General features: G+C 44.8%; 1 protein-coding gene across 2 annotated transcripts; it reads right to left on the bottom strand.

Annotated features, from left to right (window-relative positions):
• Nucleotides 1-19,304: 19,304 nt before the first annotated feature.
• LOC138641744 (serum paraoxonase/arylesterase 2-like) lies at nucleotides 19,305-63,725 on the bottom strand. 2 transcript variants are annotated; one of them, XM_069729371.1, is made up of 9 exons: nucleotides 63,551-63,725; nucleotides 47,804-47,874; nucleotides 44,913-44,968; nucleotides 41,780-41,948; nucleotides 35,512-35,638; nucleotides 34,857-35,057; nucleotides 26,818-26,899; nucleotides 21,209-21,337; nucleotides 19,305-20,763 (listed from the first exon to the last, which is right to left on the bottom strand). In XM_069729371.1, the coding sequence occupies exons 1-9, from the start codon at nucleotides 63,622-63,624 to the stop codon at nucleotides 20,605-20,607; spliced, it is 1,068 nt and encodes a 355-aa protein (XP_069585472.1). In that variant the 5' UTR covers nucleotides 63,625-63,725; the 3' UTR covers nucleotides 19,305-20,604. The 2 variants fall into 2 exon arrangements, with proteins under 2 accessions (XP_069585472.1, XP_069585473.1); XM_069729372.1 differs by lacking the exon at nucleotides 34,857-35,057.
• Between the last annotated feature and the right edge of the window lie 543 nt (nucleotides 63,726-64,268).

Here is a 64,268-nt window from a genome sequence, read left to right as displayed (position 1 = left end):
CAGAGGATGCTGGAGGACCGATGAGCACGGTCCGGTCGGGAAGCAAGCTTAATAAAGATGAAGGAAAGACAGAGAAGAAACTGTGTATTGTAAAGCCTGAGGTAAATTTTGACAAGGAAAGAGAGGAGAGAGAGAAGAAACTGTGTATTGTAAAGCCTGAGGTAAATGCTGACAGGGAAAGAGAGGAGACAGAGAAGAAACTGCGTATTGTAAAGCCTGAGGTAAATGCTGACAGGGAAAGAGGAGACAGGGACAGAGAAGAAACTGTGTATTGTAAAGCCTGAGGTAAATGCTGACAAGGAAAGAGAAGAGACAGGGACAGAGAAGAAACTGCGTATTGTAAAGTAAAGTATTGTAAAGTATTGATACAAAACTATGTAAAGCAGTTAATACAAGAGAAGATAGTATTCTGCTACAGATGGATCTGGATAAGTTGGAAACTTGGGCTGAAAGGTGGCAGATGAGGTTTAACAATGATAAATGTAAGGTTATACACATGGGAAGAAGGAATCAATGTCACCATTACACACTGAATGGGAAACCACTGGGTAAATCTGACAGGGAGAAGGACTTGGGGATCCTAGTTAATGATAAACTTACCTGGAGCAGCCAGTGCCAGGCAGCAGCTGCCAAGGCAAACAGGATCATGGGGTGCATTAAAAGAGGTCTGGATACACATGATGAGAGCATTATACTGCCTCTGTACAAATCCCTAGTTAGACCGCACATGGAGTACTGTGTCCAGTTTTGGGCACCGATGCTCAGGAAGGATATAATGGAACTAGAGAGAGTACAAAGGAGGGCAACAAAATTAATAAAGGGGATGGGAGAACTACAATACCCAGATAGATTAGCGAAATTAGGATTATTTAGTCTAGAAAAAAGACGACTGAGGGGCGATCTAATAACCATGTATAAGTATATAAGGGGACAATACAAATATCTCACTGAGGATCTGTTTATACCAAGGAAGGTGACGGGCACAAGGGGGCATTCTTTGCGTCTGGAGGAGAGAAGGTTTTTCCACCAACATAGAAGAGGATTCTTTACTGTTAGGGCAGTGAGAATCTGGAATTGCTTGCCTGAGGAGGTGGTGATGGCGAACTCAGTCGAGGGGTTCAAGAGAGGCCTGGATGTCTTCCTGGAGCAGAACAATATTGTATCATACAATTAGGTTCTGTAGAAGGACGTAGATCTGGGGATTTATTATGATGGAATATAGGCTGAACTGGATGGACAAATGTCTTTTTTCGGCCTTACTAACTATGTTACTATGTTACTATGTTACTAAAGCCTGAGGTAAATACTGACAAGGAAAAAAAGGAGACAGAGAAGAAACTGCGTATTGTAAAGCCTGAGCTAAATGCTGACAAGGAAAGAAAGGAGACAGAGAAGAAACTGCGTATTGTAAAGCCTGAGGTAAAAGCTGACAAGGAAAGAGAGGAGACAGAGAAGAAACTGTGTATTGTAAAGCCTGAGGTAAAAGCTGACAAGGAAAGAGGAGACAGAGAAGAAACTGTGTATTGTAAAGCCTGAGGCAGTGGCGTAGGAAGGGGGGTGCGGGGGGGCGGTCCGCCCCGGGCGGCACAATGCGGGGGGCGGCCGGCGCTGCAGGAGAAGAAGCAAAAAAAAAACAAAACAAAAAACGCCCCTTTAAATCTTCGGGCGGCGCCGTCCGCCGCCACGACCAGGGCCAGCTCCCCCCACCACCGGGCCCCGCCCCCACCCCCGCCCCCCGCTCTAATACTCACCTCTCCTGGTTCCTGCGGCTTCAGCGTCCTCTGACTCTGCGACGTCTCAGAGCAGAGGGCGCGATGACATCACTACTGTGCGCGCCGCTCTGCCTCTCTGTCCTGAGCGTCGCAGAGCCGGAGAGACGCTGACTGGCTGCACCGGACCTGCGCTAGGAACAGGAGAGGTGAGGATTTTACTTTTTTTTTTTTCTTTATGTCTGACTGTCTGGGGCTGGGGCAATGCTGGACACACTGGGGCAATACTGGAGACCATGGGGCAGATTGCTGGACACACTGGGGCAGTACTGGAGACCATGGGGCAGAATGCTGGACACACTGGGGCAGTACAGGAGACTATGGGGCAGATTGCTGGACACACTGGGGCAATACAGGAGACCATGGGGCAGATTGCTGGACACACTGGGGCAATACAGGAGACTATGGGGCAGATTGCTGGACACACTGGGGCAATACTGGAGACCCTGGAGCAGAATGCTGGACACACTGGGGCAATACAGGAGACCATGTGGCAGAATGCTGGACACACTGGGGCAGTACTGGAGACCATGGGGCAGAATGCTGGACACACTGGGGCAGTACTGGAGACCATGGGGCAGAATGCTGGACACACTGGGGCAATACAGGAGACTTAGGGGGAGATTGCTGGACACACTGGGGCAATACAGGAGACCATGGGGCAGATTGCTGGACACACTGGGGCAATACAGGAGACTATGGGGCAGATTGCTGGACACACTGGGGCAATACTGGAGACCATGGGGCAGAATGCTGGACACACTGGGGCAATACAGGAGACCATGTGGCAGAATGCTGGACACACTGGGGCAATACAGGAGACCATGGGGCAGATTGCTGGACACACTGGGGCAATACAGGAGACCATGGGGCAGATTGCTGGACACACTGGAGCAATACAGGAGACTATGGGGCAGATTGCTGGGCAATACTGGAGACCATGGGGCAGAATGCTGGACACACTGGGGCAATACTGGAGACCATGGGGCAGAATGCTGGACACACTGGGGCAGTACAGGAGACTATGGGGCAGATTGCTGGACACACTGAATACTGGAGACCATGGGGCAGATTTCAGGACACATTGAGGCAATGCTGGAGACCCTGGGGCAGACTTCTGGACATACTGGGGCAATACTGGAGACCATGGGGCAGATTGCTGGACACACTGGGGCAATACTGGAGACCATGGGGCAGAATGCTGGACACACTGGGGCAATACTGGAGACCATGGGGCAGAATGCTGGACACACTGGGGCAATACAGGAGACTATGGGGCAGATAGCTGGACACACTGAATACTGGAGACCATGGGGCAGATTTCAGGACACATTGAGGCAATGCTGGAGACCCTGGGGCAGACTTCTGGACATACTGGGGCAATACTGGAGACCATGGGGCAGATTGCTGGACACACCGGGGCAATACTGGAGACCATGGGGGAGATTGCTGGACACACCGGGGCAATACTGGAGACCATGGGGCAGAATGCTGGACACACTGGGGCAATACAGGAGACCATGGGGCAGATTGCTGGACACACTGGGGCAATACTGGAGACCCTGGGGCAGATTTCTGGACACATTGAGGCAATGCTGGAGACCCTGGGGCAGACTTCTGGACACACTGGGGCAATGCTGGACACTGGGGCAGATTGCTGGACACACTGGGGGTAATATGCTGGACACACTGGGGCAAAGCTGGACACACTGGGGAAAGGCTGGACACTGGGGCAGATTGCTGGACACACTGGGGGTAATATGCTGGACACACTGGGGCAGACTTCTGGACACACTGGGGAAAGGCTGGACACTGGGGCAGATTGCTGGACACACTGGGGGCAGTGCTGGACATACTGGGGCAGATTGCTGGACACACTGGGGGTAATATGCTGGACACACTGGGGCAGATTGCTGGACAACATGGGGGTAATATGCTGGACACACTGGGGCAGATTGCTGGACAACATGGGGGTAATATGCTGGACACACTGGGGGCAGGACTTGAGGCATGGGCAGAATGTAGATACGGGGCATGATTGGAGACACGGGGCAGGATTGGATCATGGGGCAGGACGGATATGATGGAGGCTGGTGGGGCAGGATGGGGAGATCATATGGGGTAGAATGGATACTCATGAGGGCAGGATGCGAGAACATATGGCTGGAGCCAGGAATGAGATAAACGGGGCCAGGGTGGGGAATAGTGTTACCATAGGGGATAATTAAGGGATATTATTACTGCAGTGATGTATTTATTTTATTTTTTGAGTATACTGTTTTAAATGGGGGGCAGGCCTGTTACTGTGCAGAGTGACACTATATCACCTTTTTTTCTTCATGTGATGTAATGTAGAAGTTGTGAAAAATTAAGTAATGTGTTCTGCAAGCGGAGCTCGAGATAACTGTGTTATTTCCTGCAGAAACGAGTCCTGGCTGGAAGGAATGATGGCGGTCTGTGCTGGATGAAAGATGAAGGACTTCACCTAGAGACGTCACTGGTGAGTCAGTGTTACCTATACACTGACACTATACACTGTATACTATATAGAGGTCCTGTGTATAATGTCACCAGTGATCTCTGTATTACCTCTACACAGACACTGCATACTAAGTACAGATCTCCTGTGAATACTGGCACTTATGGTGACAGTATTGTGTTTTTTTTTTTTATTACTGATCAGTATTGTAGTGTTCAGTCACTATGTGGTGGTAATATGTGGTCTGGAAATGGTGCGGTGGTATTTGTCCCTTGTATGTAGTATTATTCGGTCACTATGTGGCCTGGTCATGGTGTGGTGGTATTAAGTCACAGGTGTGGCATGTGGGGGTGACACCATTAGGCCCAGTTTAAGTTCTACAAAACAGGAAAACCATTTTTGGTAACCTTTGTGTGTATTGAGCCGGGGGGGGGCGCCAAACTCGGGAACAGCCCCGGGCGGCAAAAGCTCTAGCTACGCCTCTGGCCTGAGGTAAAAGCTGACAAGGAAAGAGAGGAGACAGAGAAGTAACTGTGTATTGTAAAGCCTGAGGTAAATGCTGACAAGGAAAGAGAGGAGACAGAGACAGAGAAGTAACTGTGTATTGTAAAGCCTGAGGTAAATGCTGACAAGGAAAGAGAGGAGACAGAGACAGAGAAGAAACTGTTTATTGTAAAGCCTGAGGTAAAAGCTGACAAGGAAAGAGGAGACAGGGACAGAGAAGAAACTGGGTATTGTAAAGCCTGAGGTAAAAGCTGACAAGGAAAGAGAGGAGACAGAGACAGAGAAGAAACTGTTTATTGTAAAGCCTGAGGTAAAAGCTGACAAGGAAAGAGGAGACAGGGACAGAGAAGAAACTGCGTATTGTAAAGCCTGAGGTAAAAGCTGACAAAGAAAGAGAGGAGACAGAGACAGAGAAGAAACTGTGTATTGTAAAGCCTGAGGTAAATGCTGACAAGGAAAGAGAGGAGACAGAGACAGAGAAGAAACTGTTTATTGTAAAGCCTGAGGTAAATGCTGACAAGGAAAGAGGAGACAGGGACAGAGAAGAAACTGTGTATTGTAAAGCCTGAGGTAAATGCTGACAAGGAAAGAGAGGAGACAGAGACAGAGAAGAAACTGTTTATTGTAAAGCCTGAGGTAAATGCTGACAAGGAAAGAGAGGAGTCAGGGACAGAGAAGTAACTGTGTATTGTAAAGCCTGAGGTAAATGCTGACAAGGAAAGAGAGGAGACAGAGACAGAGAAGAAACTGTTTATTGTAAAGCCTGAGGTAAAAGCTGACAAGGAAAGATGAGACAGGGACAGAGAAGAAACTGCGTATTGTAAAGCCTGAGGTAAAAGCTGACAAGGAAAGAGAGGAGACAGAGAAGTAACTGTGTATTGTAAAGCCTGAGGTAAATGCTGACAAGGAAAGAGAGGAGACAGAGACAGAGAAGAAACTGTTTATTGTAAAGCCTGAGGTAAATGCTGACAAGGAAAGAGGAGACAGGGACAGAGAAGAAACTGTGTATTGTAAAGCCTGAGGTAAAAGCTGACAAGGAAAGAGGAGACAGGGACAGAGAAAAAACTGTGTATTGTAAAGCCTGAGGTAAAAGCTGACAAGGAAAGAGAGGAGACAGAGACAGAGAAGAAACTGTTTATTGTAAAGCCTGAGGTAAAAGCTGACAAGGAAAGAGGAGACAGGGACAGAGAAGAAACTGTGTATTGTAAAGCCTGAGGTAAATGCTGACAAGGAAAGAGAGGAGACAGAGACAGAGAAGAAACTGTGTATTGTAAAGCCTGAGGTAAATGCTGACAAGGAAAGAGAGGAGACAGAGACAGAGAAGAAACTGTTTATTGTAAAGCCTGAGGTAAATGCTGACAAGGAAAGAGGAGACAGGGACAGATAAGTAACTGTGTATTGTAAAGCCTGAGGTAAATGCTGACAAGGAAAGAGAGGAGACAGAGACAGAGAAGAAACTGTGTATTGTAAAGCCTGAGGTAAATGCTGAACAGAACCGTTATGTGCCTGTTTCAAGTAAAGTTCATTGTTCAAGCGTTCAACGGGACTGTGGCTGACTATTCTGCCTCGGCTGCAGATGTTTATAGGAAGCAACAAGGGAAAAGGAGCTGCAGGTATGCTAACTGGGAGTCATGCAGTGTATGTGATGGGAGGCCAGGGTGTGATGGAGCAGAAGTCCTCAGCCACGACTACCCGCCTGGCCCACCCTTACAATTTCACAATGTCTGGTGGCAATTGTCCAAAGACATCATTTCTCACCAGCTTCCAATGTCTGGATCTTCCAAAAAAAACCTAAGAGCAGAGCACGTCCTTTGCTGCTTTCGACAAGCATAAATATTTTTTTTTTTGCCTGCTTTATATGGCATTTTTGGTTTTATTGTATGACTAGTATGGTGGTAGAAATACAGTATATGGCGGTGTTATGGGGGCACTCTGCTGTTTGTCCGTATTATTTAGGCGTATGGTGTTATTGACCATTGAATGACAGTTGCATGCGTACTATATGTAATATTATGCCTAGTTCACACAATGTAAGTGAGGCACTTTTACAGTGTTTACAAAAACAAAAAACAAATACATCAGGAAGGCATCATGTGAACACAGCCTTAGGGTCTATTCTGCTCAAAAATATACATAAAAAACACTTTAAAGGGAACCTGTCACCCTGTTTTTTCAGATTGAGATATAAATACTGTTAAATAGGGCCTGCGCTGTGTGTTACTATAGTGTATGTAGTGTACCCTGATTCCCCACCTACGCTGCGCAATACATTACCAAAGTCGCCGTTTTCGCCTGTCAATCAGGCTGGTCAGGTCGGGTGGGCGTGTTCACAGCGCTGTTTCTTCCTCAGCTTTACGTTGGTGGCGTAGTGGTGTCCGCATGTTGAGGTGACTAATCCACTGTGGGCACGTGAACAAGGAGCGCGCGATCTGCGCTATCACCCCCTGTCATCGGTGGGGGCGGCCATCTTCCTGGGGCCGCGCGTGCGCAGATGTAGTGCTCTGCTGCACGGGGCTTCAGGAAAATGGCCGCGGGATGCCGCGCGTGCGCACAAGAGATCGCGGCGGCCATTTTCCCAAAGCCGAGATGCAAACTCGGCTTTGGGAAAATGGCCGCCGCGATCTCTTGTGCGCACGCGCGGCATCCCACGGCCATTTTCCTGAAGCCCCGTGCAGCAGAGCACTACATCTGCGCACGCGCGGCCCCAGGAAGATGGCCGCCCCCACCGATGACAGGGGGTGATAGCGCAGATCGCGCGCTCCTTGTTCACGTGCCCACAGTGGATTAGTCACCTCAACATGCGGACACCACTACGCCACCAACGTAAAGCTGAGGAACAAACAGCGCTGTGAACACGCCCACCCGACCTGACCAGCCTGATTGACAGGCGAAAACGGCGACTTTGGTAATGTATTGCGCAGCGTAGGTGGGGAATCAGGGTACACTACATACACTATAGTAACGCACAGCGCAGGCCCTATTTAACAGTATTTATATCTCAATCTGAAAAAACGGGGTGACAGGTTCCCTTTAAACACTTATTTTAAAGAGAAAAGGCTCCTATAGTGCACATGGTACATTATTTGCGGGATTTCCCATTAAAATAAATAGCTTATTCACAGAATTTTTAGGCAATGTTCAGACGGATATTTTTTTTGAGGCGTTCAAAAAGAAAAGGATATTTCAAATGGAAACTGCTGCTGGAAACTCTCCTTTTGGGGGTGGGAAGTTTTTGAAGAAGTATTTATTTATCCTGAAATGGTTTTGAAAAATTTTTAAACAGTTTTTTCCCCTGAAGTTTTTCTTTACATTTGCCTATTTTGGGGTATGTGTACATACCCCGTATTTCCCAGGCGGGTCTGCTCCACAACCCACTTTAAAAATGTGTGCAGCTTCCTCAGAGGCATCAATGTCCCTGTGTGCAGCTTCCTCAGAGGCATCAATGTCCTGTGTGCAGCTTCCTCAGAGGCATCAATGTTCTGTGTGCAGCTTCCTCAGAGGCATCAATGTCCCTGTGTGCAGCTTCCTCAGAGGCATCAATGTCCAGTGTGCAGCTTCCTCAGAGGCATCAATGTCCCTGTGTGCTGCTTCCTCGGGGGCATCAATATCCCTGTGTGCAGCTTCCTCAGGGGCATCAATGTTCCTATGTGCTGCTTCCTCAGCGGCATCAATGTCCCTGTGTGCAGCTTCCTCAGAGGCATCAATGTCCCTGTGTGCAGATTCTTCAGGGGCATCAATATTTCTGTGTGCAGCTTCCTCAGGGGAATCAATGTCCCTGTGTGCAGCTTCCTCAGAGGCATCAATGTACCTCTGTGCAGCTTCCTCAGGGGCATCAACGTACCTCTGTGCAGCTTTCTCAGGGGCATCAACGTATCTGTGTGCAGCTTCCTCTGGGCCATCAATGTCCCTGTGTGCAGATTCTTCAGGGGCATCAATATTTCTGTGTGCAGCTTCCTCAGGGGAATCAATGTCCCTGTTTTCAGCTTCCTCAGGGGAATCAATGTCCCTGATTGCAGCTTCCTTTTTGACTAAATTGGATGTGTGCTTAGAATCTTGCTGGAATTTCCAGCCCTTGCCTAGTTTGATCTTACCATGTGGCAACATTACATTCTCCAGTATATCCTTATACATGGTAACATTCATATTTCCATGAATTCTATGCAGAGGGCCAATGGCAGATGCAGAGAAGCAGCCCCAAACCATGACATTGCCACCACCATGTTTCACTGTAGGTGTGTGGTACCTTACATCATTAGGTTTTCCAATTGTGCGGTATATATAGTACTTGCCATCACTACCAAACAGATTGGATTCATCTGAACACAACACCTTAGACCAATCTGGCTCTTTCCATTAGCTGTGTTCTTTGGCAAACTCAAGTCGGACCTTTCGGTTCTTTGCAGAGATGAAAAGCTTCTAAACTGGAACTTGTGCATTCAACCCTACTGCTCGCACCACAGTTTGGTGACTCACTTTTACACCATATTCTCTGTTAATTTCATGCAAAATCTGTACAGCGCTGTTATGGAAATCAGATACTGACTTTCTCTTAACAATGTGATCAACTTTGGAGGAAGTTTTCCGTGGCCGTCCACTTCTAGGTTTGCCAGCTGTTTCCTCTTTTTGGCTTTTGCCTGACTTCACTCTCAGAATAATAAGCTTCCTGATTTTATATATATATATATATACACACACCGTATTTTCCCGACTATAAGACGCATTTTTCCCCCCTCAAAAAAGAGGGGAAAATGGGGGGTGCGTCTTATAGTCGTAATGCAGACTTACCGGCAGTGGTGTGGCGGTGGCAGAGGTGCGGGGATGAGGAGGCGGTATGGCGTGAGCGGGGTCCCTTCCACAGGTGTGGTGATGCAGCAGCCCGGAAAGCAGCAGAGCTGGGTTAATTACCGCTTTAATCGGTGGCGGCGGCCATGCGTGCGCAGATGGAGTGCTCTGCTTCCCGGGGTTTCAGGAAAATGGCCGCGGGAGGCCGCGCGTGCGCAGATGGAGATCGCGGCGGCCATTTTCCTGAAGCCAAGTTCGCAGATTTAGATCTCGGCTTCAGGAAAATGGCCACCGCGATCTCCATCTGCGCACGCGCGGCCTCCCGCGGCCATTTTCCTGAAGCCCCGGGAAGCAGAGCACTCCACCTGCGCACACGCGGCCTCAGGAAGATGGCCGCCACCACCGATCAACTGGTAATTAACCCGGCTCTGCTGCATCACCTCACCTGTGGAAGGGAGCCTGCTCACGCCATACCGCTGATTATCCCCGCACCTCTGCCGTCGCCAAACCACTGCTGCAACCCCCCCATGGACACCAGGCCGTGGCATCGCCCACCTAAGCAGGAAGGGACCCTGCTCAGGTGCACGCCGTACTGCATCACCCCACCTCTGCAGACACCATGTCTCCTGTGACCCTGCTCTGCCACCGCCAGCCCTCAGGTAAGATACTGTAAATTCGGACAATAAGACGGACCCCCATCTTACAAAAAAATCTTTTTTTCTGCAATTTTCACCCCAAATTTGGAATGCGTCTTATGGTCCGATGCGTCTTATAGTCCGAAAAATATGGTGTATATAGCTGAATGTGTATGTATGTGTGTGTGTATGTCCAGGATTGGCATCTGTACCGTCACAGCGACAGCCACAAAATTTTGCAGTCACACGTCTGGACCCCAAGAGCATCATAGGCTATGTTGTGAGGCGAAATTTTAACCCCGCACTTTCCAATTCACTAAACAATTTTGCCCCAATCTACATAATGGGGAAAAAGTGAAAGGAAAAGTGTTGGAGGCGTCGCAGCTACAGCCACAAAATTTTGCACAGTCACACGTCTGGACCCTGAGAGCGTCATAGGCTATGTTGTGAGGTGAAATTTTAACCCCGCGCTTTCCAATTCACGAAACAATTTTGCCCCTATCTACATAATTGGGAAAAAGTGAAAGGAAAAGGTTTGGAGGCAAATTGACAGCTGCCAGATGTGAACAAGGGGGACTTAAAGAGTGAGAGTGATGGCGCCTGTTATGATCCGGTGACCTTGGAGCAGCATGAAAACTTTCACTGGAGTAGGTGGTCACTATACTGACCGCAAATCCTGATCTTAACACCGCAACTAGAAGTAGCCGTGGAGTGTACCTAACAAATCCTAGACACCTCGTCACAGCCGGAGGACTAAATACCCCTAAAGATGGAAATAGGAATACTATCTTGCCTCAGACCAGAACCCCAAAGGATAGACAGCCCCCCACAAATATTGGCGGTGAGTCGGAGAGGAAAAAACATACACAGGCAGGAAAACAGGATTTAGAACAAGAGGCCACTCTAGCTAAAATAGGACAGGATAGGACAGAGTTCTGTGCGGTCAGAATTCAAACCCTTCAAAAATATCCACAGCAGAATATACAAAAACTTCCTCCATCTAACTAAAGATGAAGGAGCGTATATCTGCAACTCCAGCGAATCCTACAATCAGAGCAGGAATACAATCAAAAACAAGCACACAGCCTGTGTGCCACAAAAAAAAAGAAACAGACACTTATCTTTGCTGAAATGGCAGCCAAGCAGGAGAAGCCAGAAAGATATCCATCATATCCCAAAAAACATTGACAACTGGCAAGGACTAATGAGTCCTGCAAGCCTAAATACCCCAGTCAGAACTGCAATTAGCAGATACACCTGTCCAAGACTGCAGCCCAGGAACAACTGCATTACCATCTGCTACCACCAGAGGGAGCTCAAAAGCAGAATTCACAACAGTACCCCCCCTTGAGGAGGGGTCACCGAACCCTCACCAGAGCCCCCAGGACGATCAGGATGAGCCAGATGAAAGGCACGAACCAAATTAGCAGCATGGACATCAGAGGCAAAAACCCAAGAATTATCCTCCTGGCCATAACCCTTCCATTTAACTAGGTACTGAAGCTTCCGCCTCGAAAAACGGGAATCCAAAATCTTCTCAACAACATATTCCAACTCCCCATCAACCAACACAGGGGCCGGAGGATCAACAGAGGGAACAACGGGCTCCACATATTTCCGCAACAAAGATCTATGGAAGACATTATGGATAGCAAAAGAGGCCGGAAGCGCCAGTCGGAAAGACACCGGATTAATAATCTCAGAAATCCTATTAGGACCAATAAACCAAGGCTTAAACTTAGGAGAAGAAACCTTCATAGGAACATGACGGAAAGACAACCAGACCAGATCCCCAACCCGAAGCCGGGAACCAACACACCGACGACGATTAGCAAAACGTTGAGCCTCCTCTTGAGACAACACCAAATTGTCTACCACATGAGCCCAGATCTGCTGCAACCTGTCCACCACAGAATCCACACCAGGACAGTCAGAAGGCTCAACCTGCCCAGAAGAAAAACGAGGATGAAAACCAAAATTACAAAAGAAAGGCGAAACCAAAGTAGCCGAACTAGCCCGATTATTAAGGGCAAACTCGGCCAATGGCAAGAAAGCCACCCAATCAGCCTGATCAGCAGACACAAAGCATCTCAAATACGTCTCCAAAGTCTGATTAGTTCGTTCGGTCTGACCATTTGTCTGAGGATGGAACGCAGAAGAAAAAGACAAATCCATGCCCAGCCTAGCACAAAAGGCCCGCCAAAACCTAGAAACAAACTGGGAACCTCTGTCGGACACAATATTCTCCGGAATACCATGCAAATGGACCACATGCTGAAAAAACAACGGAACCAAATCCGAAGAGGAAGGCAATTTAGGCAAAGGCACCAAATGAACCATCTTAGAGAACCGGTCACAAACAACCCAGATAACCGACATCCTCTGGGAAACCGGAAGATCGGAAATAAAATCCATAGAAATATGCGTCCAGGGCCTCTCAGGGACCGGCAATGGCAAAAGCAACCCACTAGCACGGGAACAACAAGGCTTGGCCCGCGCACAAGTCCCAACAGGACTGCACAAAAGAACGCACATCACGCAACAAAGAAGGCCACCAAAAGGACCTACCAACCAAGTCTCTGGTACCAAAAATGACAGGATGACCAGCCAACACGGAACATTGAACCTCAGAAATCACTCTACTAGTCCATCTGTCAGGAACAAACAATTTCCCCACAGGACAGCGGTCAGGTTTATCAGCTTGAAATTCCTGAAGAACCCATCGTAAATCAGGGGATATAGCAGAAAGGACCACCCCTTCTTTCAAAATACCGACCGGTTCCAAGACCTCAGGAGAATCAGGCAAAAAACTCCTAGAGAGGGCATCAGCCTTAATGTTCTTAGAACCCGGAAGGTACAAGACCACAAAATCAAAACGGGAAAAAAAACAAGGACCATCGAGCCTGTCTAGGATTCAGCCGTTTAGCAGACTCGAGGTAAATCAAATTCTTATGATCAGTCAAGACCACAATATGGTGCTTAGCTCCCTCAAGCCAATATCGCCACTCCTCAAACGCCCACTTCATAGCCAACAACTCCCGATTGCCGACATCATAATTGCGTTCAGCAGGCGAAAACTTACGGGAAAAGAAGGCACACGGTTTCATTAAGGAACCAACAGGGTCCCTCTGAGACAAAACGGCCCCTGCCCCAATCTCAGAAACGTCAACCTCAACCTGAAATGGAAGAGAAACATCCAGTTGGCGCAACACAGGAGCAGAAGTAAATCGACGTTTAAGCTCCTGAAAGGCAGAGACAGCCGCAGAGGACCAATTCGCCACATCCGCGCCTTTCTTCGTCAAATCGGTCAAGGGTTTAACCACGCTAGAAAAATTAGCAATGAAACGGCGATAAAAATTTGCAAAACCCAAAAATTTTTGAAGGCTCTTCACAGATGTGGGCTGAATCCAATCATGAATAGCCTGAACCTTAACCGGATCCATCTCAATAGATGAAGGAGAAAAAAGAGACACTTAGACCCTTTCACAAACAGGGCATTGTCACGAAGGATCTGAAATACCATCCTGACCTGTTCCACATGAGACTCCCAATCATCGGAAAAAATCAAAATATCCTCCAAATATACAATCAAGAACTTATCAATATAAGTCCGGAAGATATCATGCATAAAGGACTGAAAAACAGCTGGAGCATTAGTGAGCCCGAATGGCATCACAAGGTATTCAAAATGGCATTCGGGCGTATTAAACGCAGTTTTCCATTCATCACCCTGCTTATTACGAACAAGATTATATGCCCCCTGAAGGTCAATCTTAGTAAACCAACTAGCTCCCTTAATCCTAGCAAACAAATCGGTAAGCAAAGGCAAAGGATATTGAAACTTGACCGTGATTTAATTCAAGAGGCGATAATCAATACAGGGTCTCAAGGAACCATCTTCTTTAGCAACAAAAAAGAACCCCGCTCCCAACGGTGAAGAAGATGGCCGAATATGCCCTTTCTCCAAAGACTCCTTAATATAGCTCCGCATGGCGGTATGTTCAGGCACAGACAGGTTGAAAAGTCGACCCTTAGGAAACTTACAGCCTGGAATCAAGTCAATAGCACAATCGCAGTCCCTGTGCGGTGGAAGGAAACTGGACTTGGGCTCATGTAATACATCCTGAAAATCAGACAAAAACTCCGGAATTTCAGAAGAGGAAGAAGAGGAGATTGACATCAAAGGAACATCATTATGAACCCCCTGACAACCCCAACTAGTCACAGACATGGACTTCCAATCCAACACAGGATTATGTACCTGCAACCACGGAAAACCCAGCACGATAGCATCATGCAAATTATGCAACACCAGAAATTGACAATCTTCCTGATGGGCTGGCGCCATGCGCATGGTCACCTGTGTCCAAAACTGGGGCTTATTTTTAGCCAAGGGTGTAGCATCAATGCCCCTTAAAGGAATAGGGTTCTGCAAAGGCTGCAAGGAAAAACCACAACGCCTGGCAAACCCAAAGTCCATTAAGTTCAAGGCGGCGCCTGAATCCACAAACACCATGACAGAAAATGATGACAATGAGCAGATCAAGGACACAGGTAACAGAAATTTAGGTTGTACAGTACTGATGGTAAATGAACTAGCGATCCTCTTTGTCCGCTTAGGACAGACTGAAATGACATGAGAAGCATCGCCACAATAATAACACAACCCATTTTGACGTCTGAATCCTTGTCGTTCTGTTCTAGACAGAATACTATCACACTGCATTGGCTCAGGAGTCTGCTCTGAGGACAACGCCATAGCGCGCACAGTTCTGCGCTCCCGCAAGCGCCGGTCAATCTGAATGGCCAGAGACATAGAATCACTCAGACCAGAAGGCGTGGGAAACCCCACCATGACATCTTTAACGGATTCAGAAAGACCCTTTCTGAAAATTGCCGCCAAAGCATTGTTATTCCATTTAGTCAACACAGACCATTTTCTGAATTTCTGACAATACAATTCTGCCGCCTCTTGACCCTGAGACAGGGCCAACAAGGTCTTCTCAGCTTGATCCACAGAATTAGGTTCATCATATAATAATCCCAAAGCCTGAAAAAAGGAGTCTATATTAAGCAAAGCCGGATTCCCAGATTCCAGGGAAAACGCCCAATCCTGCGGGTCGCCACGCAGCGGGGAGATTACAATTTTTACCTGCTGAATGGAATCACCGGAGGATCGAGGTCTGAGAGCAAAAAACAGTTTACAGTTTGGACCTGTCACCAGAAAACAAATCAGGAGTAGGAATCTTCGGTTCTAAAGCAGGAGTCTGAACAATATAATCTGAAATACCCTGTACCCTAGCAGCAAGCTGGTCTACACGAGAAGCTATTTCCTGAACATTCATGCTAGCATAAAGCTCCTCAGCCACCCAGAGATTAAGAGGGAAGAGAACAGAAAGCAGACTGAAAAAAAAAAAATGGCTCAACATCTTTCTTCCCTTCTTCTGAGAGGCATTTAACTCATTATGGGCCAGTTGTACTGTTATGATCCGGTGACCTTGGAGCAGCATGAAAACTTTCACTGGAGTAGGTGGTCACTATACTGACCGCAAATCCTGATCTTAACACCGGAACTAGAAGTAGCCGTGGAGTGTACCTAACCAATCCTAGACACCTCATCACAGCCGGAGGACTAAATACCCCTAAAGATGGAAATAGGAATACTATCTTGCCTCAGACCAGAACCCCAAAGGATAGACAGCCCCCCACAAATATTGGCGGTGAGTTGGAGAGGAAAAAACATACACAGGCAGGAAAACAGGATTTAGCACAAGAGGCCACTCTAGCTAAAATAGGACAGGATAGGACAGAGTTCTGTGAGGTCAGAATTAAAACCCTTCAAAAATATCCACAGCAGAATATACAAAAACTTCCTCCATCTAACTAAAGACGAAGGAGTGTATATCTGCAACTCCAGCGAATCCTACAATCAGAGCAGGAATACAATCAAAAACAAGCACACAGCCTGTGTGCCACAGAAAAAGAAACAGACACTTATCTTTGCTGAAATGGCAGCCAAGCAGGAGAAGCCAGAAAGATATCCATCATATCCCAAAAAACATTGACAACTGGCAAGGACTAATGAGTCCTGCAAGCCTAAATACCCCAGTCAGAACTGCAATTAGCAGATACACCTGTCCAAGACTGCAGCCCAGGAACAACTGCATTACCATCTGCTACCACCAGAGGGAGCTCAAAAGCAGAATTCACAACAGGCGCCAAAGAGTATATACCGTACAGTTGCTAAGGTGGGGCCCCGACATGGGATACTCACCACACATGGGGTTCTAAACACACACACAAAATGCGCCACAAACTACCACGTGCTTGAACACATTTACCACTCCCTCAGCACACATTTCACCACACATACACCAACCTCGCCACATAAAAGTCGAAACACAAAAGTCGCTGCTCAAAACTGGCCACACGCAAAACTGGCCACACGTGCAAAACTCACCTCATGGAAAACTCGCGACACGCAAAACTTGCACACGCGAAAAAATTGCCACATGCACAAAAGTTGCAACACATGCAAAAGTTGCCTCACACAAAACTTGCACATACTCAAAACGCACCACACATAAAACTAGCCATGCGCAATACTTGCTGCACACAACTTGCTACACTAACCTGTCACATGCAACTCGACACACAAAAAGTTGCTACACGCATGTCGCCACACAAAACTCATCTCACAAAAGTCGCTACATGCATGTCGCCACATGCAACTCAACACACACAACTTGACACATGAAACTCGCCCTAAAACACACACAAGTCTGGTATTATCCTTCAAAAATAAAAATCTCATTAATAAGCAGACAAACTACAAGAGCAACAAATGTACCATATAGGAAATACGGCAGCTGTCAGTCACATGACCTGTCTATTATGTGTATGTGTGAGCTAATATATATTGCCAGGGGGGAGGGCTTCCTGTTGGCTGGGGATTTATCAGGCTGCCAATTTAGCTTACAAATACTGAGGTAAAAATACTGACCAAATAACGTGTGAACGAGGTCTAATACAGGAGGAGATGACACACAGATATATACTGTATACAGGAGCAGATGACACACAGGTATATACTATATACAGGAGCAGATGACACACAGGTATATACTATATACAGGAGGAGATGACACACAGGTATATACTATATACAGGAGGAGATGACATACAGCTACATACTATATACAGGAGATGACACACAGGTATATACTATATAAAGGAGGAGATGACACACAGGTATATACTATATACAGGAGCAGATGACACACAGGTATATACTATATACAGGAGGAGATGACTTACAGGTACATACTATATACAGTAGATGACACACAGGTATATACTATATACAGGAGGAGATGACATACAGGTATTTACTATATAAAAGAGGAGATGACACATAGGTATATAGAGGAGGAGATGACATACAGCAGGTATATACTATATACAGGAGGAGATGACTTACAGGTACATACTATATACAGGAGATGACACACAGGTATATACTATATACAGGAGGAGATGACATACAGGTATTTACTATATAAAAGAGGAGATGACACAGGTATATAGAGGAGGAGATGACATACAGCAGGTATATACTATATACAGGAGGAGATGACATACAGCTACATACTATATACAGGAGATGACACACAGGTATATACTATATAAAGGAGGAGATGACACACAGGTATATACTATATACAGGAGCAGATGACACACAGGTATATACTATATACAGGAGGAGATGACTTACAGGTACATACTATATACAGGAGATGACACACAGGTATATACTATATACAGGATGAGATGACATACAGGTATTTACTATATAAAAGAGGAGATGACACATAGGTATATAGAGGAGGAGATGACATACAGCAGGTATATACTATATACAGGGGAGATGACATACAGGTATATACTATATAGGAGATGACATACAGGTATATACTATATACAGGAGGAGATGACACATGGGTATATACAATATACAGGAGGAGATGACATACAGCAGGTATATGCTATTTACAGGGGAGATGACATACAGGTATATACTATATACAAGAGAAGACATACAGGTGTATACTATATATAAGGGAGATGACAAACATGTATATACTGAAGTGAAAATGAGGGGTGTGAGGTGAAAATGAAAAGGTGTGAGTGCAAAATGAGAGGAGTGAGGGAAAATAGTGCAGTGATCGGAAAATGACAGATGTGAGGTCGAAATGACAAGTGTTAGGGGGGAATGAGAGGAGTGAGGGGGAAAATAAGAGGAGTGAGGGGGAAAATGAGAGGTGTAAGGGAGAAAATGAGAGGCATGATGGGAAAATAAGAGACGTGAGGTGCTATAACTAACCACAGATATTTACTATGCCCAGGCAACGCCGGGCTCTTCAGCTAGTATGTATGTATGTATGTATGTATGTATATACCAAACCTCAATTATAAAAAATAAAAGATGGAGGCAGCACACCATTTGTAGTAAAAAAGAGCTTACTGGTATTTAATCAGCCCAGAAAGCGACGTTTCGGTCCCAACAGAAACCTTTCTCAAGCAGTGAACACATGTGAAAGTGCCAGGTATATAAAGAGTATACATAATTATAATCATTTGCATTAATCATCATTGAAAGAGCATGTATTTACATTATAATTAGCATGCATACAGTGCAGGCAGTGATACAGGAATTGTTCATCACATAAAGTGCAGTGAAGGCATTGAAAAATATGCATTTAAACAACAATTGGTAATGATAAAACACCAGAGTCATAAATCTATCACTTTCAAGCATGTTACAAAGGAACGAAACCATGTGTGTATGTATGTATGTATGTATGAAAGTGATAGATTTATGACTCTGGTGTTTTATCATTACCAATGGGTTGCAAAAAAAACCAAAACACTAATTTTTCAAAATCGTTGTAAGGGTGCTGCAGTTTTACCAAAATCACGGCAAAAAAAAGCGCTGCTGCAATGTGTAAACAGTGTTATAGATAGCGTAGTTTAAATGATTGACAGGTCATTAGATCGACTGGTGTAACATTTGATGGATTGATGATGGATCAATCAGTTGATTCACGTATAATGTAAATGAAGGAACAGAGAAAATTATCCAATTCAAACTTTATTGGAAAAAACATTAATCCACAATATTACAAGTCTTTTATTTCGGTATACAAAAAAAAATTATGTTTTGGAAAAATACAAAATAAGAGCCTTAAAATGTCAGACATTTTTAAAAAATAATAGGGGTAAATATTTTCTAAAAAGAGTAAAAAAAAAAAAAATAAAAAAATCACCACTGACTTACATTTTGATACCATAGTCATCAAGATATTTGTACTTTGTCATAATTCATTATTATATTTCATATTGACTATTAAAATTATCCCTTGCAGTACCCCATCTGTCCACTTGTTGTGCTGTTACAAAGAAACATCTTCATGGGCAGAATGAAGCACAAACCATAATCATCCAGACATGTAAGTACAATATTTTATAGCACCGGCTAGTGGTAGAAAAGTGTAGTGCAACTCATAAAAATAGTTTAGTGCTGAATATTTTTGATCCACATTATATTATTAAATGTAAGCACCAGGTGCGTTCACAATCTTAATCCATTGTATTATCTTAAATCATCGCTTTCAGAAGCCTAAAGACTGGAAAGAATAACAGTGTTAGGCCACGTTCACATGTTCAGTGTTTGGTCAGTATTTTATATCAGTATCTGTAAGCCAAAACCAGGAGTGGAACAATCATGGAAACAAGTCACCACTTCTGCATTTATCACCCACTCCTGGTTTTGTCTTACAAATACTAATGTAAAATACTGAGCGTGTGAACGTGGCCTTAGAAGACAACATTATGATGCTTGCTACATCTTAGCTCCAAGTGAGATGGTAATTGGATCCTTCTGCTAGGATATACGACTTTTTAGCAAATTTAAATCCCCCATGGAAATGATTATGAAGTCCTATTTTATAAAGTTGCCCAAATTTAGAAAAGCAAAAACAGCGCCAAAATTGTAAACAGGTTGTTTGTGGTACTGCACCTTAGAATGATTAATTTGAATGGAAGTAGGCCGCGATAAGTGACGCACACTGTGGATACGTATGGCACCGTTTCTGTTTTTTTCTAATCCTGGACAACCCATTTAATACATGAAAAACAGCGGCATTAAATGGCATATGATGACAACATTATTATAGAGACTGAGTGTTGTCAGAAACAGGTATGGATAGACACCCCTGCACTTTATAGAGAAAAGATGGCTGTCGATTCCAGCGCATCGGAGATGTAAAATGGTCAACCCCTTTAAATATCGATGCCAATTCCACCAATAAAACGCCATCTAACCAAACGTGGTTTTTCAGCCTCCGGAGCAGAATTCTGGAGCCCAATAACATTGTTACAACTGACACCACAAAGCTTTGTGAAATATTGTACCAATGAAAAGTTTGTTGCCGTACACGGCCGCACAGGCCGACGCCTGTATGACTGAGCCGTCGTTGGCGTATACGGTGGTCACTATGGGGTTGTCCGAGAGAATGTTCTGTATGCGGACAATCTGGAAGAAGTAAAAAAAACAATGGTCAAAAGTGCAAAAATAGAATCGTTAAATATTCTGCCAGGTTACACCAAGCTTCCCGCTCCCTACAAGCGACCTTCCGTCTGGGTCACCACGAATGATACTTTCACTACACCACAAGATGGAGAAGGTCGGCGCAACCACAGATTTTATTGTGTGATGTAAAAGCTGAGCCAATCAGATCTCTCCTCCCTCACAGCATGAATCTCACACACACAGAGAAACTGCAGCTGCATCCCCCTCCTCCCTCTCTTTGTTTTACACAAGATTCTATGTAGACGGGGAGGGGGGTTGCTGGGTGTGCAGATGGCAACTTTTTTTTTTTTTTTTTATCTCACTCATTTTATTTTTGCCAATATTAGGAGCATGAAAGAATTGGAATCTTTACAATAATGTATTATGCCCCTATAATTTATACACTGACCTCTGACCCGGGAAGATCTTTAGGATCGTAACGGAAAAGCTTCTTGAGGTTCGGATGACCTCCTATCCAGATGTCTTCTGTAACTGGGTCCACGGAAAGGTTATCCAGAAGTGTCTCTAATTCCACCACCTGGTATAACATAAAATTATTTTATGAAAGTATTACTCGGTCCATATAAAAAGGCTTCATATACAAGCCGGACTGCATCTGTCGCTGATTGTTTGCGGCTGGCCGGGTGCGACTAATCAGTGAAGCCAGGGCGAGCTCCAGGTTTTTGAGGGCCCCGGGCGAAAGAGTCTCACAGCCCACGTAGTATATAGCACAGCCCAAGTAGTATATAGCACAGCCACGTAGTATATAGCACAGCCACGTAGTATATAGCACAGCCCACGTAGTATATAGCACAGCCCACGTAGTATATAGCACAGCCCACGTAGTATATACACGTAGTATATAGCACAGCCACGTAGTATATAGCACAGCGACGTAGTATATAGAACAGCCACGTAGTATATAGCACAGCCCGCGTAGTATTAGTATATACAGTAACACAGCCCACGCAGTATATAACACAGCCCATGCAGTATATAACACAGCCCACGTAGTATATAGCACAGCCATGAAGTATATAACACAGCCACACAGTATATAACACAGCCACGTAGTATCACATACATAAGACAAAAGATAGACCATAAACGGGGATCACCCAAGGCAATGGATTGAATATCAGAAAAAAGCAATCTTTATTAACAATAATTATGGACATACAAAAAGCCACATAGAGCACACAAATTAAAAACATTTAAAACAATGGTCACACATAGGACCTATATACATAGACATTCGGCTCACAATAGAGCCCTCCCCCTCGTACGGCACCTCCCACACACTCTCTATTCTATTATAGTAGACCAAAGGTATGTGAAGTGTGGGACGTCTGCATGAACAGCACCAAAGAACAGAGAAATTCTGAATCATAGGGCGTTAATATGGCCCAGAAAAATATATGTATGCACCAGCAAAAAGTTTACTTACAAAAACAGGCTAACTATGAAATAGATGAACAGATGTGTGTGGTGAAAAACCTGCTTACAATATAAGGACAATATGAGCGATAACCATATCACACCAAAATATATGCATAAAAGGTGAAGCAGGTTCTAAATCACAATGATAACAGGTAAAACTGCTCACTATGAAATATGACAGTAAATAATCACTGGGCAATGTATATGATGACAGGTGAAGCTGCTCACTACGGAATATAACAGTATAAAATCACTGGGTAGATCATATGGCGGTTCCACCAGACAATTAAATCATGTAGTGAGACCTCAATCATAGGGAGCCACAGACCTCTGGAGTGAGACACATAGAAAACCTGCTAACAAGTAAGAGTATAAGTAGCCAAATAGCATAAACCTGGTAAGCAAACTCCAGTGCTGTTCAGGCCCCGTACACAGTTGGGGGGGGTGCCGACAGGAGGAGCAGAGACCCGACGCGTGTCGCCACAGCAGTGGCTTCGTCAGGGGTAGCTCCTGTGGAAATCCGGCGTCCTTATCTAGTCTAATGATTGCTTTTAACGCAGCTGCAGCTGTGCTGCTTAACAGAGACAGACACATACGGTGATTTCAGGGGCGGTACTGCACGGGATCGCTACCAATGAGCCATGGGACTCCACCACACCTCCTACCTCTATCTTGATACACGCACTGCGGTTGCCATAGTGTCCAAAGGACGCGGCAGTTTCTCGCTCCTCCGCCGCGTGTAATACAACAGAACTCCTCCTACTGGCTGCCGTCACACTTCCGGTCTAGTATCCATAGTTACCGGTTTGTGTGCGGAAGCCGAGAAGTATTACGGCGCGTGTGCCTACCAACCCCTATGCTCCATTCTGGTAGTTACTGCAGCGGCGCTTGAACAGCATGCCTCCATGGAGGGTAGATCTCTGCTGGCCGTCATACAGTTAACTGCTGTTGTCATGGAGCTCTATGGACGCAACCAATTCTAACTTGGCAGCATCAGGGGATGAGCCCTAGGGCTCAATCACCCCTCCTACCTGTGTCCTGCTATTTACACAGTGATAGCCATAATGCCCCATAGACGTGACAATCCATGGCTAATCCATAGAACACATGAAGAAGGGCTCCTCCTACTTCTGATTATGTAGCAAAAGTTGCCAGTTGTGTGCAACAATCTGCGTCCGCAGGTTTAATTCAAGTTTGTCCAAACCTGATAACCTATATCACGATACAGTAGTAACATCTTTTTAAGCAAGGAAAAAATCCCAACTTCTCAACATATATATTTGCTAAATGCATAGTCGGGTAGATGTAATGTGACAAACAATGGACTCATAAACACCCATGTATGTAGAGGACAGCCTACTAATCATTCGTAAGCATGCTTCAGAGTTATGGTTAATACAGCCCTCATCAGACTTCCAACCCATAAACCTTTGGGGAGGAATGACACCTCATTTTAGCCCCAAAGGCAGAATGGGGTCAACTTGCCATACATTATAAATTAAATGACAAAGAAGTAAGACAGGCAATTAACAGTAAAAAGAAAGCATTTGCACTACTAAAGCAGGATGGCACCATTGAAGCTCTAAAAAACTATAGGGAGAAAAATACTTTATCTAAAAAACTAATTAAAGCTGCCAAAAAGGAAACAGAGAAGCACATTGCTAAGGAGAGTAAAACTAATCCCAAACTGTTCTTCAACTATATCAATAGTAAAAGAATAAAAACTGAAAATGTAGGCCCCTTAAAAAATAGTGAGGAAAGAATGGTTGTAGATGACGAGGAAAAAGCTAACATATTAAACACCTTCTTCTCTACGGTATTCACGGTGGAAAATGAAATGCTAGGTGAAATCCCAAGAAACAATGAAAACCCTATATTAAGGGTCACCAATCTAACCCAAGAAGAGGTGCGAAACCGGCTAAATAAGATTAAAATAGATAAATCTCCGGGTCCGGATGGCATACACCCACGAGTACTAAGAGAACTAAGTAATGTAATAGATAAACCATTATTTCTTATTTTTAGTGACTCTATAGCGACAGGGTCTGTTCCGCAGGACTGGCGCATAGCAAATGTGGTGCCAATATTCAAAAAGGGCTCTAAAAGTGAACCTGGAAATTATAGGCCAGTAAGTCTAACCTCTATTGTTGGTAAAATATTTGAAGGGTTTCTGAGGGATGTTATTCTGGATTATCTCAATGAGAATAACTGTTTAACTCCATATCAGCATGGGTTTATGAGAAATCGCTCCTGTCAAACCAATCTAATCAGTTTTTATGAAGAGGTAAGCTATAGACTGGACCACGGTGAGTCATTGGACGTGGTATATCTCGATTTTTCCAAAGCGTTTGATACCGTGCCGCACAAGAGGTTGGTACACAAAATGAGAATGCTTGGTCTGGGGGAAAATGTGTGTAAATGGGTTAGTAACTGGCTTAGTGATAGAAAGCAGAGGGTGGTTATAAATGGTATAGTCTCTAACTGGGTCGCTGTGACCAGTGGGGTACCGCAGGGGTCAGTATTGGGACCTGTTCTCTTCAACATATTCATTAATGATCTGGTAGAAGGTTTACACAGTAAAATATCGATATTTGCAGATGATACAAAACTATGTAAATCAGTTAATACAAGAGAAGATAGTATTCTGCTACAGATGGATCTGGATAAGTTGGAAACTTGGGCTGAAAGGTGGCAGATGAGGTTTAACAATGATAAATGTAAGGTTATACACATGGGAAGAGGGAATCAATATCACCATTACACACTGAACGGGAAACCACTGGGTAAATCTGACAGGGAGAAGGACTTGGGGATCCTAGTTAATGATAAACTTACCTGGAGCAGCCAGTGCCAGGCAGCAGCTGCCAAGGCAAACAGGATCATGGGGTGCATTAAAAGAGGTCTGGATACACATGATGAGAGCATTATACTGCCTCTGTACAAATCCCTAGTTAGACCGCACATGGAGTACTGTGTCCAGTTTTGGGCACCGGTGCTCAGGAAGGATATAATGGAACTAGAGAGAGTACAAAGGAGGGCAACAAAATTAATAAAGGGGATGGGAGAACTACAATACCCAGATAGATTAGCGAAATTAGGATTATTTAGTCTAGAAAAAAGACGACTGAGGGGCGATCTAATAACCATGTATAAGTATATAAGGGGACAATACAAATATCTCGCTGAGGATCTGTTTATACCAAGGAAGGTGACGGGCACAAGGGGGCATTCTTTGCGTCTGGAGGAGAGAAGGTTTTTCCACCAACATAGAAGAGGATTCTTTACTGTTAGGGCAGTGAGAATCTGGAATTGCTTGCCTGAGGAGGTGGTGATGGCGAACTCAGTCGAGGGGTTCAAGAGAGGCCTGGATGTCTTCCTGGAGCAGAACAATATTGTATCATACAATTATTAGGTTCTGTAGAAGGACGTAGATCTGGGTATTTATTATGATGGAATATAGGCTGAACTGGATGGACAAATGTCTTTTTTCGGCCTTACTAACTATGTTACTATGTTACTATGTTACTATGATGCGCACTTTCCGTTGTATGCAAACACGGCATCGATGCAGAGGTAAAATTCTCACCACAATAATCATATTTGACGGTGTTCCAACAAAATAGATATCAAAAATCCTAGGTAAGTGTATAGACTACCAAGGACAAGTGAATCATTTACCTCTGCATCAATCAACCTGGGATACAGCCAAAGCCCGCTCGGGCATAAGCCATAGTATAACCTTCAATTGCCTTATAACAAATGACCGAGCATATTTACAGCCACGTAGTATATAGCAATGTGGGCACCATATCCCTGTTAAAAAAAGAATTAAAATAAAAAAGTTATATACTCACCTTCCAGCGGCCCCCAGATCTAGCCCAGGCCTTTAGCAATGCTCGTCACGATGCTCCGTTCTCAGTAATGCCTTGCGGCAATAACCCGTGATGATGTGCGGTCTCGCGAGACAACTACGTCATCTCCAGTCATTGCCGCAATGCATTCTTGGGACCGAAACGTTGCGAGGAGCTGGGAAGGCTGGCGCGGGTGTCAGAAGGTGAGAATATAATGTTTTGTTTTTTCTATATTATTTTAACATATGTTTTTACTATTGATGCTACATTAGCAGCATCAAAAGTTGGGCACACTTATAGGGTTAATGGCAGTGTTAACGGACTACGTTACACCGCGCTATGCCGTGGTGTAACGCAGTCCGTTAACGCTATGTGGGCGCTGACTGGAGGGGAGTAGGGAGGGGGCACTGACTGAAGGGGAGTAGGGAGGGGCGAATTCGCGGCCGGACTGTGCCTATCGCTGATTGGTCGCGCCCAGCCTGCCGCAACCAATCAGCGACGCTGGATTTCCATGACAGACAAACAAATGGAAGCGGTCCTTAGACGATTACCAGTATATAGATAGATATGTAGAAGGGTGAAAACGCAGGCAAGAAAGCTAACGTCCCTTGGGTCAATGGTGACATGACGACTGTGGTGCTCACGTGGATAAAAGCGGTCTCTGTCTGATATCTCAATATAATACATCACTGTGAGAATCGGAGGTAAGACCCCACCTCAGGATTACCTTTACTGGAGACAGGGACCAGTTTGCGTGCTTTTCAAAAACATTAAATGTGCGGCCAGTGATATCAGCGACATAGATGTACCTACAAGAAAAACAAAATGCTGTAATTATAAGGCGGCTCCAGACCACACATCCAGACTACAATTACGGTGGTGTTTAAAAGTTTGTGAACCCTTAAGAAATTTCTTTATACCTGTATAAATTTGACCTAAAACAACAATTATATGCCTTGGGTCGATGTGTTGTGGCATGGCCCACAGTCTCTTGAACTTTAGTTCATGGACAGAAGTCCAGACATTGTACTTTAGAATTTGTAGATAAAATTTAGAATTCATTGTTCCATCAATAATGGCAGCCGTCCTGGTCCAGATGCAGAAAAACAGCCCATACCATGATACAACTGGCACCGTGTGTCACAAATGGTGTGAGGTATGAAGGCTGTAGTGGTTTTTCTTTGTTTAATCATAATGTTTCTTGTTTAAACCAGAAATATCTATTTTGATCTCGTCCATCCACAAAATACTGTCCCAATAGCCTTCTAGCCTTGTCCAGGGGATCTTTAGCAAACCTCAGACAGACAGCAATGTTCTTGTTGAAGAGCAGTGGCTTTCTCTTTACAGTTCTGCATTGCACACCATTGTTGGTCAGTGTCCTTCTTACAGTGGACTGATAAACAATAACAAATATGAGAGAGGCCTTTAGTTACTTAGATGTTTCCTTGGGTTCCTTTGTGATTTCATGGATTATTATACCACTTACTCTTGCAGTGATAATTGTTTCCCGATCAATCACAAGGAGGGTAATAATGGTCGTGAATTTTCTCCATTTGTACACAATCTGTCTGACTGTGTATTGGTGGAGTCCAAACTCATTACTGATGTTTTTTTGAAACTTCTCCATCCTAATGAGCACAAACAACTTATTTTAAAGTCCTCAGAAATCTATTTTGATCCATGCAATGCTTCCATAAACTTGTGTTATGAAGATCAGATTTTGATTGCTCACTATTCTTTAATTTAAATAGGTCACCCACTCACATCTGATTGTCAACCTATTGATTGAAAACACCATACTCCAATTTCGTCATTTCTTCATTTTTAAATGTTCACACACTTTTGCCAATTGCAGACGTGATACTGGATCATATTCATCATTTAACCCCTCTGTGACATTAGACGTACTATCCCGTCGAGGTGCCCTGGGCTTATCTGACCCTGGACGGGATAGTACGTCATAGCCGATCGGCCGCGCTCACGGGGGGAGCGCGGCCGATCGCGGCCGGGTGTCAGCTGCTTATCGCAGCTGACATCCGGCACTATGTGCCAGGAGCGGTCACGGACCGCCCCCGGCACATTAACCCCTGGCACACCGCGATCAAAGATGATCGCGATGTGCCGGCGGTGCAGGGAAGCACCGCGCAGGGAGGGGGCTCCCTGCGGGCTTCCCTGAGCCCCCCGCAGCAACGCGATGTGATCGCGTTGCTGCGAGGGTCTCCTCACCTCCCTCCCTGCTCGAGCCCCGGATCCAAGATGGCCGCGGATCCGGGTCCTGCAGGGAGGGAGGTGGCTTCACAGAGCCTGCTCAGAGCAGGCACTGTGAAGGCTGCAGCGCTGCATGTCAGATCAGTGATCTGACAGAGTGCTGTGCAAACTGTCAGATCACTGATCTGTGATGTCCCCCCCTGGGACAAAGTAAAAAAGTAAAAAAAAAATTTTCCAAATGTGTAAAAAAAATAAAAAAAAATATTCCAAAATAATGAAAAAAAAAAAAAATATTATTCCCATAAATACATTTCTTCATCTAAATAAAAAAAAAAAACCAATAAAAGTACACATATTTAGTATCGCCGCGTCCGTAACGACCCGACCTATAAAACTGTCCCACTAGTTAACCCCTTCAGTAAACACCGTAAGAAAAAAAAAAAAAAAACGAGGCAAAAAACAACGCTTTATTATCATACCGCCGAACAAAAAGTGGAATAACACGCGATCAAAAGGACAGATATAAATAACCATGGTACCGCTGAAAGCGTCATATTGTCCCGCAAAAAAAGAGCCGCCATACAGCATCATCAGCAAAAAAATAAAAAAGTTATAGTCCTGAGAATAAAGCGATGCAAAAATAATTATTTTTTCTGTAAAATAGTTTTTATCGTATAAAAGCACCAAACCATAAAAAAATGATATAAATGAGGTATCGCTGTAATCGTACTGACCCGAAGAATAAAACTGATTTATCAATTTTACCAAACGCGGAACGGTATAAACGCCTCCCCCAATAGAAATTCATGAATAGCTGGCTTTTGGTCATTCTTCCTCACAAAAATCGGAATAAAAAGCGATAAAAAAATGTCACGTGCCCAAAAATGTTTTCAATAAAAACGTCAACTCGTCCCGCAAAAAACAAGACCTCACATGACTCTGTGGACCAAAATATGGAAAAATTATAGCTCTCAAAATGTGGTATTGCAAAAAATATTTTTTGCAATAAAAAGGGTCTTTCAGTGTGTGACGGCTGCCAATCATAAAAATCCGCTAAAAAACTCGCTATAAAAGTAAATCAAACCCCCCTTCATCACCCCCTTAGTTAGGGAAAAATAAAAAAAAATGTATTTATTTCCATTTTCCCATTAGGGTTAGGGCTAGGGTTAGGGCTAGGGCTAGGGTTAGGGCTAGGGTTAGGGCTAGGGTTAGGGCTAGGGCTAGGGTTAGGGCTAGGGTTAGGGCTAGGGCTAGGGTTAGGGCTAGGGTTAGGGCTAGGGTTAGGGCTAGGGTTAGGGCTAGGGTTAGGGCTAGGGTTAGGGCTAGGGTTAGGGCTAGGGTTAGGGCTAGGGTTAGGGCTAGGGTTAGGGTTAGGGCTAGGGTTAGGGCTAGGGTTAGGGCTAGGGTTAGGGCTAGGGTTAGGGTTAGGGTTGGGGCTACAGTTAGGGTTGGGGCTAAAGTTAGGGTTAGGGTTTAGATTACATTTACAGTTGGGAATAGGGTTGGGATTAGGGTTAGGGGTGTGTCAGGGTTAGAGGTGTGGTTAGGGTTACCGTTGGAATTAGGGTTAGGGGTGTGTTTAGATTAGGGTTTCAGTTATAATTGGGGGGTTTCCACTGTTTCGGCACATCAGGGGCTCTCCAAACACGACATGGCGTCCGATCTCAATTCCAGCCAATTCTGCGTTGAAAAAGTAAAACAGTGCTCCTTCCCTTCCGAGCTCTCCTGTGTGCCCAAACAGGGGTTTACCCCAACATATGGGGTATCAGCGTACTCAGGACAAATTGGACAACAACTTTTGTGGACCAATTTCTCCTGTTACCCTTGGGAAAATACAAAACTGGGGGCTAAAAAATAATTTTTGTGGGAAAACAAAAAGATTTTTTATTTTCACGGCTCTGCGTTATAAACTGTAGTGAAACACTTGGGGGTTCAAAGTTCTCACAACACATCTAGATAAGTTCATTGAGGGGTCTAGTTTCCAATATGGGGTCACTTGTGGGGGGTTTCTACTGTTTAGGTACATTAGGGGCTCTGCAAACGCAATGTGACGCCTGCAGACCAATCCATCTAAGTCTGCATTCCAAATGATGCTCCTTCCCTTCCGAGCCCTCCCATGCGCCCAAACGGTGGTTCCCCCCCCACATATCGGGTATCAGCGTACTCAGGACAAATTGGACAACAACATTTAGGGTCCAATTTCTCCTGCTAACCTTGGAAAAATACAAAACTGGGGGCTAAAATATAATTTTTGTGGAAAAAAAAATATTTTTTATTTGCATGGCTCTGCGTTATAAACTGTAGTGAAATACTTGGGGGTTCAAAGCTCTCACAACACATCAAGATGAGTTCCTTAGGGGGTCTACTTTCCAAAATGGTGTCACTTGTGGGGGGTTTCTACTGTTTAGGTACATTACGGGCTCTGCAAACGCAATGTGACGCCTGCAGACCATTCCATCTAAGTCTGCATTCCAAATGGCGCTCCTTCCCTTCCGAACACTCCCATGCGCCCAAACGGTGGTTCCCCCCCACATATGGGGTATCAGCGTACTCAGGACAAATTGGACAACAACTTTTGGGGTCCAATTTCTCCTGTTACCCTAGGGAAAATACAAAACTGGGGGCTAAAAAATAATTTTTGTGGGAAAAAAATTTTGTTTTATTTTTATGGCTCTGCATTATAAACTTCTGTGAAGCCCTTGGTGGGTCAAAGTGCTCACCACACATCCAGATAAGTTCCTTAGGGGGTCTACTTTCCAAAATGGTGTCACTTGTGGGGGGTTTCAATGTTTAGGCACATCAGTGGCTCTCCAAACGCAACATGGCGTCCCATCTCAATTCCTGTCAATTTTGCATTGAAAAGTCAAACGGCGCTCCTTCCCTTCCGAGCTCTCCCATGCGCCCAAACAGTGGTTTACTGCCACATATGGGGTATCAGCGTACTCGGGACAAATTGGACAACAACTTTTGAGGTCCAATTTCTTCTCTTACCCTTGGAAAAATAAAAAATTGGGGGCAAAAATATAATTTTTGTGAAAAAATATGATTTTTTATTTTTACGGTTCTGCATTATAAACTTCTGTGAAGCACTTGGTGGGTCAAAGTGCTCACCACACCTCTAGATAAGTTCCTTAGGGGGTCTACTTTCCAAAATGGTGTCACTTGTGGGGGGTTTCAATGTTTAGGCACATCAGTGGCTCTCCAAACGCAACATGGCGTCCCATCTCAATTTCTGTCAATTTTGCATTGAAAAGTCAAACTGCGCTCCTTCCCTTCCGAGCTCTCCCATGCGCCCAAACAGTGGTTTACTGCCACATATGGGGTATCAGCGTACTCAGGACAAATTGGACAACAACTTTTTGGGTCCAATTTCTCCTGTTACCCTTGGTAAAATAAAACAAATTGGAGCTGAAGTAAATTTTTTATGTAAAAAAGTTAAATGTTCATTTTTATTTAAACATTCCAAAAATTCCTATTAAACACCAGAAGGGTTAATAAACTTCTTGAATGTGGTTTTGAGCACCTTGAGGGGTGCAGTTTTTAGAATGGTGTCACACTTGGGCATTTTCTATCATATAGACCCCTCAAAATGACTTCAAATGAGACGTGGTCCCTAAAAAAAAATAGTGTTGTAAAAATGAGAAATTGCTGGTCAACTTTTAACCCTTATAACTCCCTAACAAAAAAAAAAATTGGTTCCAAAATTATGCTGATGTAAAGGAGACATGTGGGAAATGTTACTTATTAAGTATTTTGTGTGACATATCTCTGTGATTTAATTGCATAAAAATTCAAAGTTTGAAAATTGCGAAATTTTCAAAATTTTCGCCAAATTTCCGTTTTTTTCACAAATAAACGCAGGTACTATCAAAGAAATTTTACCACTATCATGAAGTACAATATGTCACGAGAAAACAATGTCAGAATCACCAGGATCCGTTGAAGCGTTTCGGAGTTATAACCTCATAAAGGGACAGTGGTCAGAATTGTAAAAATTGGCCTGGTCATTAACGTGCAAACCACCCTTGGGGGTAAAGGGGTTAAAGTCTAATATTTTTTACTCATTTATTTCATTTTGGTTCTTTATCTACTTTTAGGATTTGAAATTGGGTGAACATCTCATGTAGTTTTGAGTCAACTGCAGAGACATGGAAAATTCTAAAGGATTCACAAACTTACACTGATATTTGAATAGGGGTGCACCAGACTACAGATCCAAATGGCTGTTATAGGGGGGCTCCAGACTACACATCCAGACTGCTGTTATAGGGGGGCTCCAGACTACACATCCAGACTGCTGTTATAGGGGGGCTCCAGACTACAGATCCAGACTGCTGTTATAGGGGCTCAGACTACACATCCAGACTGCTATTATAGGGGGGTCCAGACTACACATCCAAACTGCTGTTATAGGAGAGCTCCAGACTACATACCCAGACTGCTGTTATAGGGGGGGGGGGTCCAGAATACACATCCAAGCTGCTGTTATAGGGGGGCTCCAGAATACACATTCAGACTGCTGTTATAGGGGGGGGGGGTCCAGAATACACACACAGACTGCTGTTATAGGGGGGGGCTCCAGAATACACATCCAGTCTGCTGTTATAGGGGGGTCCAGACTACACACCCAGACTGCTGTTATAGGGGGCCCAGACTACACATCCACACTGCTGTTATAGGGGGCTCCAGACTACACATCCAAACAGCTGTTATACGGGGGGTCCAGACTACACATCCAGTCTGCTGTTATAGGGGGCCCAGACTACACATCCACACTGCTGTTATAGGGGGCTCCAGACTACACATCCAGACTGCTGTTATGGGGGGCTCCAGACTACACATCCAAACAGCTGTTATACGGGGGGGGGTCCAGACTACACATCCAGAAAAACGTATGGAAGGCGGAATTGGTGCCATGAAAGAACCAGAGCGTCGACACTGATTGCTCTTGGATCTCGAGACCTCGATATAACCTGGGGAACCTTGACTACACATCCAAACAGCTGTTATAGGGGGGCTCCAGAATACACACCCAGGCTGCTGTTATAGGGGGGCTCCAGACTGCTGTTATAGGGGGGCTCCAGACTACACATCCAGACTGGTGTTATAGGGGGGCTCCAGACTACACCTACAGACTGCTGTTATAGGGGTCTCCAGACTACACACCCAGACAGCTGTTATAGGGGGCTCCAGTGTTATGATCTGGTGATTAAGGAGCGACATGCATCTAGCTCTGAGCAGGTGGCAACTGTACTGACCACAGTCCCTAAGCTCAACACAACACTAGAAGCAGCCGTGGAATGCTCCTAACTCTACCTAGGCATCTCGTCACAGCCCAAGAGCTAACTACCCCTAAAGATAGAAGCAGGAAAACTATCTTGCCTCAGAGAAAATCCCCAAAGGATAGATTAGCCCCCCACAAATAATGACTGTGAGAGGAGAAGGAAATGACATACGTAGTATGAAACAAGATTTAGTACAGGAGGCCACTTCTAGCTAGATAGAAAATAGTACAGGACAGAACGCTGTGCGGTCAGTAATAAAAACTAGAAAAAGTCCACCGCAGAGAAATGCAAAAATCTCCACACCTGACTAAAGGTGTGGAGGGCAAACTCTGCTGCCCAGAGCTTCCAGCTTAGCTAAATAGATCCATACTGAAAAGCTGGACAAATGAACAAAAACAAAGAAAGTGCTGAACAACAAGTCCACAACAAGAGAACTGCAAAAGGACAAGCAAGGACTTAGCTTTGATGAACTGGTTAGAGTGTCAGGAAAGTCCTAAGAGCAATGACTCCAGGCAGGAACAATTGACAACTGGCATTGAATGAGGGATAAGGCCAGACTAATATAGCCGAGCCAGAAAGACGATCAGTGAAAACAGCTGCTGAAGCTAAATCCAAGAAGCAGCCATACCACTAAAAACCACAGGAGGGAGCCAAAGAGCAGAACTCACAAAAATGCCACTAACAACCACCGGAGGGAGCCCAAGAGCGGAATTCACAACACTCCAGACTACACATCCAAACAGCTGTTATAGGGGGCTCCAGACTACACATCCAGACTGCTGTTATAGGGGGCTCCAGACTACACATCCGGACTGCTGTTATAGGGGGGCTCCAGACTACACATCTAGACTGGTGTTATAGGGGGCTCCAGACTACAAGTACAGACTGCTGTTATAGGGGGGCTCCAGACTACACATCCGGACTGCTGTTATAGTGGGACTCCTGACTACACATCTGGACTGCTGTTATAGGGGGGCTCCAGACTACACATCCGGACTGCTGTTATAGGGGGCTCCAGACTACACATACAGACTGCTGTTATAGGGGGCTCTAAACTACACATCCACACTGCTGTTATAGGGGGCTCCAGACTACACATCCAGACTGCTGTTATAGGGGGCTCTAAACTACACATCCACACTGCTGTTATAGGGGGCTCCAGACTACACATCCAGGCTGCTGTTATAGGGGGGCTCCAGACTACACATCCAGACTGCTGTTATAGGGGACACTATAGACAAATGGTTGATTTGCAGTAATGAGGAGCAGATACTTTTGGTCAGCAGACATGGCGATCCCATTTGCGTGGTAGAATCCCGCCGCGACTTCTCTGACCTCTCCTGGACTGTAATACACCACGTTTGTCAATCTCAATCCAAATACCATTTCTATAAGTCTCATGATGAAGTCCGAAAAGTAATAATCATTAGTGGCGTAAAAGCTCTCTGGTCCGACTGCAACTATGTCATTGACACTGAAAGACAAAAAAAAATAGCAAAAGTGCATCAGTCTGAACATCGGACGATCTCAGCTCTGCTGCTTCCATAGGGAGCTGTGCAGTTCAATACATAACCCGCACCCCAATATAATAGTGTATCACCATCAGAGTGCCCATACTGGGAGCCGACGTCACCATATGGGACAGATGCAAAAAAACAAAAAAAATCCACAAGCTACATCAACAGAAAAGTTAGAAAAAAAAGTTACAGTTCTCAAAAGATGGTGGAACAAACGTAAAAAAAAAAAAAAAGAACTAAACTTATGGATATGACACTTGGAAGAAGTGTGCGGGGACTAAAAGAGCAAATAACAAAATATGGCCCCTTTCTGGCTCATAGGGGAGTCCCGGCATGGGAACACCAACATTTATAAAAGTCTGTGAGTTCTACTCCTTTTCCCTAGTAAAAACTGTAGTTTATGCTCCGTACTTGTGCAGCGCTGAGTGTTTAATGGTTTTCATGTGGACGAGAACATTTTCCTCTTCTGCAAACTTGAATATCTCAATGGTAGTCTTGTAATGGGGATGATTCACCACAAAGAGGTAGACCGAGTCATCTGAAATAGAGGGGGACCATTATAAGACCTCAAAAACTAACAATTGGAAAAAAACACTCCCCTCAGTAAAGCTGAAAATATAGGATGGAGCTCCATTTTTTTTCCTCTTTGCTCCAAGGTATAAGAGACCCTAAAAAGGTAGAGATAAGGGGCCGCTGCATGTAGGAAACAAACTCTGGAGATATGCTGTACGGTAGAAATTTTTATGCAGTTCTATCTGGAAATAAAAAAAAAATATTCACTACAACACAAATCTGAACTTAAAGGGGTTGAAAGGTCTAGAATGAACACAGACTCAGAGCGACTGAAAACTGTAGACCAGACTACCCCTTTTAAAAAAAAATAATACTCCCATACTATGTCTAAATAATACCACCATATCCAGTTAATACATGTAATACTAACATAACACTGACATACTATGCCAAATAATACTTCTGTACAGCACCAACAACATATTACCAGTCAGTGACTAAACAGGGATTTTTGTGTACTCACCGTAAAATCCTTTTCTCCGAGCCACTCATTGGGGGACACAGACCGTGAGTTGTATGCTGCTTGCCACTAGGAGGCTGACACTAAGTTAGCACAAAAATAGTTAGCTCCTCCTCTGCAGTATACACCTTCATGCTGGCTCCCAGAGAACCAGGTTGGCGCAAAAGCAGTAGGAACAAATAGTAACGGCATAGAAGAGTCCAACATGTCAACTTAAAAGAACAGGCAAAAGCCAAATAAGCCATTAGGCTAACAGGGTGGCTGCTGTGTCCGCCAATGAGAGGCTCGGAGAAATAGATTTTACGGTGAGTACACAAAAATCCCTGTTTCTCCTTAGCCTCATTGGGGGACACAGACCATGGGATGTCCCAAAGCAGTCTCTAAGTGGGAAAACAACACAAAGGATTAGGCTTCATGCCACAACTGCCTAGATGTGCGCCACCGCTGTCTGCAGAATTCTTCTGCCCAGACTCGCATCCACTGAAGCCTGAGAGTGAATATTATAGTGCTTTGCGAAGGTATGTAAACTGGACCAAGTAGCAGCTTTACAGATCTGCTCCGCCAACACCTGATGCCGAATGGCCCAAGAAGCCCCCACCGCTTGAGTGGAGTGTGCTCTGATCCCTCATGGGATGGGCTAACTTCTGACTCAGTATGACTCCTGAACGGTGGAACGAATCCACCTGGCTATCGTGGCCTTAGAAGCGGCAAGACCCTTCCTGTGACCTTCTTTGAGCACGGACAGGGCATCTGTTCTTCTGAAGGATGCCATCCTTCAGACATACCTTCACAGAGCTCTGACAAGATCCAAAGTGTGGAGAGCTCTTTCAATTCTGTGAATAGGAGCCGGACAAAAGGAAGGAAGAACAATGTCCTCATTAAGATGGAAGGACAAAACAACCTTTGGCAAAAAGGACGGCGGCAGCCTCAGGACAACCTTCTCCTTATGGAAGTTAAGGAAAGGAGCCCGGCAGGATAAGGCGGCTAATTCAGAAACCCTCCAGCCCCCCACCCTCCTAAGAGACGTTATTTATATGTCCCACAGACCACGTGTCTTCTGTATATGGCATTGACTTAAACTCTGAGCTACATACACAGAAATAGCTGTTTGTAATGTCAGCAAGAAGCAATGTGCTCAGTACAGAATAAGAATAATTCAATTAATTAATATTTAACAGTGAGAGACTTTTTTGATGCAGTCTGCCTTCCACTCTCTGAACCATAATGACCTTCTGATAGAGATGGCAATGGCTGCTGACTGAGCCGCACAACCAGCCACATCCAAGGATGCGTACGTATCAGGTAATTGCCTGCACGGGAAATTTGGTTGGCAGGGTGCACCACCTCTGGAGGAAGGTTACTGTTCCGAAGAGAATTAGCTAAGGTCTCTGACCAGAAAACCATAGCCTTAGCTACCCATGCTGCAGCAAAGGATGGATAGAGGGCCGAGCCTGAGGCCTCAAATGCAGAGCAGGCCAAGCCTTCTATCTGACGGGATTTCTGATGGATGAGCCATCCGGCACGGACACGAGAGTTTTGGATGCTAGGCGGGATACTTGGGGGTCTTGGGGGAATTGTCTTCAACCTTTAAAGCCTGGTTGACTGCCTCAATAAGCGAATCCACTGTCTTCTGAAAGTCTGGCAAATCCGGATCTAAAGGGCCATCAGATTCACAGTCAAATTCGCGTTTGCTACTGAACTCTGGAGAGAGAGAGAGCGAGAAACGGAGCTGTGAGGCAACAAGAGACGTGTCTGCTCAGGAGACGTGTTATGGATCCGTTTTCTAGATGACTGACGGCTTCTAGAGTGCTTTCGGTCCCTGATAACCGACTGCTCCCGGCTTGGGGAGGATCCGTCTACATCAGTCCTGCAAACACTCCAGTCCCCAAGGATCACAGAGGGATTCAATCGCTTTGGCCAGCGAAGCCATGGATTGAGACAGTGACGAAGCCCACTCAGGGGGACTAGGTACACTGGGCTTGCTGGCGGCGGAGGGCTCCTGAGCACAGTTGGGGTCACAGGCATTGCAGAGCGGCGAACTCTGAGCTTTAGGAAACGCAGACTGGCAGGAGGAGCATGAAATAAAGAATATAGCCGTACTCTTGTTAGACTTTTTGGATGCCTTAGGCTGGGACATGATATACCCTTCTATGTGGCTCTATAATATTAGGGACTGCAGAGAAAGGATACTGCTGAGAAAAGGGGGTGACAGCAGGAAGGAGGATTTATAATGCAGCGCTCCCTTACCCAGGTCTGTGTCCCCGCTTCTCCTGTGTTTCTCCAACTGCGTGGCCCCTGCGCTGAGAACACTTGATGCCAGTCAGATGCTGTCTCGGGGGAGAATGATGGACCCCAAGATCTGAGAGGCGCTTCTCTCGCTGTGCGATAAGCGCCAGAATTGGTGGGCAGAGCCTCCGCCTTGCATCATTGCATGGGTGGAGATAGGGTTGCGGCCTAGTACAGGGCAGAAACCGGGGACTAAATTTGCGGCGCCGGCTGGTGCCGATGCAGGAAGGGGCCGAATGCGCGCATCCGCAGTCAACATGGGTCCCCCTTAACCAGCGCCGCCCCAGACCGCCTGAAAGGAGCCCTCCAGCCCCGACACTTACCCGGAGAAGCTGCCGGGGGGTGGCAGGTAAGGCAGCTTGCTGCAGGTGCTCCTGTTCTGCTGCTGGTTTGGACAGTGCAGTCAGATAGTATGTCCTGAGGCTGTCTGCGGGAGAAAGATGGCCCCCGAGATCTCAGAGGCGCTTCTCGCGCTGTGCGATAAGCGCCAGAATTGGTGGGCGGAGCCTCCACCTCGCATCATTGCATGGGCGGAGATAGGGTTGCGGCCTAGTACAGGCAGAAACCAGGGACTACATTTGCGGCGCCGGCTGGTGCCGATGCAGGAAGGGGCCGAATGCGCGCATCCGCAGTCAACATGGGTCCCCCTTAACCAGCGCCGCCCCAGACCGCCTGAAAGGAGCCCTCCAGCCCCGACACTTACCCGGAGAAGCTGCCGGGGGGTGGCAGGTAAGGCAGCTTGCTGCAGGTGCTCCTGTTCTGCTGCTGGTTTGGACAGTGCAGGGATAAGGGGGAAAAACCCTCAATCCACCATCCCTTTAGGAGGGAGGTGGAGAGGGACCGTCCGCTTCCTTGTACCATCCGCTTGAACTGTGGTGGGACAGTGGGGGTTGCTCGGACGCCACGAGGTGGGCCTCTGTACATCCAAAGGGTTAATCACCTAGGATGGGACAGGGCTGAATGTCGGCAATATGCCTGGCTGCGGAAGAGGATACGTGGAGGCAACACTCTCCGTGCTCGCCTGTTGATGGTACGCGGAGATCGGAGCCTTGAAAGGATCTGTCGCCCCTTCGTCCGTTGTAAAAATTAAAAACTAAAATGTAAAAAATTGTAAGAATGTAAAAATAAAATAAAGAGTTTTGGGTCTGAATAGCAGACCCGCCCGTGTGCCTCCTACGGACACTAAGCATGAACTGGATCTCTGGGAGCCAGCAGGAAGGTGTATACTGCAGGGGAGGAGCAAACTCTTTTTGTATAACTTAGTGTCCTCCTAGTGGCAGCAGCAGCATACACCCACGCTCTGTGTCCCCCAATGAGGCGAAGGAGAAATGCAGATTTTTGGTACTCACCATATAATATTCTTGTAGCTCCCACTGGGGTTACTACATGTAAGCATTACCGTATTTGGATGCTGTATGGCGATATTATTTCTCAGTGGCTTCTTTTTGCGACACAGGAACCATAAGTTAATATGCTGCCACCTGGAGGCTGACACTAAGAATACACCCGGGAAAAAAGCTGACAAGTCCCCAAGAGACTACACCTGGGCAGCCGGCGTCCAGTTAGTGCAAAAGCAGTAAGAGGAGCAAAACCAAGACACCCCATCCTCAAGCAAGGGTCCCCCAATAAAAGCTACGAGAAAGATTTTACATAGTACCAAAAATCTTTATTTATTGGTTGCTTCATTGGGGGATGTTGGGGCATCCTAATACTGTCCCTTGGTTGGGAAAACTAATACCAGTCCTGGAGAAGAAAGAATATCAATCCTCCGGGTTATGTGGGAAAGTAATCTGAAAAGTTCCCAGGCTCGAGTTCATCCAGCAGAGGGCGCATCACCGCGACGCGAGGTAACTACAGGTCATTCCCCTACATTCCATTCATTCCCCGGGTTTTTACAGCCACAAGCACAGCTGCATTAGCAGAGCTCCTGGGTGTAAAATGATTTAACCCCTTCAGATGGATTTACAACGTGGGACAAGACTGAACGACGGAAGGTATGGAACATTGTTGTTTTTTTTTTTTTAACTTTGTTCCAGGTGACAAGGGTCTTCAGGTGGATGAAGAGTATAATAAAATATTAAAACACCCTGTGTCTTTATTTCATTAAAATACTTTGTAATAATGTGTTTGTGTTTTTTTTAACCATTTCATACTATTGGATTAATAATGGATAGGTGTCATAATTGACGCCTGTCCATTACTAATCTGGCTTAATGTCGCCTTACAATAGCAAGGTGACATTAACCCTTCATTACCCCATATCCCACCGCTACACGGGAATGGGAAGAGAGTGGCCAAGTGCCAGAATAGGCGCATCTTCCAGATGTGCCTTTTCTGGGGTGGCTGGGGGCAGATGTTTTTAGCCAGGGGGGGCCAATAACCATGGACCCTCTCCAGGCTATTAATATCTGCCCTCAGCCACTGGCTTTCCCACTCAGGCAGAGAAAATTGCGCGGGAGCCCACGCCAATTTTTTCCGCCATTTAACCCCTTAATTTACTAGCTAGAACGGCCAAATTTTACATAGACACACTACGAACATTAGTAGTGTGGAATATGCAAAAAAAATGGTGATATGAGATGGTTTACTGTATGTAAACCATGTCTCATATCCTGTCAGGTTTCAGAAGGAGATAGGAAAAGCCGGTAATTGAATTACCGGCTTTAAAGCTATCTAGCTCTGGAAGAAATATTAATATATATATATATATATATATGTGTGTCTCACTGACATATATATATATACCTATTCTATGTGTACACATTTATTCTACCTATTCTACTGTAAGCTGTCAGTGTGATTTTACTGTACACCGCACTAAATTACCGGCTTTTCTCGCTAACACCGCTGCGTATTTCTCGAGATCATAAGAGGCGCCCTCTGCTGGTTGTCCTCATATATATATATATATATGTTGTTTTTTTTTTTACACATGGATCCCTTGTATAGCCGTATGTCGGTTTTGCAAGCCTGCGATAAAAACACGCAGTACAGATGACATACGGATTACATACGGAGGATGCCATGCGCAAAAAATGCTGAAACACTCTGCCTACGGAGGAGCTACGGACCACTATTTTCAGAACTTTTCAGCATATTACGGCAGTAATATACGGACCGTATTTTCATACGCTGAATGTGAAGCCGGCCTAAGAGCCAACAGCGTAAAGTGGAGGTGAAACATGTCAGATTGAGAGGAACGGGGCTTGGGATCTGCTCACAAGTTATATAGAGATGAAATCTGCAACAAAAAAAGTGCTGCATTCATAAATTCTACAAATTCCAGAGCTGAAATCTCCCAGCATTCCCTACTAAAATACCCTTAAAGGAGTCCAGTAATCTGCCCCGTAGGGACCTTACCTTCCTCATCAATGTACGCGCTGATTCCATGAGGGCTGAATGTGGACAAGTCAAACCCTTTACTGATCCGGAGAGTGGATGGACGGAGCTCCTCATCATTCAGGTCCAGAAGGAAAATTTCTCCAGGTTTTTCAGGAGCAAAACTCACAAGTCCAGGAAATTTCAGACCCTAGAAGTACATACAACGGATTAATATGAAAGATGCCTGCCGTATCCGGGGACTTTTCTGAATAATCTGTTGTGTGTGCACCGGAGGGAGAACACTATAATGTGACTTGTACGCTGCATTTTCACAATTTTTCCCCTCTGGGGGCTCTCTCTCTAATTTCCAGTCGTCTCAGAGCTAGTGAGTAGAGACTGGCTGCTAAGAGGTCTCCCATATTCAGCACATGCAGAGCAGCTTAGAGGACATTATACAACAATATTGAGCAGTGTAGCTGTGAATCCAGCTCTGAAACAGGATAAACACTTGCCAGAAAGCAGCAATATGGAGGACATTTTACACTGCTCGGTACTATTCTATCTGTGACTCCAGATCTGAAATTGGATATACACTTACAAGAAAACAGCAGTATATACAGCATTTTACAGCTCTACTGAGCAGTGTGTCTGTAAATCCAGCACCGACTGAGAAAACACTTACTAGAAAGCAGAAACATATGTCTGTGCATGTCTGCGCCTACCTCTCTTGATTCTTTGCTTCTAACACTTATCCTCTTCTGCACAAGTGGGTGGCCTATTGCCACTATGCAGGAAAAGACTGTAACATGCCCAGAGATGAGATTTGGGATTAAATGATTTATTTTCCAAATTGGGGATTATCTTAGACTCCTAAAGGTTAGCTATAAGGTTAAACATAAAGCGATGGTTTATCTTAGCCATATGATATTGCTTATAGGATATAAATAAATATCCCTTTCAATGGTTATTCCCAAGGTTACGTAACTACATACAGTCATAGGGGTCAAAAGGATGGGGACTTGCAGGGGGACTCCCACCATTATTGAACATGAACCGGTTCCCGAGATTTTGACACTCGGGATTTCATCTATTCATCTCTATTTTATCATCAGTGCCAGGACGGGTTTATTCTTAGCACTTGTGGCGGTACCGATCACTGGTGAATCCCTATAATGTGATCCTTGTAATCCTTACTCATCTGACCATAGACTTTCTATAAAACGTTACTAACCTCCTCGGTCACAAAAAAAAAATCTAGTTTATAATATAACAATATATAGTAGACATGGAAGAGGGAGAGGAGGGGGATGCAGCTGCAGCTTTTCATTCAGTGTTTTAGAACAGTATGAGAAGGGCAGGGGAAGGAGAGCAGCAGGGGGCATTGCTAATTTGTAGTAATTAATGCAGTATAACACGGTGAAAAAAAAAGTCCAGAGCTGCACATGAAAAATCGACAGCCTCCAGCACTGCCAGGGGCACGGTTTCCTAAGGGGCAACCAAGAACAGGATGTCTCAGGATTACAGCACGTAGCCCTTCATTGCTGAGGACCAACAGAGACTTGACTGCATTATTTAGGTAATATATGGCGGTATTATTTGAACTACTAAATAGAACTATAATTTGGTAGTCTGTATGAAAGTACCGTATTATATGAACATTGTATGACAGTGTTATGTCAGCACTACATGTATTATTATTTGGATACTGTATAGAGGTAAGATTTAGACATATTGCGGTGTTATTTTTGAACTGACTGATGATATTTGGTTGTGGATATATTGTACAGAATTGTTATTTGGCAGTGTTTTGTGAGCACTACGTGCAAGTATTAGGCCGGAGTCACACATGCGAGAAACACTTCCGTGTCTCGCATGTGAACAGCAAGCTCTGGCGCCGTAACTGTGGAGCGGAGAGTGCGGCCGCATAGGAACACATGGAGCCGCACGCTCCGCTCCGAAGTGCCGGCGCCAGAGCTTGGATTTCACATGCGAGACACGGACGTGTTTCTCGCATGTGTGACTCCAGCCTTATTGAGATACTATGTGAAAGTATTGTTTGGGCATTGTATGGCGGTATTATGTGAGCATAACAAGGGTATTTAGATATTATATAGCAGTATTATTTTAGCACTGAACTATGTCATGTTGTGGAAATTGCAAAGAAGTATTAGTTGTCATTGTATGGCAGTTTTATGTGAGCATCAGGTGCCAGTATTACTTGGGTACTGTATTAAAGCCTTATTTAAGCATTTCATGGCGATATTACATGTATTTGGACACTGTATCAAGGTATTTAGATGTTATATAGTTGTATTATTCTAGCACTGAGCTATGCTATGTTGTGGATATGGCACTAGTTGGCATTGTATGGCAGTTTTATGTGAGCTCCACATGCAAGTATTACTTGGGTACAGTATAAAAGCATTATTTTAGCATTGCATGGCAATATTATTTACATTGTATGGCAGTGGTATGTGAGCACTACGTGCAAGTATTATTTGGATACCGCATTGAGGTATTTAGACATTATATAACGGTATTATTTTGGCATTGAATTAAATTATGCTGTGGATATTGTACATAAATATTATTTGGAACTAGGTGAGAAAGACATGTAGGTATTGTTTGGATACAAAATAAAATGTCCGGCTGCTAGGACCCTCGTGATCAGCAGTGATCTATGGGAGATCCAGCAGCAAGTGTGTGAAATCCCTGCAGCGCCACCACTGGTGAAAGTAAGCATTACAGGTTCTCACTTAAAGCAATAGGGCTTTCCTTTTAATGCAAGAACATCTTGAATCCTCTACAGAGAGAGGCGATTTGTAATATTATAGACCCCAATAGAGACCCTCCATTGATAACCCAGAATTCCCTGACAAAGATCCCAGGCCAGACTGCATTGCAATGTGTTGCAGAACATGGATTTTATTACGTGGCATGGCAAAACGATTTTAGTGTTAAAGGGCTTATAAGAATAAGAAAAATATTATTTGTTGCATGAACAGTGCCATCTTTATCCACAGGCTGATTGTGGTATTGCAGATCATTCGATCTGGCTTGCAGTACCAGACACAACCCATGAACAAGAGTGGCGCTGTTTATGGAAGAGGTTGACTGTTTTTCTAATCCTGGATAAATCCCTTAATTTTACCAGAAGATCCTGTGTACTTACAGAGGAGATGAAGGCCAGGCCGTTGGGAAGAAGCGCGATGTCTTCAGAGCCGTATTCTGCAAGAGTAATCATGAGATAAAGAGGCGTTGGTTACATTTTATATCAATAGCGCACAATGTAGCGCTAAACAATCAGGTTTGTTTTTGTCATGGAAACCATCAACAAGCAGCAGACTTCTGATAATGACCAAATATTTATTTTACTGAAGGTTTCCGAAACTGGAAATCGTCCCGAAACTCGGCCCATAAACTGATAACTAAGGGAGTGGTCCTAGAATCCAATATTTGCGCCTCCTATCTAAACTTAGGTGTTCCTGCCTATCAGGTTTTGCAACGTGTAATGTGCCAAAACCCTATGGAGTAGAATCTGATTTCTATTTTTTGCAGTAAACTTCCAAAAATCCAAACAAAGGCTTTAGATACAATATATGAAGGGAATATGTTAGAAAATGACCTACTACTGTTAATGTTAAAGTTAATGTTTTTATGTTAATAGCAGGAAAAAAACCCTCAGGATCAGATGCCACAGGCAGGACCAGAGTCACAGGCAGGACCAGAGCCACAGGCAGGATCAGAGCCACAGGCAGGATCAGAGTCAAAGGCAGGATCAGAGACCACAGGCAGGATCAGAGCCACAGGCAGGATCAGAGACCACAGGCAGGATCAGAGACCACAGGCAGGATCAGAGACCACAGGCAGGATCAGAGACCACAGGCATTACCAGAGCCACAGGCAGGATCAGAGACCACAGGCAGGACCAGAGTCAAAGGCATTACCAGAGCCACAGGCAGGATCAGAGACCACAGGCAGGACCAGAGCCACAGGCATTACCAGAGCCACAGGCAGGATCAGAGACCACAGGCAGGACCAGAGTCAAAGGCATTACCAGAGCCACAGGCAGGACCAGAGTCACAGGCAGGACCAGAGCCACAGGCATTACCAGAGCCACAGGCAGGATCAGAGACCACAGGCAGGACCAGAGTCAAAGGCAGGACCAGAGACACAGGCATTACCAGAGCCACAGGCAGGATCAGAGACCACAGGCAGGACCAGAGTCAAAGGCATTACCAGAGCCACAGGCAGGACCAGAGTCACAGGCAGGATCAGAGACCACAGGCAGGACCAGAGCCACAGGCATTACCAGAGCCACAGGCAGGATCAGAGACCACAGACAGGACCAAAGTCAAAGGCAGGACCAGAGCCACAGGCATTACCAGAGCCACAGGCAGGATCAGAGACCACAGGCAGGACCAGAGTGAAAAGGCATTACCAGAGCCACAGGCAGGACCAGAGTCACAGGCAGGATCAGAGGCCACAGGCAGGACCAGAGCCACAGGCATTACCAGAGCCACAGGCAGGATCAGAGACCACAGGCAGGACCAAAGTCAAAGGCAGGACCAGAGACACAGGGAGGATCAGAGACCACAGGCAGGATCAGAGCCTCAGGCAGGACCAGAGCCACAGGCATTACCAGAGCCACAGGCAGGATCAGAGACCACAGGCAGGACCAGAGTCACAGGCAGGACCAGAGTCACAGGCAGGACCAGAGCCACAGGCAGGACAAGAGCCACAGGCAAGATCAGAGTCACAGACAGGACCAGAGTCACAAGCAGAACTAGAGCCACAGGCAGGATCAGAGTCACATGCAGGACCAGAGTCACAGGCAGGACCAGAGCCACAGGCAAGATCAGAGTCACAGACAGGACCAGAGTCACAAGCAGAACTAGAGCCACAGGCAGGACCAGAGTCACAGGCAGGACCAGATCATAGGCAGGACCAGAGTCACAGGCAGGACCAGAGTCACAGGCAGAACTAGAGCCACAGGCAGGACCAGAGTCACATGCAGGACCAGAGTCACAGGCAGGACCAGAGCCACAGGCAAGATCAGAGTCACAGACAGGACCAGAGTCACAAGCAGAACTAGAGCCACAGGCAGGACCAGAGTCACAGGCAGGACCAGATCATAGGCAGGACCAGAGTCACAGGCAGGACCAGAGTCACAGGCAGAACTAGAGCCACAGGCAGGACCAGAGTCACATGCAGGACCAGAGTCACAGGCAGGACCAGAGCCACAGGCAAGATCAGAGTCACAGACAGGACCAGAGTCACAAGCAGAACTAGAGCCACAGGCAGGACCAGAGTCACAGGCAGGATCAGAGTCACAGACAGGACCAGAGTCACAAGCAGAACTAGAGCCACAGGCAGGACCAGAGTCACAGGCAGGACCAGATCATAGGCAGGACCAGAGTCACAGGCAGGACCAGAGTCACAGGCAGAACTAGAGCCACAGGCAGGACCAGAGTCACATGCAGGACCAGAGTCACAGGCAGGACCAGAGCCACAGGCAAGATCAGAGTCACAGACAGGACCAGAGTCACAAGCAGAACTAGAGCCACAGGCAGGACCAGAGTCACAGGCAGGACCAGATCATAGGCAGGACCAGAGTCACAGGCAGGACCAGAGTCACAGGCAGAACTAGAGCCACAGGCAGGACCAGAGTCACAGGCAGGACCAGAATCATAGGTAGATAATATATGGATAGCACAGGATCCACCATTTACAATACGGTCACAGATCATTCCTCCCTCCCTGCACAATGACTTCTGCACAGACAACAGAGCATGCCCAATACATTCTCCCATAAAAGTCAATTAACCCTCCAGTCTATTGTTTCCTATGGTCCATGTGGCTGCTGGAAGCATCTCTCTAAATGACAGCATCTCAGGTAAGATCAGGCAAGACGGGCTTACAGACAATAAAACATCATTACAATATATTCTAGGACTCGCTGCGACCAGCATCTTTTAAGTGGGTTCTCCTGTAACGAATGGCTCCATATATTAACCAGTAAATCTCATTTTATAGGACACAGTGAATTTTGAAGCCACTTACCAATCCCTTTGATGAACTGGCAATTAGGAAGCTCTATGGGATCGATCTCTCTGAAGAACTGGACTCGACGGCTAGAAAACAAAAAGGGAGAATAATCTGCTAAATATATTCAGTATTTGGAATATTTGCCCATTTTCTACCAGGATGGTACTTTACATTCACCTTTATATGTATCCGCACTGCTCCTTTAAAGGGACTGCAAAATGAAAATCCCATCAATCAGCTGCATTTCGAAGCCCACAAGAGATATATATATACTGATGCAGCTGATTGATGGGATTCTGAACCTGCAGACCCCCACAGATCGCTCAAAACACATCTATAATGTGTATCGTTCCTGCACAAAGTGATGTACCGGCTCAACAGTAAGTCCATGAAGTACATTAGTACAGCCATGTGTGTGTGCTCCTGTAGAAACTGCGCACTTTAGACTGGTGTTTTGAGGATTGTTGAGGGTCTCAGGACTCGGCCCCCTTCCCCGATCAGCAGCACACTGTCACTCAAGTGATCAGTATCCTTTAAGGAAATTGCAGATGCTAGACCAAACAGGCTCTAGACGTGAAGTCCTGTAGTGATAATTTCCTGCTGATTAAACACTGATTGTATTGAAACAGCAACACAAAGTCCAGTAACTTATACATTACTGGAATCAGGGTCTCAGCCCTATATCATGCTGCCGACAGATTCCTGTAAGGGCTTTTCCAGGCTTAAAATATTGATGATCTATTCTTAGGATAAGTCATCAATTTCAACTCAGTGGAGGACTCACATCCAGCACCAATCAGCTGTTTTATGGTCTATACAGAGATAAACAGTGGAAGTAGCTGGGACATCACAGATCTAAATACTGTAGTGACCATGCTCAGCTCTTATTGCTTTCAATAGGAGCTGAGCTGCAGCGTCTGTGAACTGCTACAACACAGTGATGTCCGGCCCATGCCAGATCTAAAAGCAGATGATCAGTGGGGGTTGCCGAGGGTCGGACCCTCACTATTTTGATATTAATCACCTATCCTAAGAGAAGGTCATTAATATCATATGTTGGAAAATCCATTTAATTGCATAATTGAAAGTTCAGGCTGGAACTTTCAGACAGGGCTGTTGAACACTATTATAAAAAGTATATTTGAGAGTGAAGTGGTAGGTGTAAGAGTGGGAGTTGGGTATAATAATAAAAAAAAGTGTCCGTAAACTCTACTTTTCTGGAAATAATGGAGGTTATACAGGGGGAGAGTTGATGGTAAAAGGCTGTGATTGGTCAGAGGTTGATAGGTCACAGGATAGATGACAGGATGTAATTGGTGAGAGGGGTGATAACATGAAAAAAGCTCCTGTACCTCCCCAGGGTTTTTGTCAGCTGTACAGGGAAAGAGATTAAAGTAACAGACTGTGATTGGTGAGAGGGTGATAATATGAAGAGAAGTACCAGTACTGCACAGGGGTCACAGGATAGATGGCAGGATGTAATCGGTGAGAGGGGTGATAACATGAAGAAAAGCTCCTGTACCTCCCAGGGTTTCTGTCAGCTGTACAGGGAAAAGAGATGGTGCTACTCTTTTTTGCAGGGAGTAACAGGGTAATTGAGGGCTAGCTGACGTCGAGCTGGGGCATTATATCGTTCCTTAGGGTGCCAACCTCCGCAGGAAGGTAGGGAAACCATTAGGCCATAATTAGGGCCGGAATCCCTAATGCTCATTTATGTGACCTACCCCTGTCTTACAAAGCCCCTCCTTTTTAATATTGAATCATTAACGTTGTTGTATATAGTAGGAGGGTTTTTTCACATTTCCCAACTCCCCCATAAAGACAGTGGAATTATCATTTCTAATCCTACTCCCCGTCTTAGGCCAGAGTCACACTAGAGCGTAATACGGATGAGTGCTATGCTACAAAAAAATCGCATAGCACTCGGACCAATATTAATCTATGGGGCAGCTCCCATCATCGTTTTTTTTCTTGGCCACATGCTGCGATTTGCACTGTACATCGGTCAAGACTCGCCAATGCAATTCTATGGGTACAAGGAAAAGCACACCACACGGACCATCAGTGTGACTTGCGAGAAATACGCATCGGTGTTCTGTAGCAAAGCCGGTAACTCAGTGCGGTGTAATGTAAAATCACACTGACAGCTTACAATAGAATACATAGAATCGAAATATACACATAATATAGGTATATACACTACAGTTCAAAAGTTTAGGGTTACTTAGAAATGTCCTTATTTTTGAAAGAAAAGCACAGTTTTTTTCCAATGAAGCTAACATTAATTGATTCAGAAATACGCTCTATACATTGTTAATGCGGTAAATGACTATTCTACCTGCAGACGTCTGGTTTGTGATGCAATATCTTCATAGGTGTATAGAGGCCCATTTCCAACAACCATCACTCCAGTGTTCTTATGGTACTTTGCGTTTGCTAACTGTGTAAGAAGGCTAATGGATGGTTAGAATACCTTTGAAAACCATTGTGCAAGTATGTTAGCACAGCTGAAAACAGTTTGGCTGATTAGAGAACCTATAAACCTGACCTTCCTTTGAGCTAGTTGAGAATCTGGAGCATTACATTTGTTGGTTCCATTAAACTCTCCAAAATGGCCAGAAAAAAAATAACTTTCATGTGAAACTCGACAGTCTAGTCTTGTTCTTAGACATGAAGGCTGTTCCATGCGAGAAATTGCCAAGAAACTAAAGATTTCCTATAACGGTGTGTACTACTCACTTCAGAGGAGAGCACAAACAGGCTCTAACCAGAGTAGAAAGAGAAGTGGGAGGCCGCGCTGCACAACTGAGCAACAATACAAGTACATAAGAGTCTGTAGTTTGAGAAATCGACGCCTCACAGGTCCTCAACTGGCAGCTTCATGAAATAGTACACACAAAACACCAGTGTCAACGTCTACAGTGAAGAGGCGACTCCGGGATGCTGGCCTTCAGGGCAGAGTGGCAAAGAAAAAGCCACATCTGAGACTGGATAATAAATGGAAAAGATTAATATGGGCAAAAGAACAGACATTGGACAGAGGAAGATTGAAAAAAAGTGTTATGGACAGACGAATCCAAGTTTGAGGTGATTGGATCACACAGAAGAACCTTTGTGAGACTCAGAACAACTGAAAAGATGCTGGAAGAATGCCTGACGCCATCTGTCAAGCATGGTGGAGGTAATGTGATGGTCCGGGGTTGCTTTGGTGCTGTTAAAATGTGAGATTTGTAAAAGGTAAAAGGGATATTGAATAAGGAAGGCTATCACTCCATTTTGCAAAGCCATGCTATACCCTGTGGACAGCGCTTGATAGGAGCCAATTTCATCCTACAACAGGACAATGGCCTAAAGCACACCTCCAAATTATGCAAGAACTATTTAGGGAAGAAGCTGGCAGCTGGTATTCTATCTGTAATGGAGTGGCCAGCGCAGTCACAAGATCTCAGCCCCATTGAGCTGTTGTTGGAGCAGCTTGACCGAATGGTACAAGCAAAAAGTGTCCATCAAGCCAAACCAACTTGTTGGAGTGGCTTCTGGAAGCATGGGGGGAAATTTCTCCAGATTACGTCAGCAAATTAACTGCTAGAATGCCAAAGGTCTGCAATGCTGGAATTGCTGCAAAGGGAGCATTCTTTTCCAAAAGCAAAGTTTGAAGTGAGAAAATTATTATTTGTAATAAAATTCTTTTTTCAAACCTTGTCAATGTCTGGACTAGATTTTGAATTCATTTGGCAACTCATTTGATTAATAAAAGTATGGGTTTTCATGGAAAACACAAAATTGTCTGGGTGATCCTAAACTTTTGAACGGTAGTGTATATATATGCTGTATATTTTCTGTGTCTGTCAGCGTAGTGTCCAGAGGCTGGAGGCGCTACCAGGAGGCCATTACACCAGGAGGCGTGGAGGGGGCCGTAGGAGGGCAACAACCCAGCAGCAGGACCGCTACCTCCACCTTTGTGCAAGGAGGAACAGGAGGAGCACTGCCAGAGCCCTACAAAATGATCTCCAGCAGGCCACAAATGTGCATGTGTCTGCACAAATGGTTAGAAACCGACTCCATGAGGATGGTCTGAGTGCCCGACGTCCACAGATAGGGGTTGTGCTCACAGCCCAACACCGTGCAGGACACTTGGCATTTGCCACAGAACACCAGGATTGGCAAATTCGCCACTGGCGCCCTGTGCTCTTCACAGATGATAGCAGGTTCTCACTGAGCACATGTGACAGATGTGACAGAGTCTGGAGATGCCGTGGAGAGCGATCTGCTGCCTGCAACATCCCTCAGCATGACCGGTTTGGCAATGGGTCAATAATGGTGTGGGGTGGCATTTCTTTGGAGGGCTGCACAGCCCTCCCTGTGCTCGTCAGAGGTAACCTGACTGCCATTAGGTACCGAAATGAGATTCTCAGGCCCCTTGTGAGACCATATGCTGGTGCGGTTGGCCCTGGGTTCCTCCTAATTCAGGACAGTGCCAGCCCTCATGTGTCTGAAGTGTCAGCAGTTCCTGCAAGATGAATGCATTGAAGCTATGGACTGGCCCGCCCGCTGCCCAGACCTGAATCCAATTGAGCACATCTGGGACATCATGTCTCGCACCATCCACCAACGTCACGTTGTACCATAGACTGTCCAGGAGTTGGCGGATGCTTTAGTCCAGGTCTAGGAAGAGATCCCTCAGGAGACCATCCGCCGCCTCATCAGGAGCATGCCCAGGCGTTGTACAGTAGGGAGGTCATACAGGCACGTGGAGGCCACACACAATACTGAGCATCATTTCCTTGTCATGAGGCATGTCAAGAGCATTTTTTGGAGGATCTCTGAATCCTCTTCTTGTGCTCTTGCTGTTTAGAATTAGGACTCGTAAGCGTGGGGACCCTTGACGCGGGTTACGAGCTTGCGTATTTTGGCCAAAGTATAAACTAATACCTCACAAAAAATTTTCTTATATTTTTTTGTGTTTTTTGCATTTTTTTCGGGGTGCAGTTGGGCCCATTTTTGTCTTGTAAACTGTGGTGTCTGTTCACATGGGGTGCATTTGGATAGCGCTGGGCAGGCCCGCCTGATCTAATAGAAGGGTGTCACTACTAGGCTTGCCTGGATGCTGTGCATCTCCATTGTGTGAACAGCGCCACATACAAGTCTTTTATGTGCAGCATTGTGCCAAGCAGCCACCCCCTCCATTAGTTTGGTAGGTTGAGAGTGGCTGCCTCATCGGTTATGCTGCACCTGTGTTGTCTCCATCTTAACCACATGGGTCCACTGCATCCTGATAGTGCATTTGTTTAGAGGCCTAGGCTCTTCAGTGTGAATGTACAATTTTCATAGTCATGAAAATACAGAAAAATCTTTAAATGAGAAGGTGTGTCCAAACTTTTGGTCTGCACTCTATATATGTGTGTGTTTCCATGAATATTTGAGACCATGGATCCATTCTATGTCCATTTTGCAAGCCGGCGAGAAAATCTCACCATACGGATGTTATATGGATACTTTGATGAGAAAAAAATCGCATCCTCGCATTGCACATGGATGACATACAGATCACTGTTCGGGAACACTTCTGCGAATATCGGCCATGAAAAACGGACCAATTTTTATATGTTATGTGTGACTGCAGCCTTACAAAGAGTGCGGCTAGAGCTCAATTCTGGTAAAGTGTAGACGCTCAGATTCTAGGTGTGGAAAGTATACAGAGGACTGGTCGATTACATTTTCCTTGGTGATCAAATAATCAAAAGGTTAAATCTATTGCAAAAAATGTTGCAAATCACACTAAACTCAAAATACAAGGAACATCCCTGGACATTTCCTGAATGGTTCCCTTTCCCAGCATACCAAACATATTTTGTAAAAGAATTATGGAACAGATGGAGAAGAGCAACACATGACTGCAGGATCAGACTACACAAGGTTTGTTTGTAGTCTGTAACCATGGAGACACATAAGTCTGCAAAGAAGCTGCATGCACAAGTAGGCGTCAGTTAAACAAGTGTTTTTTTTAAAGCAGCTTATTATTATTATTTTAGTTAACATAGAACAAAAAAAAGTTTTCTTGCAATTCCCCCATACACTAAAAGGTGAAAATATTTATATTCTAGATTCATTCACGAGGACGTTTGAGAGAAAAATGAAGAAGAACATTTCAGACAAAGATAACAGTGTTTGGTAGAAAGGTTTAGTAAATTAAAGTCTTTTTGCTCCGGTGGGATATTGTGCAGCCGGTCAGCCAGTACCTCATGCAGGGCCGGCGTCAGCACCCCGCGTACCCGGGCAAGTGCCAGGGCCCTTGCGAGATGGGGGCCCATTCAAGGCCGGCGCTAAGGGCAGGCAGCTGCCAGTGCCTAGGACCACCGCTCCCCCCGGTGAACTCAGCTAGCGGCACATCACGGAGCTGACTCGACAGGGGAGGGGGAGCAGCCGGGGGATGTCTATTTATACTCACCTACTCCTGGCGGCTGGCGAGGTCCCTGCAGGTCCCCAGCTTCCTCCTGTACTGAGTGGTCATGGTACCGCTCATTACAGTAATGAATATGCGGCTTCACCTCCCATAAGGGTGGAGCCGCATATTCATTACTGTAATGAGCGGTACCATGACCACTCAGTACAGGGAGAATCTGCGGCGCCGAGGAAGCAGGGACTGCACAGCGCCAGGAGCAGGTGAGTATAACGGGGAGGGGAGCGCTGCGCGATATTCACCTGCTCCTCGTTCCAGCCACCGCTCCGTCTTCCACGTCTTCTGCAGTGATGCTCAGGTCAGAGGGCGCGGTGACGTGGTTAGTGCACGGCGTCTGCCTAAGCATCAGTGCAGAAGACGCTGAAGAAGATGGAGCGGCGGCTGGAACGAGGACAGGTGAATATTGAAAGTGTCGGGGGCCTGAGCGACAGAGAGGTGAGTATGTGATTTTTTTTTATCGCAGCAACAGCAAATGGGGCAAGTGTCTGTATGGAGCATCTATGGGGCCATAACGTTTGTGCAGCACTGTATGGGGCAAGTGTCTCTATACTATATGGCTGTTCTATATACTACGTGGGCCGTGTTATATACTACGTGGGCTGTTATATGCTACGTGGGCTGTGTTATATACTAGATTGCTGTTCTATAAACTATGTGGGCCGTGTTATATACTATATGGCTGTGGTATATACTACGTATCTGTGTTATATGCTACGTGGCTGTGCTATATACTACGTGGGCTGTGTTATATACTACATGGCTGTGTTTATATGCGATCATGAATCGTGGTATGTGTTAAAGGGGGGGCCCACTGAGACTCTTTCGCGCAGGGCCCTCAAAAACCTGGAGCCGGCCCTGACCTCATGTACGCTCGGTTGTCTTTCTGTTGCTGCCAGAACAAGGATTTCACAATTGGTAATGAACAAGCAGATGAAGAATCAGCCCAAGACGTCTAGAACTTGTGCCAAGTGTTTGTTGCAATTAGACACCTTTTATTTCCATATCTTTCTGCCTGTGACATAATAACATAATGATACAAGCACATCCACACCTTTACTACTTTGCAGAGACCGTATTAAACAAAGTGGGGCCCCAGGCCAAATTTTAAAGTGTGGCCCCAAATGCTCCCATATTGCACAATCACACACACATTGCGGTTGTATTTACATGCGCTGATCTCAGGCTGATAAACGAGTGCAATCGCCAATGCTGAAGTCATTCGGGGTTTGTTTCCCGGCCTCTTTACACCGACTGTCAATGAATGATGGGAACAGAACGATCACTAATAGATCAATGTGTACAGTATCATGTTATCGGCAGCACATTGCCCCATGCAAACTGAGGAACAATGTATATAAGTTACAGTGACACACTGTCACTTATGGTACATGCAGGTATACAGGGCACACACACACACACACACAGGTATACACAGAGCACATACATACATGTATACAGAGCACATACATACATACATGTATACAGAACACATACATACATGCATACAGAGCACATACATACATGTATACAGAGCACATACATACATGCATACAGAGCACATATATACATGTATACAGAACACATACATATATGTATACAGAACACATGCATACATACATACAGAGCACATACATACAGGTATACACAGAGCAAATACATGTATGCAGAACACACACACAGGTATACACAGAGCACAAACATTCATATATACAGAGCACATACACACACAGGTATACACAGAGCACAAACATACATGTATACAGAGCACATACATACATGTATGCAGAACACACACACAGGTATACACAGAGCACAAACATACATGTATACAGAGCACATACATATTTAGAGCACATACACACACAGGTACACACAGAGCACAAACACATGTATACAGAGCACATACACAGGTATACACAGAGCACATACATACATACATGTATACAGAGCACATATACACAGAGGTATACACAGAGCACATACATACATGTATACAGAGCACATACATGTATATAGAGCACATACACAGGTATACACAGAGCACATACATACATGTATACAGAGCACATACATACACGTATACAGAGCACATACACAGGTATACACAGAGCACATACATACATGTATACAGAGCACATACATACATGTATACAGAGCACATACACAGGTATACACAGAGCACATACATGCATGTATACAGAGCACATACATACATGTATACAGAGCACATACACACACAGGTATACACAGAGCACATACATACACACATGTATACAGAGCACATACACACATGTATACAGAGCACATACACACACAGGTATACACAGAGCACATACATACACACATGTATACAGAGCACATACACACATGTATACAGAGCACATACACACATGTATACAGAGCACATACACACAGGTATACACAGAGCACATACATACATGTATACAGAGCACATACATACACGTATACAGAGCACATACACACACAGGTATACACAGAGCACATACAGTTAGGGCCAGAAATATTTGGACAGTGACACAATTTTCGCGAGTTGGGCTCTGCATGCCACCACATTGGATTTGAAATGAAACCTCTACAACAGAATTCAAGTGCAGATTGTAACATTTAATTTGAAGGGTTGAACAAAAATATCTGATAGAAAATGTAGGAATTGTACACATTTCTTTACAAACACTCCACATTTTAGGAGGTCAAAAGTAATTGGACAAATAAACATAACCCAAACAAAATATTTTTATTTTCAATATTTTGTTGCAAATCCTTTGGAGGCAATCACTGCCTTAAGTCTGGAACCCATGGACATCACCAAACGCTGGGTTTCCTCCTTCTTAATGCTTTGCCAGGCCTTTACAGCCGCAGCCTTCAGGTCTTGCTTGTTTGTGGGTCTTTCCGTCTTAAGTCTGGATTTGAGCAAGTGAAATGCATGCTCAATTGGGTTTAGATCTGGAGATTGACTTGGCCATTGCAGAATGTTCCACTTTTTGGCACTCATGAACTCCTGGGTAGCTTTGGCTGTATGCTTGGGGTCATTGTCCATCTGTACTATGAAGCGCCGTCCAATCAACTTTGCAGCATTTGGCTGAATCTGGGCTGAAAGTATATCCCGGTACACTTCAGAATTCATCCGGCTACTCTTGTCTGCTCTTATGTCATCAATAAACACAAGTGACCCAGTGCCATTGAAAGCCATGCATGCCCATGCCATCACGTTGCCTCCACCATGTTTTACAGAGGATGTGGTGTGCCTTGGATCATGTGCCGTTCCCTTTCTTCTTCAAACTTTTTTCTTCCCATCATTCTGGTACAGGTTGATGTTTGTCTCATCTGTCCATAGAATACTTTTCCAGAACTGAGCTGGCTTCTTGAGGTGTTTTTCTGCACATTTAACTCTGGCCTGTCTATTTTTGGTATTGATGAATGGTTTGCATCTAGATGTGAACCCTTTGTATTTACTGTCATGGAGTCTTCTCTTTACTGTTGACTTAGAGACAGATACACCTACTTCACTGAGAGTGTTCTGGACTTCAGTTGATGTTGTAAACGGGTTCTTCTTCACCAAATTAAGTATGCGGCGATCATCCACCACTGTTGTCATCCGTGGACGCCCAGGCCTTTTTGAGTTCCCAAGCTCACCAGTCAATTCCTTTTTTCTCAGAATGTACCCAACTGTTGATTTTGCTACTCCAAGCATGTCTGCTATCTCTCTGATGGATTTTTTCTTTTTTTTCAGCCTCAGGATGTTCTGCTTCATCTCAATTGAGAGTTCCTTTGACCGCATGTTGTCTGCTCACAGCAACAGCTTCCAAATGCAAAACCACACACCTGGAATCCACCCCTGACCTTTTAACTTCTTCATTGATTACAGATTAACGAGGGAGACGCCTTCACAGTTAATTGCAGCCCTTAGAGTCCATTGTCCAATTACTTTTGGTTCTTTGAAAAAGAGGACGCTATGCATTACAGAGCTATGATTCCTAAACCCTTTCTCCGATTTGGATGTGGAAACTATCATATTGCAACTGGGAGTGTGCACTTTCAGCCCATATTATATATATAATTGTATTTCTGAACATGTTTTTGTAAACAGCTAAAATAACAAAACTTGTGTCACTGTCCAAATATTTCTGGCCCTAACTGTACATACATGTATACAGAGCACATACATACATGTATACAGAGCACATACACACACAGGTATACACAGAGCACATACATACATGTATACAGAGCACATACATACATGTATACAGAGCACATACACACACACAGGTATACACAGAGCACATACATACATACATACATGTATACAGAGCACATACACACATGTATACAGAGCACATACACACAGGTATACACAGAGCACATACATACAGGTATACACAGAGCACATACATACACACATACAGGTCCTTCTCAAAAAATTAGCATATAGTGTTAAATTTCATTATTTACCATAATGTAATGATTACAATTAAACTTTCATATATTATAGATTCATTATCCACCAACTGAAATTTGTCAGGTCTTTTATTGTTTTAATACTGATGATTTTGGCATACAACTCCTGATAACCCAAAAAACCTGTCTCAATAAATTAGCATATCAAGAAAAGGTTCTCTAAACGACCTATTACCCTAATCTTCTGAATCAACTAATTAACTCTAAACACATGCAAAAGATACCTGAGGCTTTTATAAACTCCCTGCCTGGTTCATTACTCAAAACCCCCATCATGGGTAAGACTAGCGACCTGACAGATGTCAAGAAGGCCATCATTGACACCCTCAAGCAAGAGGGTAAGACCCAGAAAGAAATTTCTCAACAAATAGGCTGTTCCCAGAGTGCTGTATCAAGGCACCTCAATGGTAAGTCTGTTGGAAGGAAACAATGTGGCAGAAAACGCTGTACAACGAGAAGAGGAGACCGGACCCTGAGGAAGATTGTGGAGAAGGACCGATTCCAGACCTTGGGGAACCTGAGGAAGCAGTGGACTGAGTCTGGTGTGGAAACATCCAGAGCCACCGTGCACAGGCGTGTGCAGGAAATGGGCTACAGGTGCCGCATTCCCCAGGTAAAGCCACTTTTGAACCATAAACAGCGGCAGAGGCGCCTGACCTGGGCTACAGAGAAGCAGCACTGGACTGTTGCTAAGTGGTCCCAAGTACTTTTTTCTGATGAAAGCAAATTTTGCATGTCATTCGGAAATCAAGGTGCCAGAGTCTGGAGGAAGACTGGGGAGAAGGAAATGCCAAAATGCCTGAAGTCCAGTGTCAAGTACCCACAGTCAGTGATGGTGTGGGGTGCCATGTCAGCTGCTGGTGTTGGTCCACTGTGTTTCATCAAGGGCAGGGTCAATGCAGCTAGCTATCAGGAGATTTTGGAGCACTTCATGCTTCCATCGGCTGAAATGCTTTATGGAGATGAAGATTTTATTTTTCAGCACGACCTGGCACCTGCTCACAGTGCCAAAACCACTGGTAAATGGTTTACTGACCATGGTATTACTGTGCTCAATTGGCCTGCCAACTCTCCTGACCTGAACCACATAGAGAATCTGTGGGATATTGTGAAGAGAAAGTTGAGAGACGCAAGACCCAACACTCTGGATGAGCTTAAGGCCGCTATTGAAGCATCCTGGGCCTCCATAACATCTCAGCAGTGTCACAGGCTGATTGCCTCCATGCCACGCCGCATTGAAGCAGTCATTTCTGCCAAAGGATTCCCGACCAAGTATTGAGTGCATAACTGAACATTATTATTTGTTGGTTTTTTTGTTTGTTATTAAAAAACACTTTTATTTGATTGGATGGGTGAAATATGCTAATTTATTGAGACAGGTTTTTTGGGTTATCAGGAGTTGTATGCCAAAACCATCAGTATTAAAACAATAAAAGACCTGACAAATTTCAGTTGGTGGATAATGAATCTATAATATATGAAAGTTTAATTGTAATCATTACATTATGGTAAATAATGAAATTTAACACTATATGCTAATTTTTTGAGAAGGACCTGTACATGTATACAGAGCACATACACACATGTATACAGAGCACATACATTATATGTCACAATACACACACACCACCAAGAGTCCACACATTCTAGGCTAAGCCACATACAGAAAGATAGACACACGTCCATTCACATCATTTGACTGTCTGTCTCACACAGGACGGATCCTCCAGAGAGAGACGCTCTTTGTAACCACTTATACTCTGGACAAGAGATGAAGATTCTGAGCACAGGACTTCTTGTATTAAAAATGACCTAAGAATGTTTAATAAAATAGGTTTTACAAGTCAGTAAGAAGATCGTTTTCATAGGATCAGCTACTTAAATTATTTTAAATTTGAATTATTAAGCACCATAATGGTGTCCCAAAATCCCTATGACAACACTTCCTGCCCTGTATTGTTATTGGGTCACTAATGGAAATGTTGAACTTCATGCTGTGTAAATTCTGCCTGATAACGGTCTACAAATTTAGGAGTTAAGGTGGTACCCTAACCCTAATTAAATTTTAGAAATATGATTTTTTTAGTTTGTTAGCAAACCCATTATGAACATCTGAAGAATTAAGGGTATGTGCACACGATCAGCAAATGCTGCAGGTTGGACGCTGTGTACTTATGCAGGGTCCAACCTGCAGCGTCCAGATGTTACAGCATAGTGGATGGTATTTCAAGAAATCAAATATCCACTATGCTTCCAGAGACCCCCGCACCTCACCTGCGGAGACGGACATGCGGCGCGTTTCTCCAGACCGCAGCATGTCTATCTTGTGGAGAAATTTCACCTGTACAATGGATTGGATGTTGTGAATCTGCACAGTTCAGTGAACACCTGCGGATTCATATACCCCAACGCTGCATCCAACGTGCTGCCACTCTCGGATCGTGTGCGCCCGGCCCCAGCCTGCTGCCATTATTATCCTATTATAAGGATTGTAACCCCTTCACTCCTGGGCAATTTTCCATTTTTGTTTTTTCCTCCCCTTCTTCCACAAGCCATAACTTTTTTCATTTTCTAGCCATATAGCTGTATGAGGACTTGTTTTTTGCGGGACAAGTTGTACTTTTGAATGACAACATCGATTTTACCACATAGTGTACAGGAAAACAATTCCAAGTGCATTGAAATTGCCAAAAAAAGGTGCAATTTCACAATTTTTAAAAAAATTTATTTATACCATTTTTTTTATTTATCTGAGAGGTGAAAAAAAAATTCAGAAATGTGTAAAATGTGTTACCTGCTCTAAGTTCCAAGCTGCGGGGGTCCCAAAGGTGCCTGCACTGGCTTTTATTCAGGTGCCATAGTAAATAAAAATGGTCTGGCCACCCCTTCAACTACAGTTACACCGTAATCGATACTGTACATGTTGGTGAATCGGGGGCCACTTATGCAACTTATTAGGGGGGTTACACTCGTTATTGTAGCCATTAGATTAATAAGAAAAAAAGGATTTCCTGATCTGTGAAAGACATTAGTGACCTCCGGGTGGATTTCCAGCAGGAATATCCTGGACTGTGAATTGTGTGTCAGATGTTTGATGAGAACTGCTGCACACGGTACAAAAAAAAACTTAAGGTGCAGCAAGACTTTCACCCAGAGCCAACCGCTCAGGGCGTGCACCGTGTAATAGTTCCTGGCGACCGGTGCCCAGATCTAAAAGGTGGGGCAACATACTGGACAATCGCTGCAGAACTACAAGTCTCAGCCTGCCCTGCAAAACATCAAGCCATAGCAACGAAGACCCTTACAAAGCGCAAGCTATTTCCTGGTCTATTGTTCTTCAACTCTTAGTGAACTACAAGTCCCAGCATATGCAAAGGATGTAACCGTGATACGAAAATTTTTTTTTTTTTTTTTTTTAAGTTTTGCAGCAAGGATTGACCTCCTAGGACAGACGATGCAGGGTGTACACCAGTGCGGCCAGCACATACTGGGAGTTTTTGATTTGCAGGTTGAAGACCACTGGTGGACAGTATATGTAACGATGAGAGGACTAGAAGTCTCAGACTGCCTTGAAAAAGTAGGAAATACTATAAGGGTATGTGCACATGATGCGGATTTTGCAGCATTTCCGCAGCTGCGGGTCCGCAGCAGTTTCCCATGCGCTTACAGTTCAATGTAAACCTATGGGAAACAAAAAACGCTGTGCACATGCTGCGGAAAAAAACGCGCAGAAACGCAGCGGTTTACATTCCGCAGCATGTCACTTCTTTCTGCGGATTCCGCAGCGGTTTTACAACTACAATAGAAATCCGTAGTTGTAAAACCGTGGTGAAAACCGCAGAAAAACCGCGGTAAATCCGCGATAAATCCGCAGCAGTTTTCCACTGCCGATTTATCAAATTTGCTGAAATCCACTGCAGAAAAATCCGCAGTGGACCCAGAATACGTGTGCACGTACCCTAACAAAGGAATCACAAATGACCATGAGTGCCCCTTTCACTGCATTAGTTGATCACTTCACCTTCAGCATGCTGGGACTTGTAGTTACACAACAGTATGTTCTATTTTATTCATGTCTCCAAGCTGTTGCAGAACTACAAATCCAAGTATAAAAGGATGAAGTCTTGATGGATAGACCAATTGTTATAAGTATTAGGCTGCCGTCACACTAGCAGTATTAGGTCAGTATTTTACATCAGTATTTATAGCCAAAACCAGGAGTGGATCAAATAGAGGAAAAGTATAATAGAAACATATGCACCACTTCTGCATTTATCACCCACTCCTGGTTTTGGCAGAGAAATACTGATGTAAAATACTGACCAAATACTGCTAGTGTGACGGCAGCCTTATAGTAAGGATCTAGCGGTGGTCTTCCCACTGTACCCCTCCCAGGATATCCTGACAGCTGCATGCTGGGAGTTGTAGTTTCTTAACATCCTATAAAGCCAAAAAACTCCATTTAACAAATAAATATCAGGACAGGTCACAGATCTGATATTTTCAACCATTGATCCTCAAAAAAAGAACATGCTGCAACATGTATTTCCCTCTAATTTATTGTATTCCAAGGTAAACTGTGGGGGAAAGGAAGGGGGAACTATAAGACCCAGCATATCCAGCAGAGAAGCATATTGGGACTGCTGATTCTGCAAGGTCCGCACAGACATTGTTGCTTCTTTGTTTAATCAAAATGAAAAAATAAATACTACAACACAAAGAGATACAACGTATCAACCTCCTCCCCATTCTCAAACATTTCTAAGTTAGGGAAAAGTTACAAAACTTGTAATAGTTTATCCACGAGCTATAAGTTTACTTACCTGAATTTCACCAGTCTCTCCCCCAGAGCAGCCAGGAGGACCCCAATTACAGCCAGTTTTAGCAGAGCCCCCATAGCTGCAGAGATTTCACTGGCAGTAACCAGTGTCCTGGACTGCAGGTAGGAGTGAGAGCAGTTATCTGTAACACACCGACTGGGTGCTGCTGCTGCTGCTGGACTCTGTCCAGTGTGTAATCTGCGCATGCGTGGAATGCCAGAAGCCTTCCCACAACTCTGAGACCAAACTTTGCCCAAAGTTCCTAAACTTATTTTCTGTTGCATAATTGGATAAGCAGTGAACAGCAATGACCCTATAACCATGATCAAATATGGAAATTATTCATAGAGGGTGATAATGTAAGGGACACAAGGAGCTGTCTGTAAATGTTACTTGTTATGCCTTTGTAAGTGTCCATGTTGTGCATTTCCCTGCTATGTATAATTACTGTTATAGTTGTTGGGAAAGCGTAGTACCCTAATTTGGCCACTAGATGGAGGTGCAGAGTTATTCAGCTTGTAAATAGTTAAGTGGGAGGAGCTAACGGCAGTTCATCTGGGAAACATCTGGAAATTTGAATCAGTTGGGCGGGAGCGCCCTGTCAGGGCAGTCAGCTCTGCAGCAGCCCAAGATCCAGTTAGGCAGCATCAGGGCCGGGAAGGCTACGGAAAAAAAAAAGGAAGGCATTGAAAGAGTCACTGACAGCGAAGTATAAGTGGGA

Source organism: Ranitomeya imitator, chromosome 6, assembly GCF_032444005.1.
Source record: "Ranitomeya imitator isolate aRanImi1 chromosome 6, aRanImi1.pri, whole genome shotgun sequence".
NCBI lineage: Eukaryota > Metazoa > Chordata > Amphibia > Anura > Dendrobatidae > Ranitomeya > Ranitomeya imitator.
The sequence above is the reverse complement of the archived record's forward strand: the minus strand, read 5'-3'. Positions and strand labels throughout refer to the sequence as shown.

Excerpts from the sequence above, each read along its gene's own strand:
- LOC138641744 (XM_069729371.1), bottom strand. The coding sequence starts at position 63,624 with ATGGGGGCTCTGCTAAAACTGGCTGTAATTGGGGTCCTCCTGGCTGCT. Across the intron at positions 44,969-47,803 it reads CCAGTTCATCAAAGGGATTG|AATACGGCTCTGAAGACATC; the intron begins GTAAGTGGCTTC and ends TTACTCTTGCAG. Across the intron at positions 41,949-44,912 it reads GCCTGGCCTTCATCTCCTCT|GGTCTGAAATTTCCTGGACT; the intron begins GTAAGTACACAG and ends ATGTACTTCTAG.